Source organism: Cupressus sempervirens, chromosome 9 (assembly GCF_028749045.1).
Source record: "Cupressus sempervirens isolate cs-2001-9-10 chromosome 9, ASM2874904v1, whole genome shotgun sequence".
In the NCBI taxonomy this organism is placed as follows: domain Eukaryota; kingdom Viridiplantae; phylum Streptophyta; class Pinopsida; order Cupressales; family Cupressaceae; genus Cupressus; species Cupressus sempervirens.
This window is the reverse complement of record NC_143126.1, coordinates 36785556-36857644: the sequence shown is the minus strand read 5'-3', so window position 1 is coordinate 36857644 and position 72089 is coordinate 36785556.

Sequence of the window (72089 nt, the reverse complement as noted above, 5' to 3'; positions counted from 1 at the left end):
TTTTATTTACAAAATAATTACTTGTCCAATTAGGGTTGACATCCTAGATGTTTACTCTTAGGTGGAAAAGTGTATTGTGTTCTTAGTTGACCTAGCAATAATTTTTTTAAATGAATGGCATTTATGCAAAGGACATCTTGTGAATTCAAGTGTGCTATCTTGGAGAAATTGTGTTGAGCAATTGTATGCAAACTTTTGTGAAAGTGATATATGCGAAGTTTGGGAAGCTATTTTGTGATCCAAAATCAAACTAAGAAAGAATATATATTCCAAAAGTCTAATTACTTGGTTAGGTAATGAGCTCCTCTTGTAATTGGAAATGCATGTTTGGGTAGTGTTCTAATCTTGCATCTACTATACTACAACTTCTAATAGGTTTCACACAACTACTAACAGGGTTGGAATCTCCCAACAATGATTTAAAGTCTACAAATATGGGCTCTCTATACTAAATTTTCTCATTGACTCCTAATAGGGTCCATCCTCTATAAGGAACTTATATATCAATATATTATCTAGTTGGCATCATCTCCACCATGGTTTTCCCTTGGCTAGGGTTTCCCTAGTTAACAAAATATGGTGTTATGATTTATCTTTGTGCCTGGTTACTGTTAGTATTGAACATTACTTTATTACTTTGTTATGTATGGTTTAAAGTAAGAAATAATATCTAGTTGGTGACTAAATTTTGTAGACTAATTCAACCCTCCTAGTAATCCCTATTTCTAATAAGTTATTTTCTTGTAACAATTGTTCATGAATAAGGAACAAATTGTTGATAGGAAAACATTATTCTAGAATGCAATCTATTGTTTTAGATTGATCATCTAACTATTTTTCTTGGATTAGTTTACTAAAAAATGTAATTATTGTGTGTATACTTTTTGGAGGAATTTGAATATGTTTTGATAGGTTTTACAAATTATCTAGTTTTCTTTTTCATGTTGGTATGTACGTAGCAATGTGAACAAGAATGGGTATAACTTGGATGTCCATGCTTAAAACCTAATGACCTTTAGGATTCAAGAAGTAACCTTTGACCATTGTGTAAAAATTCATTTTTATGGTTGTGTGAGTAATTTTGGCATTTTTCAAGTGAGCCCTAGGAAAGCCTGGAGTAGTTTGGCAAGGAAATGGAATGCTTACATTTTAGACTAATAGAGTTTACTTGATTAGCATGAGCCCATATTTCTTTGGAAATGATAGAGGGTTGATTCAATTGTCCAAAAACCAAAGGAGAAGATTTAAGAAGAAGAACTAAGCATCAAACAAACTAAGTTTTTGTCATTTCCTTAGAAACCATAAAAAATAGGGCTTTTTGGAAAAGTACAATATATAAACTATGGAGGGCTAAAATATAATAAATCCTTGTGTATAGGTTGATATGAGAAAAATTCTAGAAGGTTTCATGGTGGATTTTTAAGGAATTTTTAGAGTTAATTCAGTTTCCTTATTTGTTGGAGGCCTAATTGGCACTCATAAGGCTATAAGGCCTAATAGATAAAGATTGTGTTTTTTTAATTTCTAAGACTTTGAAAGATGGTGTGGAATGGATGGAAATGATCAAGAACATTGTGAGAGTGGTCAAAAAACTCATTTTTCTTGTTGGGAATCCTCAATGATTTTGTTTTCTTATAAAGCAAAAAGCTACACATTTGGAGTTTGTAGGGTTAGGGGAGTAACTTGAATTGATAGGTGAGTTTCTAAGTTAGAGAGGACTAAGAAAAGATACTCTAAAGTAGAGTATCAATAAAGGCCCCTAGGAAGGCTAAGTTATAGCCTTGAATACAAACATAAGGCTCTACATAAGATAAAGTCCCCATTATTTTCTATTAGTTTCAATAGCTTAGTCATTTATGAGGAAGAGTTAGACAGTCATCACTACAACTGAGCTACTTTACATAGGCCAAGTCATGTACATAAGCAAGTATGTAACAAGATCTATAGGAGCTGAGTATGTTAATAGACACTGAGTATTTTCTATACAAGCCAAGCTCAATATTTTTTTGTGAAAGTCTCAAGGATACAAGAGTCTATTGGAATTACAATAGGAAAGGTAAACTTCTAGGGGGGTGGGGGGGTGGGGGTGAATAAATAGTTTAAACTTGGACCCATAAAACTTTCACCATACATCCATCTCATACAATAAATGAGTAAACTGAAATAATATGTAAAGAATATACATATAAATCATGTGAGACGTATAAGAAATCGTACACGTAACACTAGATTTGATTACCTAGAAACCCTCCATGTGAGAAGGTAAAACTGTGTAATAAAGTGTATCCAATGAAGGTTACAATGTTTTGATCATGAGTCATAATCTACCCTATGAAAGGTCTATCCTATTAAAGGCTTACAAAGATTTTTACGTATCATCTTGTTAGAGGATTTCAACACACTATTAGAAGTGTGCCTTGTTAAAGGACTTTAACTCACAACTAAGTAAGCACCTTGTTAAAGGATCTCAAATAGCCTATTGGGACTACTGTGTTAAGAGATTTTGACTAAAATCACCTTTTAGAATGCCTTAGCATTGATCCTATAGTTAGCACCTGATTGCTTGATAACATATCACCTCTAAACAATGTCTTCTAGATCCTTCTTGATTAGATGTCTCTTCGTTATATACTTTATACTTTCCTCTATTCTACTCTAATTGATTCAATAATTTAGTCTTAGATCATAACTCCTTAGTCAACATGAATACTCTATTTTTACATGCAAACTAATCACTTGGCTCCTTCAACATTCATATACCTTCTATACAGTCTAGATAGTTTAGGGTTTGTCCTACTTAAAAAGATTAGGTGACAAAGGGTTAGGTGTGAATCTATGGTAGAGATTCATCCATTTTTCCATTTAATCCTTCCCATTTTCTTATTGGTTGCATTTAATTTTATTGGGAATCCAACTTAATATTAGTCCTAATATCAAAAATATCATAATTCATCCTTAAATTTGCTAAAAAATTGTTTACATAGTTGTTTGTGCCATTACAAACAAAGATGTCAAAACTGTCTCACTCGACACCTGAAGTCTCTGATGCTCGACATATACTAATCTTTTTTTTGTGACTTCGCACTTGTATCACTCAACATCCACTATTCATTTAACTCCTGTGTCACTCAACATACATTGTTTTCTTATCACTTGAGTGACTTGGCACATGAGTGGCTCGGTACTCAATGTGAATTTGGAATGCTTTATGTTTTTCTTAGCATATGTTACTTGTTCAACATGAAATAAGTAAATAATTCATGTGCTTTGACACTCACTTTGTTAAAACCAATCTGAGATCAACAATATCCCCTGTTGACATGAGTGTCAAAAAAACTTGAGTATGCAATAATATCCTTAATCTCATGAGCATAACATATCTCAACTTTTCTTATATATAAAACTTTCAAAATTTTCAAAATTTGGTAATAACTTGTATACCTCAAAATTTGATAACTCCCCCTTAGTTATTATGCCTATTCTATATCCAAAATTTGTGTACTTCTACTGTGTAAATGTGTCTATGCTAATACTCTTTGACTTCATCCTATTTTGTGCTTGCTCCCCCTTAGCTTGATCTATCTTTACTATGTCCCTTTCTCTTATTCTTCCCCCAAATAAAATATGTCTCTCCCATTTTCTCATTATTCTCCCCCTTTTTGACACTTATGTCATTGGGTTATACATGTATCATGTGCTTGTCTAGAAAATATTTATGGACATCCAATATCATCTTGAGAGTTGCATCCCAATTCTTACATGCTACATCCTAGTTCTTACATGCTACATCCAATATCATCTTGAGAGTTGCATCCTAGTTCTTACATGCTACATCTAATGACTTGATTTCGATAACTAGCTTGGAAAAAAGGTGGACTAGACTATCTAAGGTAGAAATATTGGGGTCTTTCTTCATTAGGGTTTTAGCATAGCCTAGCTCCTTGTGCAAAATTTCCATATGTAGAGTGAGAGTTGCCTAGATGCTAGTCAGTTTGGCCCTTATGTTGTCCTCATCTGCTATCAATATAGCTCACTAACTTTGGGTTTGATGCAATTCCCTAAAGTTCTTCTCACTCTGAGCTAGATTTATTGGTATTTTTGCATCTAATACAATAATTTGACTCTCCAGAATCAGAATGTGACTTTTGGTCTCTTGGGTGAAGAGTGATAGATTGCACAATTTAGTGTAGAATGAGAATATGTTCTCAAGTACCTTCTTCACATCCTCAACTTTAGTTGCCAATGCAACTTGTGTCAATGCTATATCAACTGATACCTTTTCATTGACTTTATTTTGGAACTTCTTTCCTAACCATTAAAGTAATTTTGCATTAGTATCTAGGTCTTCATTATTGATCTTCTTCACTATGTCTATTAGTTGTTCCATTAATGGCTTGGTCTCATCAAGATTTGGTAGACTAAATGCATCTAAAAAGATGTCTTTAATATCTTGTAGTGCCTACTTCTACCTGTACTCCCTTCTAAGCATTTGTTGATGCTTCTTCCTTGCTAGGGCTTGTTGCAATATGGCCATTTTTTCTATAGTAATTGTATCATAATTATACTTGGGAAAAATAATCTCCTCATCAAGGCTCACATATCCATATTGAATTACTTCTTCATTCTTTTATGAACTCAAGCTTGGCACTGATATCTATAATGGAGCTGCATCTATGCTCAGCTTCTAAAGAGTATGACTTGATGTAGTGCCAGATACTAGTAAGGTTACCAAGGCTTGAATAATAGTTTGCTCCTTCAATTGTAGTGTTATCTCACTCTCTTAAGATTTTCCTTGTTCTAACACAATGACTTGACTTGCACCTTGATCTTGTAAAATAGGTACAAATAAGTCTATCTGACCTATTTCTTGTTGTTCTATAGTAGTAACTTGTATTTTCACTATGCTCTTTTCTATTGTATCAATCTTGGCAATTGTATCAATCTTGTTAGATGTATCTTTTGTTATTTGGATCAAAGGTTGTACATTAGTGAATAGAGGGATGATAGAAGGTGGTTCTTACAGATTCACCATTTCCCTTGTAGTATCAATCACTACCTTCTATTGTTCATCCACACTAACTAGTATAGGATTATCTCTAGGATCTTCTTGAGATCTTCATCTATTAGGAAATTGATGTTCTGAGATGTGAAATCAAAAACATCCTTAATAGTTACTATTTTAGTGTTCTCCTTTGTGACATGTTAAGGAATGACACAAGGTAATTATGTGTTTTACACAATTTGTTCTTCATGCTACTCTTCCTTAGCTATTTCCTTGTCATTTGTATGCATGTTTGTTCCTCCCTCAAAAGTACCTTCATTCTTATGATCTTCTACATCATCCTTGACCTCTATGGGCTCTTCCTCACCTTCCTTTTTGGTAGTCAACCATAAGTTACTTTCCACATCTGATTGGTCTTCTTAGCAACATCTTCGATATTATTTTTCAAAATGCTAAAGGCTTTGTATTTAGGTAGAAACCTAACTACAAACTTCTTCACAGCCTTAGCAATCTATGCCTTAGTTAGTTCTAGCATCCCTTGTGCAAGTAAGGATTCTCTTATTTGTCTCTCTAAATTTAGACAATAGTGTCACTTTTGCTCAACTCTATCATATAGGATTTTTGGCATGGAGTTGGCAATCTCTAGTGGGGTAGTTTTGAATTTTCCATCATAGCATATATGGCCTCCTCCACTTAGTTCTTCTCCACTTTACCCAATTTATCAAAATCAACATGACTAAATCCTGATAAGTCTAAACTATTCTTAACATTTTCACATAAATTTTCTAAGTCTGAAAGAGGATTATGACTCACTACCTTAAATTTTTTGTTGTCATTTGACTCTATTTTCTCTTCATTAGACTTGGCTTGTGCTACATACTTCCTTCTTGGCCTTTTCTACTCTTGAGCTCCTAGATCTGTTGGTTTGGTCTTTTCTTTAACCTTTTGAGCTATTGCATGTGTACTAGCTTTTGTAGTAGGTGTAGTAGGCTTGGCTTGGCTTGGATTTGTATTTTTCTTATCCCTTGCCATAGGTTATGCCTTGTCCTTCCCCTTCTTTATATCAATGGGTGTAGGTGCTTACTTGACTTCTTCTTCATTGACACCTTTAGCTACTTTAGTCTCCTCCTATTCTGGCTAATCTTCACCCATACTCTAAGTTAGTACAAGAGGTGGTTGTACTTAAGAGTCTTCTTCCTATTCATCCTCTTCTTCTTCTTCCTCCTCCTACTTGAAACCTTCACCAAATTTATCTTTTAATTACTTCACCACCCTATCTTTCTTCTTGATAACTAAAACAGTCTTCAATTTCATGGCGATTTTGGAATTTGCCAATTCATAATTTTCAAATACCTTGGCATTTATATCCATGTCTTCTGCAAGTAATGTAGTTATAGTTGTAGAGGATTCATCAACATTTATTTCACAACCTAAGGTTCTCAACCATCTCACCCTTGGTGTAGCAGCTTGCACAAAAGTATAGTCAACATCAACTAGAAAATAAATGTCATCATAGCGTTTCTCTACTAGTGACACTGGTATTCTCTATTGGTAATATGTCTAATCAATCAGATAAATTAAGTCATGATTATCACTTATGGCAACATATTTGTTTCACAGATTAACCCCGTTCAATTGCAAAGGAAAATTTTCTAAGTATTGCATTCCTAAAATGTGAGCACACTTATATGAGTCATTATATCTAAGATTGCTCAAGAATGAGGTCTTGAATGGTAACTCCTAGCTCTCTATTCATAAAGTGCAAGGATTTGTAATGGAGGGCCTCAATTTGACCTAGTTTATGCTATGCAAGTACACCATGAAACAAGAGATTCAAGGATAAAAATATGCACGCAAATGAAAATGCAAACTAATCTATATAATAACAATGCAAAACCATGCAAGAAAGGAAATGTAATAACAATGCAATACTAACATATGAAAATAAATATGACTCTTAGATAATATGAAAATGCAAGGGTGAAACCTCATGATGGAAGCCATGGATGTAAGAGAGAATAATACAAGAAGATAGAAGTTCTCTACAAAAAACTTTAATGTTCAAAATCTTTTTCGAAAAATCACTCTCTAAAGCATAACAATAGCATAATCGTGGATCATAAAAATGGAATAATTTTGGATGTCAAAAATGAGAAGAGGGCTCTCCCTTAGAAAGAAAAATGTTGAAGTGGGAAACTTCTCACAACCACTATGGGATACTAGAGTTTGATCCATGTGAGACAAAATTCCACCAATGAGAAAAGAGGAGAAGAATTAAATGAGCGAAGGAAAAAGGAATTTATTTATTTTTTATTTATTTCAATTAATTTTTCACCTGGGATTTATTTAATTAAAAGGGAGCAAGTTCTTTTAATTAAATAGGAAATATTTAATTAAATTAAAAGAGAGGTTTTCTTTTAATTAAACAAGACTTAGGATAAAATGATCAACCTTAGAAATAAAATAATCAAATTTGATCAAGGAAATTGATTTAATAAAGTATTGCAAACCATTGATTCAAGAAATTTGATAAATTGAATATTGGGGGCCCATAGTCTAGGCGACCATTTTACGGTGCATACATTTGCCCCTCTTTGACTAATGTGTGATCAATTTGGGAACACATGTAGTGAAAGAAAGAAATTGAAGTGTGAGGTTGATTTGGGATCACAAAACAACCCAGATGTGTGGTTGATTCAAGAACACATCAGTACAAAGAATACAAATAAATTTTAACTTAAAAAAGTTGAGAATAAAATTGATAAAACTAAATCAATGATTGAAGTTGATAGGTACCGCCCCCTTGTGATTGAAATAAAAATGAGATAGAGGAGAAACAGAAAATTGATAAATTGATCAAATCGAACAAAAGATAAAGTTCTTGATGTAAGATGAAAGAGATAAGAATAAAAAAACCAAGCTAGATAATCAAACATGAAATATTATTCCCCAAATGTTGAATTAGAAGAAAAGAAGTGGGGCAAAACAAAATTGAAGATAGAAGTTTGAAAGAGATGAAAAGAAATAGAAAGAAGAAAATAATTTTTTATAAGAAATAGAATGCTCCAAAATCAATCAACTATTTAGGATAGATTTTTTTATTGAGATCATGAAATAATTTTTATTGAGACCATAGTTGATTAAAACTCCACAAGAAAGATGAAGGGAAAACCCTCTCAAACTCATAATGCAGCCTAAAAATATAAACTAACATGAAGTCTAATAATGCAAGCTACATGAAAATGCAAAGGTGTACTTGCAAAAGAGAAACTATAATATAGAATTTTTTGTTCATCATTCATTAGAGAATGTAAAGGAACTTATTCCCATCATTGGGCTATTATTAACAGACATAAAAAAATCACACAATCATCAGTAGTTACAAGTGAAACTATGAAAATATGAATGTGATTTATATCGGATCAGAATGTGGAAAGATTCTAAAATAAGCATCAAATACATAAAGGTTAAGATAACTATGATGTTAGCTTACCCAATTTAATGTAGCAAAATCATGCTTGCATCGAGGCGTAGATGCCAGAATGACTAGAAGAATGGTTGTGCAAAAATAGTCAAGGATGATGCCTCAAATCTCCTATTTATTTCAAGGGGACAACAAGAGACACTCTGGAGTTTCAAGACCACACCCACAAGAAGAAAACAAATAAAAACATGCTGCATGCCCCAAGTCCTCTAGCTATGCATCCCAGAGAGACTTATCAGACAAGGACACTCAAAAAAAATCAATAACAGTCAGCACACAAAGAAATGGTCATGGCATAAGTGAAGAATTAAGTGTTTGTGTTAAAAAAAAATTAAGTGTGTTAATTGATACTGAGTTCTGAGGATAAGGATCAAATTCTTGCAAGTAGGTAAGATCGCATGACAGAACTGGGTAAGATCAAACCAATAAGTGTTGAAAAATACTCAATGTCAGGGGTCATATTGAAAAACATAATTGGGATGGTGTTGAAAAATACCATTTACGAGGTGTCCTAAAGACTAACAAATCCAAGAGACCAAAGCTAACATAGTTATGCCCCATGGACAAAGACCAATTCTAAACAAAGCCAATAAGGACAAGGAATGATGGAGAAAGGCTAAGTGTTGAGAAAAAATGCTAAGCAACAGGGGTGCAAAGGCCTCAAGTAGTGTCATTTCCAAGTTTTTACCAATTGGATTTTTTAATTTTTTTTTAGGACTTTTTTTTTTTTTGTATTTTTTCTATTGAGGCACCTATTTCCACATTTTCACAAAGGCACTTTTTTTTTAAATTTTTGAATTTTTGAATTTTTTGAATTTTTTTGTATGTTTGGAATACACACACACACACACACACACATATATATACATGTATATATATATATACATGTATATATATATATACATGTATATATATATATACATGTATATATATATATATATATATATGTGTGTATATATATATATATGTGTATATATATATATATATGTATACATGTATATATACATATATATATACATACATACATACATATATATATATATATATATATATATATATATATATATATATATATATATATATATATTTGGAGATACATCAAAGTGCCTATTGCTAGGTTTTTACTAAGATGATCATTTTTCAGCACATTTTCAAATTTTTTGAATTTTTAAAGTATATCATTTTTTTGGATTTTTGAAATATATCATTTGTTTTGTATTTTTTCAAGATCAATAAATATATACAAATAATATAGAATGCCAACAGAAAAAAATAAGGACCAAACTCTCAAGAAAGATCACATTGTGTAGTCCCAATGTCTAGCAAGGTGGAGGATAATAATGATTAGCAAGTTGGTGGAAGAAATGAAAGACAGGAGAATGAAGGAGAGTAAATGGAAGAAAATATCAAGGAAAAACTCTGCAATAGTACCCAAGCTAGGGAAAAATTGTCATGTAACACACATTTGGACAAGAAATGAAAGGCTAACATAGGATAATTCATTAAAACATATTGTAAAATTGGGAAAGATGCAATCCAAAGGAGGAGACATGTCAAGAGGCTTCATAGCATCATATTTTACTCTTTTTTATTAGATCAAGACCAAATAGATAAATGGAAAAAAGATAGCAGAAGACTAGAATGAATGGAGGAAAATAAATATGAAAGCTAAACATGAGAGGAATGAAAATAGGATCATCATAAGATAGCTCACATGATAGTGAAATGTTTGTGTATAGATCAACATTGTCAAGATCAAAGAGAGAAGATAGAATGAATGAAAGATGTAGAAGAACTATGCATGATGCCTGATGGTCAGGTTTTCATCATGGTACTTATCCAAGGTGCCACAAGAGAGTGGTTTTCACCATAGGAAAAATTTATTTCTCTTTACTTTTGCTACCAAGGTGCCTAATTACAAGGTTTTCAACAAAACACATTTTCATATTTTTCATTTTCTTCTTTCCTTTTTACATTTAAAAAAAATGATTTTTTTTGAATTATTTTGGAATAAGTCAAGCTTTTTAGATAATTCTCCTCAAAATTTTAAACCATGACATGCTAAGGAGTTGAAATGATATGCTCAAATATTGTAATAGGGAAAGGAAGATGGAAGAAAAAAATGGACGATATGGCTTTATGCAAAGTGAGTAGGATTGGAAGATGGAAATGAATGTAAGATCAACATCAACACACACCTTGAAGGGTGGAAAGAGGATGGAGAAAATGTGAATGAAGGAATACATGAATCAACATCAACATAAACCTTGAAGGGTGGAAAGAGGATGGAGAAAATGTGAATGAAGGAATATATGAAGGAATATGGTGAGTGGATAGAAGAGGTTGTGGTTTAGTTGCATGGAATGGAAGAATTCTTTTGGAAGAAGATGAAGTGGAATTCTTTGGAAGCTTGAATGTGAACTTCAATTGTTGCTCAACATTTGACTCTCTCAAGAGAGACTTTTGAATCCACATAGCCATAGGCCTTTTTTCATTCATTTTTTATGATTAAGACATATTATCTTCAATGATGGATTTTGGAACCCATACTTGTCTTATAATTTTTTTCTTAGATATCTCTTTTGATTTAATTATGCCCCTATGTCGATTAAAGAAGACATGATGGTCTTATTTTTTATATGTATTCTTGAATTGCTTCTTTTTCTTTTATTGAACATTCAAGTTACTTCCAAAAGACTTGTGACTTGTGGAAGAAGAAGGATGATATGACTAGTTTAGGTGAGTGGGTGGATTAAAAGGATTTAAGGATATGCATCTACATTGATCTTGAGGAAAGATAAGAGAGGGAGGGATTTAAGGACCCAAGATGGATGATGAATTAGGAGAGTTGGGAGGGGAAAGTGAAGGGACATAAGGACCCAAGATAAAAGGAAGACATGAAGCATTTAGTATTTCTGGAGGAGGTTCAAGGATGGATGTGGAAGATGTTGAAGGGTAATCAATAAGTTCATCAATGTCTTTATCACAATCAAGGACATCAACATCTTTAGAGTGAGTATTAGGATTTTCAATAGGATCATGAAAATCTTGAATAGGAGAAACTACTTTGATAGGAGTACTTGAACCTTGAGAAGACTTACAATGAGTAGAAAGAGCAAGGGAACATGGAGTGGTAGAAAAAAAAGTTGGAAGACTTTGATCTTGAATATGATCTTTGGATAGCATAAGTGTAGAGTTTTTCTCTTGATTTTCAATAGGCTCAACATTGGAAGTCACAACACTATTTTTAATAACCTTAATGGAAGTATCATCTTTGGAAGGCACAACTAGATTAAGGTCATTTTGATTGTCAATAAACTCAGCAGTGTAAGTAGTAGCTTGATCTTGCTTAGGAGAAGACTTAAGACATGGTGGAATGAATGAGGAAGGGCACAGAGGATCAAAAGAACCATGAAATGGATCAGAGACATCATAAAAATAATTGGATAACATGTAGGGTTCTTGATCTTGATCTTTCTTTATATTCTTTTCTGTATCATTTTTAGAGTCCTCTTGACATGAAGCCACTCCTAAGGAGAAGGAAGCATGTTGGAAATCTATGGAAGAATTTGGAATAAATGATGAATGAATAGTTGAAGTAGGCATTATAGCTCATAAAGACATAGGCACTTTAGGTTTAGCATAATCAAAAGTATTTGCAACCAAGTGAAGGTTAGCTTGAGTTTCTTTAAGAGCTAGCCTTTGAGGATAACTACAAGGAACGACATGAAAAGCATTAGGATCTTTGTTGGATGAATGATTGGTAGAATATTTGAGAGGCTTATAATATTTAGGGGATGTATGGATAGTGGAGGAAGTAGAAGATGGAATTGGAGCATCAGAAGATAAAGGTTCACCATTAACATGATCTTGCTCAAAAGTGCAATCTTTATTTTTAGTATAAGGGTTCTTAGAAGAGGTACTCTTATGCCATTGATGTTTTATTTCAATGCAAAAAAATGCTTTCTCTTCCTCAAAAAATGCAGATTTATAATTTAGGTATTGTTCACAAAATTTATCAATGTTGTTTTCAAAATTCAACTCATATGGATTATCATCAATATCAATCTATGACTCATCCCCTTTAAGCACAAGCATAGGACTAGGAGGACTTTTAGGATTCCTAGGAATATAATAGTCATTGTTATCATAATCATTATCACTATAGGCATTATAGATAGGCATATCAAAATACTTTTCATGTTGTTCATGATGGTATGTCTCAATAAGAGGAATAAGACTCTTGCTAGAAGTAGAAGAAGAATGATATCATGAAGAAGAGGTAGGTGAAGACCTACACAAATGATATTCAGAAGAATTATGGTAAGACTTGGAATATGAAGAATGTGAATGATATTTAGAAGAATCATGGTAAGACTTAGAAGATGAAGAATCCGAATGATATTTAGAAGAATCGGGATAAGACTTAAAAGATGACAAATGTGAATGATATCTACAAGAATCATGATAAGACTTAGAAGATGAAGAATCTAAAAGATATTTAGAAGAATCATGATAAGACTTGGAAGATGAAGAATGTGAATGATATTTAGAAGAATCATGATAAGACTTAGAAGATGAAGAAAGTGAATGATATCTAGAAGAATCATAATGAGACTTGGAAGATAAGGAGTATTTGGAAGAAGGATATTGTGATTTGATCTTGCATATGATCCTAGCAAGAACATCTGATTTCTTCCCTTTTTCAATCATTTTTATGACAAGGTTAGCAACCATATATCTATTGTAGTAACAACATTTTTCAAATTCAAGAAGGAGGTCGAGTTCTTCTATGCTCAAATGATGGTCCCTAAGAAGATATTCAAGATCCATGGTTCTAGAAGAAGAAGAATCAAGATTGGAAGAAAAGAAGAATGAATAGAAGAAGTTAGACTATATGTTAATAGGAGGAAAACAATCAAGAAGACATGAAGAAGAGGAACAAGGGAAATGAGATATTAGAAAGACATGGAAGATGAAGAAGAAATAAAACCAAGAGTCATTTTATGAAAATTGATACCATTTGAGTTCATTTAAATGTTGAGCAACATGTAATAGCACTTGTAACCAACATGAAAGAAAAGGTACTAGTTGATAGGATAACTCTAAGAAACCTTGGTACAAAGCTAGGATAGTAAAAGAACTCACTTGTCCAAGAAAGAGACGATAAGATAAAATATTGTAGTAAGCGTAAACCAACACTGCCATAGAGGTGCCCACAACTTGGGGTGAATACCCTAGCACATATAGACCAGGAGGATGATTTACCCAAATTTTAATTAATTAAAATTGAATTTTGATGAAAGTGGATAGACAAGAGATTACTAAGACTCTCCAAGTGTAATATCAAAGAATCCAAAAGTATATCTTTCTCAACAAGGATGGTCTCTTGTGAAATCAATGATTACTAATTCAAGAGGTCAAAGCACAATAACCCAAGGTGCAATCAAGCTTCTAACAATGGGGTAAGTAGCCTAATATGAACTAGATCAACCTAGGCAGATTGGAAATAATAAGATAACAAAATAGTTTGATTGTAAAGTCTTGACTTAGGAATTCAAATTTTGTTCATTTTAAATGTCCAAGTAGGTGTATCAATAGATTTTTAATCATTAACCAAGCATGCAAGACACCAATTAGGGATTTCAAGAAAATGTCTTCAAACAATGAGTAAGGGACAAAGAAACCTTGTACATGAACAAGAATAGTGTCATAGTTTCAATCTAATCCCTAGAACCACTACTATGTATGTTCTCAAAATGTTTTTCAATCACACACATAGTCCTAGAAAAGAAAATTTGGCAGCACTATGGTTCTTAGTAATACTTAAATCTGTAGCTTTTGCAATCTAGAGTGGGAAAAATATAATCCTAGTGCACTAGGGTTTTGACATATTCTATGAATTTAGTCAATCAAAGATACTAAGGAGATCTGATAACCCAACAAAAGACTACACCTATGAGGATTTCCCCTGCAAGGACATTTATATAGTGGTTGCTACTACCATGTCAAAAATCGCTATTACTACTTGAGGTTCCATCCATGTGGTTGACCAAATAAATGGAATGTCTACTACAGTTTTACCCTCTCTAATCAAGAAAGACTCAAAAAGTTGTATACCATATGGGGATTAGGTTTGGATTCAAGGGTTCCAAGTTTTTGATGCGCCCAAAAGGGAACAGAGCATACTCCTCTAGCCTCTTCACCTTACCCAAACATACAAAACAAGATTATTTGGCATACTAATTTGAAATCACCTCACCAACCTTTTGAAAAATCCAACAACAAGCACCATCAATCTCAAAAGAGAAAGTACTAATGGATGTTGAGGACAAATCCAAGCAGAATAGTTAGATAATAACAAATATCCTTCCCTACCTATAAGGGGATCCATCATCAAGAGGAGCTTCACATGTAAAGTAAGTGAATGAAGCACAATCTCTCAAGATCTCTCAAATAGTGTCCATAGGACCTAATTTCTATGTGAAATGTAGATGCATGAAAGAAAATCTAGATCCAATTTTAGAGCACCAAATGAAGTCTAAATCTATGAAAGCATGTAAAAGCACTCAAGCCAAACACATGAGAGGGTTCACTTTACTTCCAAATCCAAATGTTATAGAGATCTCAAAATATATCTGGTAATCCTTGCAACACGTATTTTCTCTATTATACCTTTCATTTCCACTTGAATGCTCACTCACAACCAACAAAGCAGTAAGAAAAATAAACAAACACAAGATATTCAATATATATCCAACTTATGAAAAATTAGGGTTAGATCTAAAAATATAATTTTTAAGAGTGATAATAATCAGAAAATAACCCAAATGAAAGCTTAAATCATGCATTGATTGATTGTAAAAATTAAATGCAAGTTATTCATTAAATGCCCTTTTATATTGATTTTTGACCTAGTCATCAAGATTGGACCTATATGATATGAATTTGGATCCAAAACCCTAAATGTAGAAAAGAGACCCCTATCAAAAACTAGAGAGCTTTCAAAAAGTATTAGAATTTTTAAAATATCTTTTAATATATGCCCTAGGGAACCATTTTGTCAAAATAGACTAGTTTTTGTAAATCAAATTATTGAGCCCTAATATGATCTCTAAAATCAAAACACAAAGAACAACCTCTATTTAGAATTTAGAGAGCTTTCGAAAAATGTAGACTTTTCCAAAAAAATTGCTAATTTTCTTGTTAAAATGATTTTTCATTAAAAATAAACAAAAAATTATAAAAATTCAAAAATACCTAAAAAAATCTAAAAATTGGACTAAAGATTTTCTGATATGTCATCACCTTGTAAAAAAAAATTCAAATCAAAATACCTAGCCATTTGGGAGACATGATCAAATCTTTCAAATCTAGGGTTTTTTTTATCTCCCAACAAATCTGCACAAGGGGGTTAGATCCAAAAAAGTCCAAAACCAGCAAGTAAAGGTGGGTAGCCCCATGGTGGGTTCCAAAAATGTATGCATAAAATGTGAGCACACTTCTATGAGTCATTATATCCAAGATTACTCAAGAATGAGGTCTTGAATGGTAGCTCATAGCTCTCTATTCATGTAGTGTAAGGGTTTGTAATGGAGGCCCTCAGTTTGACCTAGTTTATGCCCATGCAAGTACACCATAAAACAAGATATTCAAGGATAAAAATATGAATGCAAATGAAAATTCAAACTAATCTATATGATAACAATACAAAACAATACAAAAAAGGAAATGTAATAACAATGCAATATTAATGTATGAAAATAAATATGACTTTAAGATAAAACAAAAATGTAAGGATGAAACATCATGATGGAAGCCATGGATGCAAGAGATAATAAGACAAGAAGATAAAAGTTCTCCACACAAATATTTAATGCTCAAACTCCTTCTCCAAAAATCATTCTCCAAAGCATAACAATAGCATAATCATGGGTGTATAACTGTGGATCACAACAATTGAATAATTGTGGATCACAACAATTGAATAATTGTGGATGTCAAAAATGACAAGAGTGCTCTCCCTTATAAAGAAAAATGTGGAAGTGGGAAGCTTCTCACAACCAATATGGGATAACGGAGTTTGATCCATGTGAGACAAAATTTCACCAATGAGAAAAGAGGAGAAGAATTAAATGAGGGAAGGAAAAATTAATTTATTTAATTTTTATTTATTTCATTTCCTTTTTCACATGGGATTTATTTAATTAAAAAGGAGCAAGTTATTTTAATTAAATAGGAAATATTTAATTAAATTAAAAGAGAAGATTTTCTCTTAATTAATTAAATGTAGATGAATTTAATTGAAAGAGAGATTTTCTTTTAATTAAATGGGGACCTATTTTATTTAATTAAAAGGAAGATTTTCTTTCAATTAAACAAGACTTAGGATAAAATGATCAAGCTTAGAAATGAAATAATCAAATTTGATTAAGGAAATTGATTTAAATTGATTTAATAAAATATTGCAAACTATATATTTAGGAAATTTGATAAATTGAATAATTGGGGCCCATAGTCTAGGTGACCATTTTAGGGTGCATACAAGTATCAAGTAGTGTTACAGTGGTAGGATAGTTTTGATGATAATAGAATATTTTGAGGGAATATTCTCTTACATAGTTGACTAGAGATGCATGTCATCATAAGGATGACGTCTACCAGTGTGCATGTCTGTATAGTCAACCAAACTCAAGTTATGATGAAAATAGTGATGTAGTGTTGACATAGTGTAGAGAAAAACATATGAACAAAATATGTTTAATGATTTGATTTATTGTTTAAAGTTATTTAGTTGACTCTAATGATGTTATATGAGCCAACTAAAGAAGAAATCACTAAGATTGATGCAGGAGCATCTTGGGTTCACTTGCAATCCTCTGTGTGTGGAGGGATTTTGGATAATTGTTGTGGAGCTTGGTAGGTACTAGTGCTTTGGATACATTGGGAGCTCGACATGGTCTATGGAGCTTGACATGGTCTATGGAGCTTGACATGGTCTTGGAACTTGGCATGGTCTATGGAGCTCAACATGGTTTTGGAACTCGGCATGGTCTATGGAGCTCAACATGGTCTTGGAGCTCAACATGGTCTATGGAGCTTGACATGGTCTTGGAGCTTGGCATGGTCTATGGATCTCAGAATGGCTTTGGAACTTGGCATGGTCTTTGCAAGTTGGCATGGTCTTTGAGCTCAACATGGTCTTGGTTTCTCGGCATGGTTTTTGGTTGCTCAGCATGATCTATGGAGCTCGACATTACTTAGGAATTTGGTGCGTATTGTAGGCCATGTAAGTAATTTCCCACAATGACTTAGAAGATGAAATTTTAGGGACTAAAGAGGGCCTATATTTCTACTTATGGTTCAAAACACGAGTTCAAACTTCATTAGAGCTAGGATCTATTGCAAATTTACTTGGACACTAATTTTGGCCACTTAATTGTTGTTGTTGGCCAACTTGTGGCATTTAATTTGTGTTCAAGGGTGACTTGTGTCTTAGACTGGTATAAGTAGGGCTTGCATGGAAGTATTTAGTGATAATTCATCCATCATGGATTAGAGGAGGAGGTTGAAGAGTGAATTTGGAGAAGAGCTAGTAGCTGGGGCTTGGAAAACAAGGAGATTGCTAAGTGGGCTTATCAACACAAGTTGAGATATTCTTTGAGGGTTTCTACTAGACTGTGGATTTGGACTAGCTAGTGTTTGGATTGAATCTTGAGGGATCTTATAGAACTATTACTTACTTTTTATTTGGCCATAACCAAAAAGGCCTTATAGCCTAACACATTGCATGTAATCAGTTATATTATTGTAATTTGGATTTAGATCTTACATTATTGCTTCTTCTTGTTGTGTTTTCTCTATGTGGTTATATAGATGGGGGCTAGGACATCTCCTTTGGGGATAGTCCTACCTTGCATTACATCAGGTGGTATCAAAGCATAGTTTTTCCTGAGAGTGTTGATAGATTCCTAAAGTTGTGGCAGTTTTCACTAGGACTTGGGTTGATGAAGGTTGATCTTGTGACTAATTGATCTTTTGGTCAATAGATTTTTTGCTTAGGGTTTGCTAAAATTTTGGAAGATTCCTCCAAAAAGATTGGAGGATGTTAGAGTAGATTTCAAATATCAGATAGCATCAATGAAGAGTGACATGATTTCTAAAATTATAAGTTTTTTAGGTGGTGTACCTAGGCATGTGGGTACTGAAGGTAGTTATGAGGAAGTTGTTGAAGACTTTGAAGTTGCTAGATCTAGTGGTGATGATGGATCTGATCATGTGGAGAGATCTATTGGAATTAGGGCTAGTCAATTTTCTTGACCTAGATCTCAGTTAAAGCTAAAGCATAAGATGGAGGTTTCTAATTTTTTAGGCACTTTAAATCCTCAAGACCTTATTGATTGGATTGGTGAATTGGAAGACTACTTTGAGCTTTAGGATATTGAGGATCCACTCAGAGTAAGGTTGGTACAAACTAAGTTGAAGGGACATGTTGCTCTTTGGTGGAAAGAACTACAAAGAGATAGAGAAGAGGAAGGTGAAATGAAGATATCTATATGGAGGTTTATGATAACTAAGCTAAAGGCTAAGTTAATTCCTATTGATTATGAACATGAGCTGTTTTAGAAATTGTAGAATCTAAAGTAGAAGGATATGACTATTAAAGATTATAAAGAGGAATTCTACAAGTTGAGTATTTGGTCTAGGCATTGAGAATTGTCAAAAGAGAAGTTAGCTTGGTATATTAATGGTTTGAGATTCAATATTGAGGATAAGGTTGGTATGCTAAATTTTTCTTCAGTTGAGAATGCTTATCAGTATGCTTTGAGAGCAAAGGAGAAACTAAAGAGGAAGAATCAAGGTAGTTCCTGAGAGAACGAAAAGTAGGATAGTTTAGCACAAGCTAAACTGAAAGTAGAAGGTGAACCAAAACCTATTGAATAGAGAAGGATAAGTGGAGCTGGATTCAAAGGTAATTGTTTCTAGTTTGATCAAGAGGGGCATAAATCTTTTGAATATCCGATTGGTAGGACAACTAATATTGTGAATGAGGTTGAAGTCAAGAATAGTCAGTCTAAGTAAGGAGAAAGTTTGTTTCCTTGGAAAGTACTAGTTGTTGAGAGGACATTGGATTCTTGTTATAGGACTAGTTTGTTCAAAACTCATTGTAAGTCTCATGGTAAAGTCTACATGGTGATTGTGGATGGTGGTAGTACTGATAACCTTATTTCTCAAGAGATGGTTCAGAAACCTTGTTTGAAGATAATGAGATATCCTTACCCTTATAGGATTGTTTGGTTATAAGGTGAGCATTCTTTGGAAGGGAGGGAGCAATGCCTTGTTGATTTCTAGATTGGGCAATATAAGGATCAAGTCTTATGTGATATTGTGGATATGAACAGGGGTCATGTATTTCTTGATAGACCATGGTAAAATGATTATAGGGATATGCATGATTGTGTTAGGAATGTGTTTATTATTGAGAAAGGTGGTAGGAAGTTTTCCTTGATTTCTTTGTAGAATGAAGAGCTCGATAGGAGGACCCTAAGTATTGGTAACCAAGTTGAGTTAGTAGATTTTGAGAAGGTTGGAGATTAACATGGAAATTAGACCTATGGAACACCTATGCTAGATATGAAGAAGAAAAAGAAAAATAGGGCAAAGAGGTTGCAAGTTGAAGACTTGGAGGACATGTATGTGAAGAACCAATTTGGGATTTATGTACTAAATCCCAGAAGATGTTCTTCTAGTTACTAGAACATCTTTTCGAACCTAGGGTGTCTGATGTAGCAGCATCTTAGGTTTGCTTGTAATCCTACATGTGTCGAGGGATTTTGGTTAATTATTGTGGATCTTGGTAGCTACTAGTGCTTGGCATACACTAGGAGCTCAACATGGTCTATGGAGCTTAGCATGCTCTTGGAACTCAGCATGGTCTATGGGGCTTGGCATGGTCTTGGAGCTCGGCAAGGTCTATGGAGCTTGGGATGGTCTTGGAGCTTGGCATTATCTATGGAGCTTAGCATGGTTATGGAGCTTGAGATGGTATTTCAAGGTTGGCATGGTCTTGGAGCTTGGCATTGTCTTGGTAGCTTGGCATGGTCTTTGGTTGCTCGACATGATCTGTGGAGCTTAGCATTGCTTAGGAATTTAGTACCTATTGCAAGTCATGTAAGTAATTTTCCACTATGAGTTAAAGGATGAAATTTAAGGGATTAAAGAGGGCCTAGATTTCTACCTATGGTTTGAAGCATGAGTTCTAACTCATCAGAGCTAGGAATATTGTGATTTTACTCGGATATCAATTTTGGGCACTTAATTGTTGTTGTTGGCTAACTTGTGGCATTTAATTTATGTATTTGTATTTAACTTGTGGCTTTGATTGGTATAAGTAGGGGTTGTAGGGAAGTCTTTTTTGATATTTCATCCATCATGAAGAAGAGGAGGAGCTTGTAGAGTGAATTTGGAGAAGAGTTAGTAGTTGCAGCTTGGAAAACAGGGAGATTGCTTGGTGGGCTTCTGAGCATGAGTTGAGATTGTATTTGAGGGTTTCTACAAGAGTGTGGATTTGGACTAGCTACTGTTTGGATTGGATCTTGAGGGAGCTTCTAGAACTATTACTTGCTTTTTATTTGGCCATAATTGAGGAGGCCTTATAGCCTGACACATTGCATGTAATCAGTTATATTACTGTAATTTGGATTTAGATCTTGCATTATTGCTTCTTGCTATTGTGTTTTCGCTGTGTGGTTATATAGTTGGGGGCTGGGAAATCTCCTTTGGGGATACTCTTGCCTTGTACTATGTAAAAGATGTTCCAAATAAATAAAGTATTTTATTTACGAAGTTAAAGTGTGAGTTATGAGTTGTAAAAAAGGTGAAAGAAAATGATTTAGTAATTAGTTGATATGAAGTTGATATGATCTTGTGAAATGAGAGTAACAAGTGAATGTGATACTTTGATATGTTCTATGAAGATTTGATGTAGACTGATATATGTGCAGTCACTATTATGTGAAGAATCATAAATCCAAAGGTTTGTCCAGTACAAAAAACAAGTTAGTATTGTATGTATACTTATTTCTTGAAGAACTTATTGTATAGTTTCATGTTAGGGTAGTGGGCTCTTCTTGCACACATTCATATATGATCCACCAAATCCTAACAGGGTTGAAGAAACTCCTAATAGGGTTGAGGCTTCTAACAAGGCCTAAGTCTACTAATAGGGACTTGAGACACTATGCATGCTTCATAGACTCCTAACAAAGTCAATATCCTTAACCAAATTCTTATATATAGTGAATCATCTAGTGGGTTCCATCCCTACTCGGGTTTTCCCTAGTTAACAAAATATGGTGTTATGATCTCTCTTTATGTATGGTTGTTTACATTTCTTAGCACTATTGGTTTATTTTCTTATGCACATGATAAAGTGATTAATAATATTTAGATGTGGTTAAAAGGTTTCAAAATATTGATTCACCCCCTCATTACCTTAGTATTATCTATTTCTAACAGTTGGCATCATAGCTTCATTATTTAGAAGAGGCTTAATAGCTTGAATAAGATCCCTATGGATATGGAACAACTAAAGAAAAATCTCGAAGAAGCACTTGAATAGATTGATCTTCTTACTGATGAAAGAGATGGCCTCAAAGATAAATACAAGGATGCTAAAGTCTACATTGGTGAATGAAAGGATGAGATAGATGACCTAAAGTAGAAAGGATCTACTAACCAAATTAGTGATGATGATATCAAAGATCTAAAGAAAGAAAATGAGATCCTAAAACTTGAGTTAAGGATAGTTGAACTTAAGCTAAGTCTTAAGAAAAATGGAGGAGAGATTGACTCTAAGAAGAGCTGAAAATGCAGATGTAAGATCCTAGTTCAGAAAGGTAACATCAGAACTAGAATCTATTAAGTTAGAACATGTAGAATTAGAGATATACAACACCATTGTGAAAGGTGAGTTAGTAAAAACCAAGTAGAAACTTGAAAAATTATATACTAGAAATGATAAAATTGAAGAACAAATATGTGTGCAAAGACCCAATTATGACAAGACTGGACTTGGATTCTTTCTTGGTCAATCCACCAAGAAACTTGTTCAAACAAAAGAACCTATTACTACTGAAGTCAATAAAGACCTAAGCAAGATAGATGATACATTTAAAGACAAAGTGAATATTTCCCACTCTAAGAGACTCAAAGAATTTGATAAAGATATGAATACCAAAAGAAAGGAATCTTTTGCTTGGTGTGATGAACCTAAAGACACTAAAGTTAATAGCAAGGGTAAGTATTTTAAACCTATATCTAAATTGTATTGTGATAATTTTTATGGATATGGTCATTATGCAGTAGATTTTAAGAAACCTAAATTTGATAATGATAATGCAAATAGTACAATGCATGGGAATGTTAACCATGCAAGAACCAAAAGAAGATCTCATAGTAATTAAAGTGGAGAAAGAAGATAGATTATTTTCTATAGATGCAATAATAATGGACACATTGCAAGGAATTGCATAACACAAGATGACAAACTGAATGAATAGAAAAGAAATATACCTATATGTTAGTTGTGCAACAACTTTGAACACAGAACAAGGTTTCACAGAATGGACAAAAGAGATCTAAATAGGAATCAAAATTATAGAAGAAATGAAGTAAAAGAAAAATCAAATGAATTGAAGGATTTATTTGTGAAGGCAAAGGAACCAGAAAGCTCTCATACAGCTACAGAAGATGTACCAAACAAAAGAATGAGGTCAATTATTGTTACCAACTTTTCTCACCAGAATTAACCATTCTCAATACAACAGAGTATTAGTTATTGATAATTGATGTTAGAGAACATATTAAGGGTTGTACAGTTGACAAAAGATAGTAAAAATTGAGAGAAGTCTACAATAAAGTGTGCATTACTTGATATAAGTAGGATGAGGATATATGTAAAGATCAAGATCTCTGTTGCACAAAGACAATATACTAAACTAGTGGTAGTTATACATTTATTACAGAGTATAGATTGCAAAAGATTTAAAGGACATGAACTGACATGTATACATCATTTTCTTGTGTGAAGTTTGTGTGTGATATCAGAGCAAGATTTTGAGAATTAAAGAGTCCTGCAAGCATGCCAAGTCATCAAAAACCCTTCAACACAAAATTTGAGGTATTTTTCTAAATTGTTGAGCACAATCCTTAAAGAATGGCAAAGCAAGAAGTTAATAATGTAAGCAATAGGCCTAGGTATAATTTTAAGAGACACCCATTTGTTTCCTTGCTTGACAACCCCATTGGAGCATTTTCACAAGTTTTGGAAAATGTTCTTCATGTGGAAGATATTAGAGGATATATCCACTACAAGATTGAAAGTATAAGTGACTCTGAGATTCACAAGGAATTGGAAAAGATGTGCAACAATCATTTATCATTGAAATCTGAACACAAATATCTAGAACATCTTAACCTAGTTAACCATATGTTGTACATAGATTTCAATAATAATGATTGGACAAGAATGATTCTTAATAGAGTACATGATGACCTTCTATGGCTGGGAGATTCTATCATTAGCATTGATAATGACCTAATTCACAAGTTCACAAGATTGAAAAATTAGGGCTATAATCCAATAAATAACCAAAATGTGCACAAACTTGTTGAGGCAAATCTAAACACATATTTCAACAAAAGGAACATGATGGTCAACTCAATCCAAGATTAGAGAGTGAAACTTATTTGCAAAATTTTGGGTTACAAGTATAAGCATAGATCAAGAATTGATTCAATCCTTGCAGGATTCCTACGTGCAACTTACCTAGCTATAAGAGGTGAAGAAGTGAACATGTGTAATATTATCATAACACAACTATTAGATAATATCTCAGGAATCAAGAAGTGCAATATTCATATTTGAAATTGTCTAATGCATATATTCTTCTATGATATCAAGAAGTTTCCTATTATTACAATTTGGAATGAAATGAGTGCTAAATGCTACAGATCACTCAAGCTTATAGATCAAAATCTGAAGCAACTAGAGATAGTGATATGGGTAGATTAATAAAGACTTTTTAGATGGAAATGAAAAAGAGGTATAGAATACCTCTAGCACTTGTAGAGAAGTACAAAGATGAAATATTCTTTATGGTTGAAAAAAACTTTACATGCATTGAGGCAGTAGTTGATTGAAGGGTATGCGTACATAATCCTTCACTCTAGAGTTGATTCTAACTGTCCCAGATCGGGAACATATTCAGAAAAAATGAAAGAGGTAAAAACTAGTCAAGTTATGAAGGACTCCAAGAAAAGGGTGGAGTAAGTTATTGATTCCATCTTGAAGGAATCTACAATGTCAAGGAAAGAGTTTGATGAGGTTAAGGGGTATCTATAGAAATGAAAGCCAGTGGCCAAACAAAGCTCTAAACACCTCCACCCATTGTTGTGGAAGGACCCACTAAGGAGGTCACAGTTGCCCAAACAAGTACATAGACTCCTTCTATGCCCTATGCAATAGTTGCACAGTAGCAATCACCAAGGAAACTAGTGAAGATAGAGGAAACATCTATAACAAGAAAGTCTACAAGGACATCAACCCCTCCTAAAAAGAGAGTAAAGCAGACAATTAGTCCCCCAAGAAAAAGAAGAAGAACTCTTCAGATAAGTTCATTTGAGTCTGAGGAAGAAACTAGTGATAGAAAAATTGAAGCCACTAATCAGGAGGCCAAGACATCAACAAGACACAAAGCATGGAAGTCTAAGGTAGAAAACATTAACATGCAAATTATTAATGATAACAATTTTCTAAAGTTGAATAAATATTATGATTTGTATAATAACATGGATAGGAGATAGCTAGAAAATGTTGCAGTTTGAAATATGATTTTGAAGGATAAGAGGTTTGATACCATCAAAGGAAAATACCCAAAGATTTGTACAATAGACTGTTGAATGGGAAAAGTAGAGAAGAGGATAAGCATATAAGAATAATCATGATAATAAAGTTATTACTGTAAATGGTGAAGAGAACATAAAAGAAATTTTGAAAGGTATAGCACCATTACTAAGGCATAAGAAAAGATCCATTCTTATTATGGGAGGAAATTACGAAGAAGTCAATAAAGAAACAAAAGAGGCTATAGTTTCTTTCATGACCACTATTCCTAAGGACAATGTGTAGACTAAGAAAACAAGTCAAATCCCTAGAGATAGTGTGCAGATGGCTAAATTAAGTGTGCAGATGCCTTGAGATAGTGCATAGATAGAAGAGGCAAGCAAGAAGCTTGAAGTAAGTGTGTAGTTAGTAGAAGCCAATTAGACACCCAAGGAGAGTGTGCAAACAAAGGAAGATTATACTACAACTTACAACGCTACTCATAGTGTTGAACTAGTAGCTACACCAAGCTCTCCTCCATAGATCACCATTGGTAGTGAATCTATGCAAGTAGATAACACCAAAGTGACTATTGAAAAATTAGAGGATCTATTTAAAAATTATGGTGCCAACACTGTTAGCAATATTGTGGATTACAACAGCTCTAATAATGAAGAGGATCAAAAGACTATTGAAGAAGCTACACAGAAGATGGAAACCAGTGCTATAGTAGGTGCCACAAGTGTGCCTTTGATAGGAAAAATAGTAGTAGGAACTTCCACTCCTCCTACCCAAACAACAGTAGAAAAAAATCCAATGCAATCTGATAAACAAGATGAGGCAGAGAACCTTATATCTTCTCTGAGAAAACTTCTTGAAAAGAAGAAATTAGTCAAGTCACTTGAGAAGGCTTTGACCATAATTTTGGATAAGATGGGGAAGGTAATAAGCCCTATTGATACTCTAGCTAATATTCAATAGCACGCAGTAATTTTGTTCAAGGCTTTTGATGATGAGGTTTCTACACTAATGAATGTGGCTACCATTCAAGCACAGACCAAGAATGATGGAAACTTCTAAACACCATGTGCACTAATATGAAGAATGTTATAGAAACTCTAAAAATTTGTATTAAAGCACTAAGGTAGTACATAGAGGAAGGAAAACAAGTATATGCTAAGTGTAACTTAGCACACATTCATCTAAAACAATATGATGACCAAATCAAGGATAATGTGACTGAGCTTCAGATAGTCACTGAAAACTTTTTGAAGCAGAATCAGAAAGTAGACTCCACTAAACCTACTATACAGATAATTCATGATAATATAAGGGAAATAAAAGTGGAGAAAGAGAAAATCCTAAAAAAGTTCACTCTTTAAAGAGCACAGTTATTCCCTCAAATAACATTACTAGAAAACCAATTGCAAGAATGTTTGTTTGCAAAATCTTCATATGACAAGTTTGTGGCTATAGACCCCAACGCAACAAAAATTGCAACATATACTCTATGTGCACTTATCAGTGTATCTAGTGCACTAAAGTATAGCTCTAAAAAACAATTTGAGTAGTTAAAGACAAATTTCAGTGATATTCTTTCCAAATTTTGACATGCAGCTACCAGGTTTTGACAGTTTTTGATAACTTTTGTCATTAATGTCAAAGGGGGAGAATATATGGAAAATTATATTGTAAAGAATTGTAATATGTATGTAAGGGGGAGAAATAAGTTGTAATAGGAAATGATAGGAAATGTAATATATCACAACATGAATACAAATATCTTTTATGTTTTATGCTATGGCTATTTGTTTTGATTGGCATGACAACATGTTTAGGACTTAGTCAATTTTCAAAACTGTTGCCATCAATGCCAAAGGGGCAGATTGTTGGCAATATGTCCAATAAATCATATAAAGTAAGTCATGGTTGTTATTTATGGCAACTTATTACTTTTATAGATTAACCTCATTCAGTTGTAGAAGAAAATTTTCTAAGTATCAGACAGTGTTACAATAGTACGACAATTTTGATGATAAAAGAATATTCCCTTGGAATATTCTCTTGCGTAGCTGATGAGAGATGCATGACATCATAAGGATGATGTATACTAGTGCACATGTTTGTATAGTCAATCAAACTTGAGTTATGATGAAAATAGTGATGTAGTACTGACATAGTGCAAAACAGAGCATATTAGCATAATATGTTTAATGATTTCACTTATTGTTTTAAGTTATTGAGCTAACTCTAATGATGCTAGATGAGGTGACTAAAGCATAATTCACTAAGATGTTCCTAGTGGGTTATTTATTTATCACTATAGTGCTAGGTTTTTCCTACACTTTTAATAATCTTGCTTAGGTTAATAAAGCATGTCTTATTTAGAAAGTGGTTGCGAGGTGTCACCTTCCTACATTTGAACATCCATTAGCTATCTTAGGAAGGTAATTTTCTATCTCTAGTCCGATAGATGGTTGCTCCTCATTGGTCTATGTTTCCACCTTCTCCCTCTTCCTACTCTATATAAGCATGCTACTTGGCTTGTATTTGTGATTAATTTCTTTTGCATCCTCTTAATGAAATTTTTCTTCTAGCATTTGTATTACTCTCTTGGAGACTAACTCTATGTTGCTATTTTGATTTTGTATCATGTGCATTCATAGTTTATATATCTATTATTTGCACTAGTTTTTTGGGTTATCAATCTTTTCATATTCTAACATCGTATCAGAGTTTTTCTATGTGTAAGAGTAGATTTTAGTTTCCTTATTTGAGAGATTTAGGGGGGGCTAATAAATCTTATTGCAGTTTTTTGAAAAATGAAGTATGCTCTTCTCTTGCATCTTTGGATGATCTTTACAATTAGAAAAGTTTTGACAAAAATGCTTTTAATCTTTGGGGTTTCAATCTCAAATTTGACAACCAACATGCATATTTGAATTTTCCAATTAGTATTACAGGTTCCAACATCTCATTGATAGACTTAGGAAGCTAATTCAACATTTGTATGTCATCTTTTAGTTGCAATTGTATTTCTTTCTAGTGGCAATTGTAAATGCACTAAAATAAAGTGTCAAATAATATTTCTTTGGGGGGTTTCTTTGATTGAGTAAAAAGGGGGGGCATTGTCGTGGTTGGGTTCTCTTTTTTTTGGCATTTCTTCATCATGGATCAAACAAATATGCCCATCCTAACTTCATACAATTACTTTGAGTGGAAATCATGCATGACAATTCTATTAAGGAAAGTTGGATTAAATAGAATAACTATGTGACTTTAAATTGAACCTAATAAAGATGAAGATAAGCCTAACTAGTTTAACAAATGTGATGATGGATATGGAACATTGTGTTTGTCTATTTCTCCTGATTTTCTATTTCACATTGAATCTTTAAATACACCAAATGAAATATGGTTAAAGCTAGAAACACTATTTGGCACACAAGATTCAATGAGGGGTCATATGTTGGAAAATGAACTAATTAGTTTAAGTCCAGGCAATTTCAACACAATCTATGATTTCTTCACTAAATTAAGGTCACTAACGTTGCAGTTAAAATAATGTGGAATTGAAAAGAAAGATGAACAACTGATTCTTAGTATTCTCTCTAAGCTAAGCTCAAGATATTATGTGTTTGTCTCTACCTTCTATGCTACTAAGGGTGTACTTGGTACTCAATTCACAATGCCATCTTTAGATGATTTTTCTATCAATCTCACTCGAGAATAGGACAAGCTAATCTAGATGGGAACTCTTAAGTCCTCTAAGTCACATCTTGGCTGCCAACCAAGGCACAAAAGAACAAAAAGGACAAGGTAGTAACAACAATAATAAGGATAAGAAAAAAATAATAGTGAAGAAAAGTAGGATTAGATACTGGTTACTTCAAAAGAAACTATTGATACCCCATCTTCGAAGGGCAATAAACATAAGAAAGAAAAGGTCAAATGTGACCTAGTCATGATGAACATAAATGTTTGAAGAAACAAATTGATCACTTGACATACATTCTTGAGAAGAATAATATTAGTGTTCTTGAGTCTATCAAAGAAAGTTCTAGTGAAGGGTCTAACAAGGAAAAATAAAATAGCAAGGGGAAAGGAAAGGGCAAGACCCTTGTTGTATTTTCTTCCTCACCATCCAATTGGGTTCTTGATTAACGTACTTTGCACCACATGGCTTCATCTACGAAAGAACCTGCATCCTTGGAGCCATGTTCTATGCCTTCTATTTCAATGGATGATGACACTCCTATTGAGGTGTGTGGGAGAGGGCCTATTGATATAGGGGATGGCACATTTTATTAGATTAAATAATTATTCATTTATTTATTAATTAATTATGCTCTTACTTAAGCTTACTTAGGTAAATGCATGTAGTTAATAGTTGTAGAGATAAATTGTTGACAACATAGGAGTTTGTTCCCTTCTAGCATGTTCCACCCTTTTGTGGAAAGTGTGCTTAGTTGTCAAACGTATCTTCTACCACCTTCCAAGCTTGTTCTACAAGCTTCCTTGAGGTCTTTATAAGCGACCTCTCTCTCATTGAAAATTCATTCCATTCACATAGAAATTCTAATTTTCTATTGTGAAATATTCTATTGTGCAGTATTTTCTTCAAGCTCTTTGCTCCCTAGGTTTCTCTTCAGCAAGCTATTTGCATTGCAAGTGATCTTGACACATTTCTAGAATTGGATTCTCAACTCCTACATGGTATCAGAGCCTCCCTGCTACTTCTTGTTTGAAGGATTTTTGAAGCCCTAATTTGGAGTCACAAACCCTAGTTTGTTTGTGCATTTTTCTTAAAGTTAGGGCTACAGAAATTTTTTAGAGCACTTTGGGGTCAAACAAACACTACCATTAGATCCAAAAGGCTGTTTGTAGTCAGGTTTCATATAAAACTTTTTTTTTTTGGCTACAGGCATTTTTTTGAAATTTTTTTAGCCCCCCTAGTTCTAGTCATATAGTTGTATGGATGCACAGAAAAAAAAATTAAAAAAATATATTAAAATTGAGTGCCGCCATAGCAGCACCAATGTGCCACTGTGCAGCCACCTGCAGCCCTACTTCGATGGTAGTAGACACTTCTCTGTGGCTGCAGTACCACCCATAGCCAGCTCTGCCTAGCCAGAACTTTCGCTCCACCCATCCAACACTAGCTCACCACCTGTGATAGTGATACTATTGGGTTCTCCTCCTAGGCACCACTGCCAATGGTAGTCTTCTCTGTTCCACTGACCTGCAGCTGCTTCGCCCTACTAACATCACTTTCAGGCAATGTGACATCATTTTTTGACATTGATGTCATCTTTTTAGTAGCTGATGTCATCTTTTTGGGAGAAGGATTTTTTTCTGGTGATGACCTTCTGACGACCATACATGTGTCAAATTTAGCATAGTGTCCATAATTTTCTAGCAAGGTGCATTCTTGGAGTAGTAATCAGTTCTTTTGGCCATAACTTGAGCATACAGAGGTCTTTTTTTGATTCAAAAGAAGCATCAAAAAGATGACTCAGAGACAGAGACATTGGTGCTAGTTTCATAAGATTTTGTGTTCATTTGACCTCCCATTTCTGGCATTAAAGTAGAGGCTTTTGTTTCCTCCTATTCTGCATCAACAAATCTAGGTTCTTTTCTAGTTTTTTTTCTTTCCATAGTTTTTTTTGTGGTATTTGAGAGATATTCTTATACATTTGTGGGGGGGTGTCTTTCTTTTCTATAATTTACTTCACTTAAGACCCTTCTACTTCCTTCTTCTTGTTTCTCTCAATGGTGGATCCATTTGTGACCCATCTTACTCCACACAACTATCACACTTGGAAGGCACAAATGACTAGGCTTCTCATGTCAAGAGGTCTATGGTCTTGTCTAGATGCAAATTAGATTATTCTTACATGACCTTTTGAGATTCTACAGCATAGGAAAAAAATGGATGAAGCCATGGGATTAGTTTCACTCAACATTTTAGATGGTCTACTATTTCATCTAGATGATTTGACTACTCCATGGGCTTATCGGTAGAAATTTTAGACTTTTTATGAGTTATGGGCACTTTAGTTGGATGTAGAGTTGAATTCTTTGTCACCAAGAAAATTTCCCACCATTGAGGACTTTCTATTGAATTTTGAATCCCTACATACAATTTTACAGGGATGTGGGAAGAACAAAACTGATCATGAGTGCATATTCTTGATACTCTCAAAGCTAAAGGGGTAGTATCATGTTTTTTCTTCTACTTTCTACTCCACCATGGATTCTGTTGGAGACAGACATAGGATGCCTACATTTGAAACATTTTGTGATAGGTTGACTAGGGAATATGCAAAGATCGAACAAGTAGATGCATCTGGCTCTTCCAGTCAAGCATTGCTTGCTCAAAATTCTAAGAAGAAATAAAAGAAGAAAGAAAAATCAAAGAAAGATACATCACAATATAATCCTAAAACTCTAGCTAATCCTCAAGCAACCCCTCCCAAGGGTAAATATTCTTCAAAGTCAAGTGAGTCTACCTCTAAGACCAAGAAGAAATCAAGTGAGAACTATAGTTTTTTGTGGGAAAGATGGACATTGAATTTCTAGGTGTTGGAAATGATTAGAGGCTTTAGAAGAATCCATGAAGGTGCATCACATTTCGGCTCCTTAGTCTTCATCTCCACCTACAGGGAAAGGTCATGCTCTTTCTGCACACGCTACGACTTTAGCACCTTCATGGATTCTTGATTCTGGGGCATCTCACCACATCACAAACACTCCTAAGTTTCTTACTTCACTTGCTCCTTCTTCCACCACACAGATTGTAGTTGGGAACTCTTCACAACTTTTAAATTTAGGCTCTAGTACTATTTTTGTAGCCGGGGGCTCTCTATAGGATGTACTTTGTGTTCTTGATATTTTAATGAACCTTCTATCTATCTATCAAATTTTTCACTCTAGCTCTGGGAAGATAGTCAAGTTCTCACCACATGATGTGGTTATTCGAGACTTGCATGATCCAGAGATGATTGTGGCCACTGGGAATGTTGACTCCGCATCTCACCTCTATAGATTTGATGGATTTGAGTCTTATGATGACAAAGGTTCATGCTTTGTTTCACATGAAAATTTAGTAAGAAAAATTTGGCATGAACATTTTGGGCATGTCAATTATAGATATCTTCAACAGATGAGCACATAGGCACTTGTTTTCGGGCTTCCCCAGATTTCCTATCTAGATGGTGTTTGTCAAGGATGTGCACTTGGAAAGCAACATGGGGATTCTTTTCCACATGGACGAGCCACTCATGTTTTAGCACCCCTGGAGTTGATTCATAGTGACCTCATGTCATTTCCTACTCCTCCTTTTTTGGGTGCTAGATATGTGTTTACATTCATTGATGACTTCTCTAGACACACGTGGGTGTACTTTCTTAAGTACAAGTCTGATGTCTTTGACTCATTTCAAGTTTTTAAGGCATTTGTAGAGAAGAAGTCTGGGCTTTCTAATCGATGCATATGCATGTATAATGTGGGGGAGTATATGAACTAGGCTTTCAAAGATTTTTGTTTTGAGCATGGTCTTTAGCATTAGCTTGTAGTGCCCTACACTCCTCAGCAAAATGGTGTAGATGAGATAAAGAACAAAACCCTTCGGGAGATGGAAAATTCCATGATTCAGTCTAGGTCCATGGATTTATGTTTTTGGGAAAAGGTAGTCAATTGTGCCAACTACATTCAAAATTGGATGCCCCACAAGGCACTTCGACATATGACTCCTAAGGAGGCTTGGTCCCATGTCAAGCCTGATGTATCCTCATTCAAAGTTTTTGGGAGTACAACATATGTATGTGTACCTGATGCTTAGAGAAAAGCAATGGAACCGAAGAGCCAACCACTAATTTTTGTTGGCTACTAAAAGGATGCAAAGGCTTATAGGTTATTTGATCCTAATTCCAGAGAGGTCCTATTTCAACAGGATGTCTAGTTTGATGAGAGCCCTCCTATGGTACAGTCCTTGCCTCTAGTGACTGCTTCAGCTCCCACTACTCCCTCTTCATCGCCACTTTGTTTCGTAGATGATGAGGATGATGATCATGGTGATCCCAATATACCTCCACCACAAGATCCTCCCCAAGTGCCTAAATGGGCTCAAGCTACTGTTGAGGCTATAGGATCTCTAGCTGGTGAGACATCCACATCCCATCACACCCGTTCTCACAGTGTGGGTTCTAGTCTACTTAGTCATGTTGTTAGTACTGATCCTCAGACATTTGCAGAGGTGACAAGACATTCGGGATGGGATAGTTCAATGGAGGAGGAATATTCTTCTTTGGTGAAGAACCACACATGGGATCTTTGTTCTCTTCCTAAGGGGAGAAAGCTAGTATGATGTAAGTGGATTTATTGTACTAAGTATGTTGCTGATGGTTCTATTGATAAGTATAAGGCTCATCTTGTTGCAAATGGTTTTTCACAAGTTGAGGGTGTTGATTATTCTGATACATTTTCCCCTATCACCAAGATGAATTCCATATGCCTTGTCTTATCCCTCGTAGCTTCACAGGGATGGTTAGTTTATTAGATGGATGTGAAAAATGCCTTCCTACAAGGTGATATCACTGAGGAGATTTATATGGAGCAGCCTCCACATTTTGTGCAAGATCCTACCTTGGTTTGTAGGCTTCAGCGTTTATTATATGGTCTCAAGCAAGCCCTTAGGGCTTGGTATGAGAAGATGGACTCATTTCTATTGTCTACAAGCTTCACTCATTGCCATTCTGATCCCACAGTGTACATTCAACGTCTTGGTGATGGCGTTCTAATTCTTGTTTTGTATGTTGATGATCTTATCCTTATAGGTAGTTCATCATCCATTCTTTAGGATGTTAAGTGTGCACTAATGGACTAATTTGAGATGACTGATCTTGGTTTTCTATACTACTTTCTTGGTCTTTAGATTCATCAGTCTCCTACTGACATTTTTGTGTATTAGTAGAAGTATGCTCTTGACATGCTTCATCACTTTCACATGCTTGATTGTAAGTTTTCTCCTACACCATTTTAGTCAGGTGTTACTTTGTCTACCTCCTACTCCTCACCTTTAGTGGATGCTACTTTGTATTGATAGTTTGTTGGAAGCCTGTTGTACTTGACACACACGTGCCCTGATCTTTCTTTCATAGTTGACCTAGTCTCTTGGTTTTCTCAGGACCCTCATCAGAGTCATTGGCAAGCTACCAAGCATATTCTACACTACATTTAGGGCACACTCCTGTATGGCATTCATTACAATTTGGGGACTCCACACATTGTTGACTACACTAACTTAGATTGGGCAGGTGATGTTGATGATTGGAAGTCTACTTCTAGCTTTGTGTTTTGCCTTGGCTCAGGTCCCATAACATGGTCATGCAAAAAGTAGCATGCTTGAGCACCTTCATCTACAGAAGCTGAGTACAGGGTTGTAGTTCTTGCTAGTCAAGAGGCTTTATGGCTTGATCAGTTGATGACTAAGTTTGGATTTCCTCCTGATCATCCCACTATTTTGTGGTGTAAAAATAAGAGTGCCATCCACATCTCTCATAACCTAGTGGAACATCATCATACCAAACAAATTGAGCTGCATATGCATTTCATCCATTAGTTGATCCAAGAATGTGTTATTGTATTGGAGTACATTCCTATTGCCAGTCAAGTTGCAAACATCTTGACTAAACCTTTTGCATCGCTACGCTAACTTCAGTTGCAATCTATGCTTAGGGTTATGAAAGTTGTCCTTGGGGGGATTGGTTGAGGCCATTCTTCCTTCAATTCATATTTTTTTTCAGCATGTTGTTTTTACCTCTTTTTGGAGGAGGGTTTTTCCCATGGGGTTTTCCCTCTTTCTTCATTTTTAGAGCCTGAATTTTCTTGCATTGTACATGGGTACCTAACACGGCCTTGTTGCTAGGACCCATCCTACATTTCATCTTAGTTTTTGTGAGCTTAACGCATTCCCCTAAGTTGCACTTAAGGGGGGGTGTTAGACTAAATAATTAATTATTTATTTATTCTATTACTTAAGCTTACTTAGGTAAATTCATGTAGTTAATAGTTGTAGAGGTAAGTTGTTGACAACACGGGAGTTAGTTCCCTTCTAGCACGTTCCATCCTTTTGTGGAAAGTGTTCTTAGTTGTCAAACTTATCTTCTACCACCTTACAAGCTTGTTCTACAAGCTTCCTTGAGGTATTTATAAGTGACATCTCTCTCATTGTAAATTCATTCCATTCACATATCAATTCTAATTTTCTATTGTGAAATATTCTATTGTGCAGTATTTGCTTCAAGCTCCTTGCTCCCTAGGTTTCTCTTCAGCAAGCTATTTGCATTGCATGTGATCTTGGTGCATTTTTGGATTTGGATTCTCAAATCCTACACATTCCATGATGTTCTTTGTGTACCCTCATTGTCAACTATTCTCCTATCAGTATACTAGATCACTCGCACAGGTTTAGGAAAGCGAGTTGAGTTCACTCCTAATTTAGTGGAGATATGTGAGTTGTAAATGATTCTATAGTTGTAGTTGGGAGAGCAAATCATTAGTCATGACTCTATCTATTTTTTCACTTTGTTCCTCATCCTCCTTTGACTATTTTTCTCCCTCACTATAATGATTCAAGAAAATTATGGCATGAGTAGTTTTGCTATCTTAACTTCTGCTACTTGCATCAGCCTAACTAGCAGAGCATGGTCACAGGGTTGCCTTCTACTTTGACATTAGAGTCACTTGGAATACATGACAAATCTTATAATGATTTAGATTCACCTAAGTAGTCTTCTACTTCCACTTCCAATGTAGAGAATGGTTCAGAGGACTCACCTCCTTCATCTTCTAGTCATCATTTATAGGTTGATGATTCTCCTCTAGATTCTCCATCTTCTGGTCCACTTTGGACTAGATAGACCTTGTAGTCTACAAGTGATTGTGGTGGGGATCCATCAGACATCAGGTGGACTCGTTCACAATTCTAGGATGCTCCACATGTCTTTATTACTACTTCCTTAGATCCACCATCCTTTCATGAGGCTTCTAGTATTCTTGAGTGGGATACAACTATGTAGGAAGAGTATAGTACCTTGATGAGGAACCACACTTGGGAACTTTTCCCTTTCCTAACGAAAGAAAACTTGTTCAATGTAAGTGGATCCATTGGACAAAATTTGCAAGCATTTTTGGGGGTATTAGATGCTTCATCTTTTGGGGGCCCTCTTCCTCTCACTTAGAGTCCTAATTTTTTTTGAGGAGTCTCTTTTCTCTCTCTTTTGGGGGACTTTTATGTACATGGGTACCTCATCAGGCCTAACTTGTTGGGACCCATTTCTACATCCACCTAAGCTTCGCTTATGGGGGGTGTTTGTGTAGTTTTTTTATTTCATAGTGGGTTATTTATTTTTCCCTATACTGCTAGGTTTCTCCTCCACTTTTAATAATCTTGCATAGTTTAATAAAGGATGTCTTATTTAGAAAGTGCTTGCAAGGTGTCACCTTCCTACATGTGACCATCCATTAGCTATCTTAGGAAGATACTTTGCTATCATTAGCCTAATAGATGGTAGCTCCTCATTGGTTAGTGTTGCCACCTCCTCCCTCTTCCTAGTCTATATAAGCATGCTACCTAGCCTATATTTGTGACTAATTTCTTTTGCATCCTCTTAATGCTATTTTGCTTCTAGCATTTACAGTACTCTCTTGGAGACTAAATCTATGTTGCTATTTTAATTTTGTATCATTTGCATTCATAGTTTAGATATCTATTCTTTGCACTAGTTTTCTGGGTTATCAATTTTTTCAAATTCTACTAAAGTTAAAGTGTGAGTTATGAGTTGTAGTAAAGGTGAAAGCAAATGATTGATTAAATAGTTGATGTGAACTCAATATGATCTTGTAAAATGAGAGTGACAAGTAAATGTGATACTTTCATATGTGATGCAAAGATCTGATGTAGATTGATATATGAGCAGCCACTATTGTGTGAAGAATCATTAATCAGAAGGTTTGTACAGTACAAAAATCAAGTCGGTATTGTATGCATACTTATTTCTTGAAGAACTTATTATATAGGTGCATGTTAGGGCAATGGGATCTTCTTGCACACATTTGTATATGATCCACCAACTCCTAATAGGGTTGAAGCAACTCCTAATAAAGATGAGGCTTCTAACAAGGCCTAAGTCTCCTAATATTGACTTGAGACACTATACATGCTTCATAGACTCCTAACAGGGTTAATATCCTTAATCAGATTCTTATATATAGTGAATCATCTAGCAAGTTCCATCCCCATCGAGCTTTTCTCTTGGCTAGGGTTTCCCTACTTAACAAAATATGGTGTTATGATCTCTCTTTTTGTATGGTTTTTTACATTGCTTAGCACTATTGGTTTATTTTCTTATGCACATCATAAAGTGATGAATAATATTCAAGTGTGGTTAAAAGGATTGAAAATACTAATTCACGCCCCCCTCCCCCCCCTCCACCCCCACTTTCATTATTATCTATTTCTAACATTCTCAGCCTCTTCTTCAATGACTGCTTAAAGTCTTAAAAATAACTTATCATCAAGGATTCAAAATTCTCACCTAATTGTTCAATATACTTACCAATCTATACTACTAGTGATCTATTGGTTTTCCATCCCACAATTCCAAATGAAGGAATATGTTCTAAACATAAAAGAATATGCATATCAATATAGAATCAAATTTACATTGTGCACTCTTTGTCTTCCTGACTGCCCAAGGTTTTCCATTAGTTGTTGCAATTATAGCTCTACAAGATCATATGTATGATCTTTCTTAAGATTTTTATAACCAACATCCATAGCTATAAAGGGCACATTGTTTAATCTACTAGATTGGTAAAATTTGTGTAATATTAGCCTTATAGAAAACTCAATCAATGGATTAGTGATTGTGTCAATTTTCATGCATCTCTTGTTCCATACAGCTCTAGTGTTTTTCTCAATAACCTCCTTTGAATCACTTCTCAATGTCGTAGGCAAATCTAGGTTTGGGTAACCAATAACCCTATGAATTATCCTTTTATTAATTTGTATAGATCCATTGTTTAGCTATAATGAACCATCATGAATTCAACTAAGCACTATCCTTATCAATTCTATTTTAAATGCATTCAAAATATCTAGGGTTCATGTCAACCCTTTCCTCTCAACAATTTTGAATTCTTCTTTCAACATGCCATTCTCACAGAGTTTTCCCTATGCTTCTATAATCTCCATATCCCCAATGCTACCAATCTTATAGATATAGCATTTTCTTACATCTTGCACCATTAAAACATTCAGTGACATCATGGATAATGCACTAGAATTGTCTTTGTTGTAGGAAATGTTAGGAATAACTTTGAAATGGATTACTTGACCTCATTACTTACTAATTGAACATTCAAAACTTCCTTTCCCTCTACATGTGAAACTAGGGTTTATAAAAACTTAAATTGTGTAGCTGGGCTCTTGATAAATACCTTATGAAATATAATGAATTGGTGTTAAATAATTGCTAAAACCTTCTACAACTACTTTTAATGGATTTCTAGATCACCTTCTACTCTACTCAAGCTTTTTCTCAAATTTGAAATGATGAAAAATGAGCTGAAATTGATCAAATACCATTTGAAAACATTGTAATAAAGGTTGAGTTCTTATATAGCTGTAAGCTTAGCATCAACCAATTTTAGGCTCACTTGGCATCCATTAACATTTCAACCACTCAACAACCACTACGAGCTCAACATCAACTAGCCAGTTTGTTAGCTTGACATCTTCTAGTATTTCACTTAGCACACATTGGAAATATTTCATGCTCAACAACAACATGAAAAAAATTAAATATTTATCTTGAATTTATAATAACATCTTGCATCTTAATTCATGCTAATGTAATATTTTCTCTACTAGATTCCCTTTGGAACTAATGTCTGATATAACCTTTAAATATCAATCCCACATACCTCTTGATTGCCTAATTTGATTAGGTGTGATCACCTGACCCATTGGGTGAAGTGATCCCTTCTCCACTTGATACGTTGAAATCATCTTTCTTCTTCCATGTCTTTTTCATTTTATTTCTGACACTTTCAACATCTGCCTTGCCTTTTTCTTTATCAAATTCACAACTTAGTGCCATTGACCTAGTTAGACAATACCTACTGATGCGACCAATCTTTAAATAGTTAAAACATGTGGTTTGACTGAACCACCTTTGGTAGTTACCTCTAAAGTGTGTCCTAATACAATTATTTGGAAAATGTCCATATTCTTGATAATAATGATAGTTATATCTTGTATTATAATCCTAGTTATAAGAGTTGTCATTGTTCCTCAACCTTGCTTGCCTATTTGATGACCACATGGGTTTGGATCTACATTCATAAGCTCTATGTCCATACTTTTGATAGTTTTAGCAATATCCTTCAAATCCTTTTGTGTGCATGGTCTTGGTTTTACTTTCATGTGCCTGATGACCTTCCTTGTTGTACTTATAATACTAAACCATGTTCTTATGATTGATATTATGATTTGTAGTCTTTCTCTTGCACACAGTAGTAGTATGTCCTTTCTTACCAAAATTATGACAAGTAGGTTTGGAGTTTTTACCTTTGTTGCTCCTTTCTTCTACACTTTTGGATGATTCTCCTTCATCAGTACTTGTGTATCCTAGTCTTGATGTGTCATTATTAGATCTAGGGGATCTCATTAGTTGCTCAAAGTATTTGACAACTTCATTTGGTTTGTTTAAACTTTTAGCAAATTTATTTTCCCCTTTTAGGTTAGTTTGAAATTGCTCATTCTACAACTTCAATGTTGTTATCTCAATTTCCTTGACATTTAGCCAATAGTTTGCATTCATCATTTGACTTAGACTATCAAATTGCATGTTGCAAATATTGGTTAGTTATGTTGATTTCTCTTACAATCTATTGGCCAAAACTCTTTTGTCTTCTTCAATCATAACTTTTTTATCCATGGCTTTCTTCTTCTATTTAGTCACCTCACATAGTAGTATAGCTTGTGATTCTTTCTCTAACTTAAGATTTTAGATTTACTTAGCTTGGATTCTATTCTTTTCCATCAGATCTACAACTACTACATAAAATTCATTTGAGTCTCCATCTGCAAATAGCTTAGTAGTGTCCATCTCTTTGAATTGTGTGTCATTCTCCTCAATAGCAATTTACTTTCTTCTCTTCAAGGATTTCTTTAAGTCTTCTCTTTCTTTATTCAGTTGTTGTAGAATGAGATGTATTTCAATCTCCTAATTCTCAATAGTATTTCCCAACTTGTAGACTTCTATTTGTAAGATCTTTTCTTAAAGCTGCAAAGCTTCTCTTTTAGAGAAATAGGCTTTGATACCAGTTGTTGGAATTACAATAGGAAAGGTAAACTTCTACAAGGGGTGAATTAGTAGTTTAAACTTGGACCCATAAAAATTGCACCACACATCTGTCTCATACATTCAATGAGTAAACTGGAATAACCTGTAAACAATATAAGCAATCACACACATAACACTAGATATGATTATCTAGAAGCCCTCCAAGTGAGAAGGTAAAACTGGGGTGGGGATGACACCCATAAATCTTCACTACTATAGTAATAAACTATATCTACTAAAGGTTACAATGTTTTGATCATGACTCATGTTCTACCCTATGAACAATCTACCTTGTTAAAGGCTTACAAATACTGTTAGGCCTCACCTTGTTAGAGGATTTCAACACCTTGTTAGAAGTGTACCTTGCTAAAGGACTTTAACTCACAACTAAGTAAGTACCCTATGAAAGGATTTCATATAGCCTATTAGGACTACTCTATTAAGAGATTGTGACTGGAATCACCTATTACAATATCTTAGCATTGATCCTATAGTTAGCACTTGATTGCTTGATAACAGATCACCTCTAAACAATGTCTTCTTGATCCTTCTTGATTAGATATCACTTTTCTATATACTCTTCTCTTTCCTCTATTTTTCTATAATTGATTCTACAATGTAGTCTTAGATCATAACTCCTTAATCACCATTAATGCTCTATTTTTGCATGAAAACTTCTCTCTTCACACCTTCAACATTCATACACCTTCTATACACTCTAGATAGTTTAGGGTTTGTCCCCCTTAAGAGGACAAGGTGACAGGGTTAGCTATGAATCTATGGCTAAGATTCATCCATTTTGCTACTTAATCCTTTACATTTTTAGATTGGATACATGTAATTTCATTGGGAATTCAACTTAAGATTCATCCTTATCTCCAAAATATCATAATTCATCCTTAAGTCATCTCAGAAATGATTTACATAGTTGTTTGTGCCATTATAAACAAATATGTCTAAATTATCTCACTCGGCACTTGAAGTCTTTGATGCTTGGCATTTACTAATCTTTCTATTGTATTGTGACTCAACACCTATATCACTCAGCATCCACTATTCATTTAGCTCTTGTCACTCAACATTAACTATCTACTCAACACTTGAGTGACTCGGCACATGAGTGGCTCAGTATTCACTGTGAACTTGGAATGCTCTATGTTTTTCTCAGCATATGTTACTTGCTCAGAATGAACTAAGTAAATAACTTAAGTGTGTTGACACTCACTTTGTCCAAACCAATCTAAGATCAATAGTGTCAAGTAACATAGCACATGTTATGAGTTCTATACAAATTGAGAAACAACAGTGTCAAGTGTTGCAAATTAGTAAGGGCCAAGCAATGTAGAGTTTACAAAAAAGTCAAGAATGGAAAAAATTTTAAGGGAACACATTTTTGAGCCAACATGGAAGGAACATTTAATATTTGTAGAGTTTGTTACATAGATTTTTATGCATGAATGAAATGGATTACATATCACAATGATTTGTGATCAATGAATCATATGGAGGGGCTACTATGAAACCATCTAGAAAACTCTTTACAAAACTTTGTAAATAGTGAAGATCTTAACCTAGATAGAGTGTGTGAGAGAGTGATATGAAAAGAGGAAGAGAAGAGAAGTGAGTGCATGTGATCAATAAATTGAAGGATTGAGATAAGATCAAAAGTCAATAATAGGGTTTTGTTATCACTTAATAGAGAAAGTGATTTATTCATAGAAGTGAAGTGAAAGGGGAAGAAAAGTATTTAAAAATCAGAGGAGAGGATTAAATAGCAAGGAGGAGACTCAAAATTATCTTATAGAGAAAATTGAGAGTCAGGTACTAAATCAATTATAACTAACCTGAACCAAGGTGAATCTATTAATAGAGTGGCCTTGATAGATCTTTTTAAATCTCTTAACATAGTTCTCACTTTGTTGTAAGTGTTAAATCCTCTAACAAGGTAAGACCTAGCATTCTCTTAATCTTTTAATAGGCCAAATCATATTTTATGATGAAATATTGAAACCATAATACGTTAACTTTATTACTACAATAGTAAAGATTTATGGGTATCATCCCCACCCTAGTTTTACCTTCACCTTGGAGGGATTCAAGGGAACAAATATTGTGTTATGTTTTTATTTTCATGCATGTGATGCATCTGATTTCTTTGTTATGACAAGTTATTATTACAAGTTTTACATGCACAAGTTTACTGATAGATGTGAATGAATTGGTAAATTTTTTTAAGTTCTTAAGATTTTGATTCGCTTCCACCCCCCTCTTAGTATCTTTTTTATCCAATTTATACCTCTATCAGTCAACAAATGCTATAAGATCATTGGTTCTCTAAGAGAATCTTAATTGCTTAGAGATTAGATCTTGGAGATGGAGGCTTTCAAATTGGATAATGTTATTGAAAATCAACTGATTGACGTGGAACTCATACTATAGAAACTTGAGAAAAAAGGACAAGATATGAAGAATTCTCTAAAAAGGAGAAAAGATATTACTATCCGGATAAAAAAATTCACTTATGAAGAAGTCGAGACTAAAGGACTATTTAATTCAATCAATCCAAATAAAAAATCATTAGTGGTTCTATGTGAAAAGAAAAAACTCATGAAAGAAGAAATAAGAGGACTAAAAAGAGAACATGAAATCCAATTAGTAAGACTAAGTGAAGTGATTGAACAAAAGAATAATGCTAAAGAAGAAGGGTTTTATAGATGAGGAAGACAAAAGAGTAATGACTAGTAGACTTGAAGAAAGGATATTAGATGTGTAGAAGCTCACAAAAACACAAGTGGACATACTAAATCAACTAATTCTTGACTATCAGGAATCGAAGCACAAGGATGTGGAGATTGAAAATCTCAAATCAAAGAAGGACATATCGAAGAATAATCTAAAAACTGAGAAAGAATCTACAGAGAAAAATAATGAACCTAAAGATGAAATGAAGTACTTTGAAGAAATTCTAAACTCATCTAGTTGTCTTGATGGGGTGGGATATTCATACATAGAGCAAGGAGAATCACCTAGGAATGGAGAGCCGAGGAATACAAAACTAAACGAAAAACCAACATGCTATCACTATGGAAAATGTGTTTATACTGGAAATATCTATCAAAGAAAACATGGTATACAAAACCCTAAAACTAAGTATATTAGTTACTATTTTTACTGAAGGAAACAAGGACATCAAATAAATGAGTGTAGAACAAGAAAGGGGAATGCATATATTACACCTACATTTGAGGGATATTTCTATAACTATCAAAAGTGTTTTAGTTCTTTAGAATATCTAATAGTGGGGGAGAATCAATCATCCAAGGTCTAAATGTAGAAATAAAACTTTTAAATGCTTAGTAAACCCATATCAATAAAACCTTGTTATGCATGCATCCATTAGATCATATAATACTTAAACATTGTAGCTCACTATCCTAGGTCAAAATGACTTTGTAGAAGTGTAAACATGGAACATAAAAAATTCAATAAAAAAATTTGACAAGGATTTTACATAGAAACCCAATTTGGAAAAAACTACGAATAACATGCTACTAATTCTCACTCTTTTGAAGTGATTCCCTGAGAAAGACTAACCCTATTAAAGGTTAGAATACACACTTGTAAATGTAACCTCATTAGAGGATTTCAATCACCCTATTAGGAGTGAGCCTTGTTAGAGAACTTTTGACCATTGCATTAGAATGTCACCTAGTTTAAGGATTTACAAATAAGTTAAACTTAATCCAAAGGATTTTCCATAGACTGATACAATAATTAAAAAGCAATAGTAAGCCTTGATCTGATAAAAAATTACAACTCACTTATAGATTACAAATCTCTATTTTAGTCCTCCATTCTACTTTGCATTTACACACTTCAGCTCTAATAGCTTGTTCATCCTTCAAGAACTCATACTTTTAACCTTCTTTCTTTGCATCCCAATTGTAGTAACTTTTATTTAGCCACTTAATAAAGCAATACCCTAGACTCCTTATCTTCCTCAGATTCTTGCACATGAAAACCTTTGCTTCTGACTAGTTATCTCTATAAATAGAGAATTTAGATCTTTTGCCACTTAACCATAATCATCCACTTCAGGGTTAGGTAGGATACAATGAATCTACCCACTTTTCATTTGGTTCCTCTAGAAACTTCTTCTTCAACCTTCTTTTAATTCACCTCAAAATGGTTTACCTTGAATTCTGTACCACTAGCTCATCATAGTTATCCTTCACACACTTCACACAATTCAAGACAAAAAAATAGTCAACTAAGATTCTTCAAATCTCCAATTTAACATAATTATTGGCGCTCGGCATCAACATGCTATCACTCAACTTCTATACTATTTTTCATCTTTGCTCAGTACCTCTTGTTTTTTGCTTGACTTCCACTAATTAATGTTTAGCTTGCACTGACTACTTGACAAGGCTTGAGAGAAACTTTTCATACTTGATCTTCTTCTAGCCTTAACTTGAGTAATCTTTAATTTCATACTTTAAGTACATAATCAATACACTATAGTATAAATGTCTTACTTGGGCTTAGTTCTTCTTTTACATACCAAATAATTCAACCTTTCTCTAAGCGCCATTATTATCTCCTCTATTCAAATTCTCTTCATCAATCAACTAAATGATAGCTTTCTAACCAAATTATTTTTGTCTCGCTAGTAGGTAGTAGTTTTGACATCATTGACAAAATAATGATTTTTTCCATTATAGGTACTTCACTTCAAAAAAATCTCATATCAAGAATCTCCCTCTTTGGCATTGATAGAGAACCAATACCAACAAAAATACAAAAAAGAAAAGAAATCTTTGAAATATCTACCCCAATATGTTCTTATATCTCCCTCTATACTTTCCTATTCAAGTAGACTTTCCCTCTTACTAGGTAGATGTATATTTCTTTTCCCTTAGGCTTATATCTCCCTCTTTCGATCATTTCTCCCTCTTTGACAATAATGCCAAAGAATTTTCATCTTCATATGCAAATATAATCAATTCCAGATACTCCCTCTATCACCTTTCATGTGACTATAAATTTTCTAATTCAATTCCTTCATTACTTTAGGCAGCTCCTAAAGTAATATCCATTTCATCAAGTTGTAAGATACAATATTTAACTCAGTTGATGTAGGGCACTACTCATTGTTTGTAAGTAGCTTTGGATAGGGTATCACACCTAGTTTACCTCTTAGATACTCATGAGAATCCTTAGGTAAATCTTTTGTGAAGATATCAACTATCTTTTTCTCTTCACATATTCCATCCTTACTTCTTTTTCTTGAACTAACTCTCTCATGTAATGATACTTGATTGCAATGTGATTAGTCTTTGTGTGCATCACATGGTTCTTTTATATATTTATTGAACCTATATTATCACAATAAAGTACCATAGGTTCACTGATCTCCTCCTTCATACCTCTAAGTAGTTGTTTGATCTAGAAAATGTTTGTACAATTCAATGTAGCTACCACATATTCACCTTTGATAGTAGATTGAGATACACAATTTTGTTTCTTGTTGGTTGATGTGACCAATCTTTTTCCTAAGAAAAATGCTCCATTGATTCTACTCTTTCTATCATCAATGTTTCCATCCCAAATAGCATCAATCTAGGCTCTCAACTCAAATTTTACATTTTTCTTATAGTATAGACAATAGTCTTCTATTTTTTTAATATATCTCATTATTCTCTTAACAACCATCAAATGGTTGTACCTAGGATTAGCACTAAATCTTGAAATAATCCCAATAGATAATACAATGTTAGGTCTGCTATGCACTTCATATTGAAATTTTCCAATTATAGACCTATATAATGTTTGACTCACATCAGTTGAATCATCATTCTTTGACAACTTATGTCCTAACACCATAGGTGTGCTGACTAGTTTGGAATCTTTCAATCCAAAAGTTTTCAATATTTCCTTCACATACTTAGATAGAGTGATGTATCTACAATATTTCATTTGATATACTTGTAAACCAACAAATAATTTGATCTCTCCAACTATAGACATCTCAAATTCTTTTGTCATTTTTTTTGTAAATTCTTTACATAATCCATCTTGACCTCCAAATATGATATCATCTATAAACAATTCAACTAGTAAAATACCTTTACCCTCTTTTTTTTTGAAGTACATATTTTTTTTTATCATCAATCCTGATCAAAACCAATATTTACAAGATAATTGTGCAGCCTTTTGTACCATGTTGTTGGGGCTTTTCTTTAAACCATATAAAGCATTGTGTAGTCTACATACCATGTTCTTGTTGTTAGTATAAAAATCCTTCTGGTTGTTTTATATAAACCTCTTCTTCTAATATCTCATTTAGAAATTTTGACTTCACATCCATTTGATAAACTTTGAAACCTTTGTATGCAAAGTAAGCAAGAGGAGTGTTTACTCCTTCCAATCTTGCAATGGGGTAAAATGTTTCTCCATAGTCTACTCCTTCTTCTTGTGCATACCCTTTGCAAACTAATCTTCTCTTATTCTTTGTTACTTCACTATTTTCATCTAACATGTTTCAATAAACCCACTTGGTTCCAATCACATTCTTGTCCTCTAGTTTGGGAACTAGTGTCCATGTATTATTCTTCTCAATCTTTTCTTTCATGGATTTACACTAGTACTCATTTTATAAGGCATCTTTCATTGTCTTAAGCTCATGCATTCTCAAAAAACATGAATCACTTCTCAATGTCTTTCTTGCGATTGGTCTAGCATCTTTGTCTCCAATATTTTGTTTAGTTGGATGATGTCTTTTGAATTAATTTAGCAATATTGTTGATGCTCTTCTTTCCTCATTAGGTCTATCAACTTTTGAATCACTATGCACTTCTCTATTCTTAGAATTAGTATGTGTCTCAACTTCTATCTACAACTTGGTTCATAACTATAACTCAGTTCCTTAATGCAACTTCACATTCATTATGTGTGACTCAACAATCACTAAAACTTGCTGGTTATTGGAAACTTGGTTTAAAACATCGTCATCAACATGCATCCCTTTATAAAATTATACAAAATATTTGTACTCATTAGGTTCCTTCATAGGTCTAACCTCATGTACCTCTGCATATTCATCAAAATTCACATTTGCACTTTTCACAACTTTGTTAGTGTTAGTATTTAAAAACTTATAACCTTTCCTTCTTATGGAATAGCCATGGAACATACCTTCTTCACTTTTAGGATCTAATTCACCATTCCTAAAATCCTTAAGAATGTAGCACTTGCTTCCAAATATGTTAAAATATTTTTCTTTAGGTGAGTATCCATACCATAATTCAAAATGTGTCCTTCTTGACTTGCACATGATTCAAGGTATATATAGTTTTACTTATAGCCTCTCCCCAATATTTCAAAGAAACATTCTTCTCCATCATGAGTGTCCTAGTCTAATCTATTATAGATATTTTCCTTCTTGGTGTAGAGCATCTAATCAATTAGTTTGTTTTATGCAATGTAATAAGGCCTTAGGATTGGTAAAAATATCCTCAAGGCCATCCACCATTTGTGATGGACACAAGACCCCAAGGTGACAACATGAACTATAGGAGTTGATGAAATCCAACTTTTTAGTCACCAAGATTACCTACATGCAAAATAACCTGCCGAAAGGAAACCAAGAAGGAAGAGGTGAAGCTTGGAAAAACCCTAAACAGACATGAGAGAGAAATAATACAAAATAATAAAATTGTATTGACAATGGAATGCAATGTGAGATACAATGAGAAAGTCTAAATATAAAGGCCTAATGAAAGATTTTAGAACAAGTTGGAAGGTGGTAGAAGATAAGGTTGACAACCAAGCATCCACAAAAAGGTAGAACATGCTAGAAAGGAACAAACTCTCGTGTTGTCAATAAATCATCACTACATGCATTAAATACTTAATATTAAATAAATGCATTAACCTAAGTAACCTTAAGTAAATAGAATAAATAATAAATAATAAATTAATTATTTACTCTAACACCCTCCCTTAAGAGAAACTTAGGGGAATGCCTTAATCTCACAAAACTAAGATGAAAATGAAGAATGGGTCATGGCAATGAGGCCATGTTAAGTACCCATGTACAATGCAAAGAGATGCAACCTCTAAAAATGGGGAAAGAGAGAAAACCATGTGGGAAAAACCCTCCGCAAAAAAGAGGTAAGAACATAGTGAAGAATTGCAGAAGCCTCCAACTAGAGGAATGTCCCCTAAAAATAGGAACAAAAAGTGATCATGAAGAGCATCAATGAAGCATGAAGAAGCCACAAAATCTACCATAAAAAAGAAACAACTACTCTAAAGAACCTCCATGGAAAAATAAGGCACAAACTGAGCATGTCTATATGGTAGATGATCCATCTTATAGAAATGCATAGGTAGCTAGCAACTGCAATTGTCTTGTATATAGGATCAACCACTGAATACATAGTTCACACTATCAAAAATCAAACTGTTGGTGTTTAAAAATGTTATTGATTTTCAATTACCCTGATGAGAACAAAACACATCTAGGGGCAGCTAACTCCCATTATCAACACACCCATTCAGACACCAGGCCAACTATAACGCATGACCCTTCTTCTTCTTTAGGCTCTGCAAAACCTAGGTGGGTGAACCTATATATTCCTTATATGGTACCAGTTGTCAAAGCATACACTGAATCTAATATGAAGGAGATAAAACCCTTATTTCTCCTAAGAACTCATGAAATAGAACAGACCTACGATAGCTAGATGCAGATCTATGAACCTCATAAGCTGAGTGAGGGCATTCTATGATAGCTCTTCAACATGAAAGGGGAAAAGTGTTTGATTTTTGATGTTGATTTCAACAACCCTTAGATATGCAGCGGTGAGAAAGTAATGACCCTGTAGCTGATCAGTGCCTAGTCCATTGGGCGATTTCATGGATCACAAACATACATATGAATATTTGAAATATGTGTGTATCTTCAGATATAGATCTATCTATTTAACTTGTAAATAGACATCTATGTTCAGTTTAAAATCTCGTTCTTACCTGATATCCTCCTCAATAAATCTACAACCCTGTTGATTTCTATGAAGTATTTACACAATTCCTTGAACTATCAGCAACAATGAAACAACATACAATCTTAGGGGACTGCAACTATGACCTAAACTCTTTGTTTAGAGATCGTAAAACATTGAAATTCAATGAGAATGGAGACAAGATTCAACTAAAACTTAATCATCTTCTACTCTATGCATTATTTCCTTGAAAATATACAATCATATGCATGAAATGAAAGACATGAAAACAACCTAACAGATCTGAACTATCTATATTTATCTTCCTATAGCTGTTCATACAAGAAGAATATTGCTAAAGAATGTGGGTGGAATCATAGATCTGGATCCAAAAAAGTGGTCTCATAGAATAAATGCAAATTCTCTACCAACAGTGGTTACTCAGTAACAAAAACTGGCATTGGAACCCTTACAAAATATTAGAGAAAGAAAGATATAGAAAAGAAAGAAATCCTGGATCTGATCTTTACTTGACAAGTGTCCACTTCAAAATCAATCTTTTGGCAACCAAAAACTTCTTCCTTCCTTCTCCCATCTTGATCTGATTTTTTTTCATCATTTTTTGCAACCAATTTGCAAATGTCTGTTTCTAAATGATGAAAACTTGCTGAGTCATCAAAATATCTGATTTACTCACTAAAATGCTGGTGAAATTTTGGTTTTTTCTAAATGAATTCGCTCAAATTTTGACCCATACTACATTTCAACTATTTTTTACTAATATTCAGGTCATTACCTTGAAAAAAAATCAAAACTAAACTTCCTGGTCTGAATATGGTTGCAATTCAGGTACTTGATAGAAAACCTCGTGTAGCTCAAACTGACTGATACCTGTGCAAAAACCAACTCTAGAATCAAAAAGTTCATCTTCTCCTGATTTTGGTGATATATAACATCGCCTATTTTGCATCTCAGAAACCCACTAAAAGTCATTTTGAAAATGACTCCTCTGGTAAGGGACTCAGGGCTGACTGCAACTCTAATTTTAAATTTCAAAAAATTTAAAATTTCCTAAGGTTCAAACTTCATATGAAAACCCCTTTTAAATTTAAAATGAATCTGCACAAGTATCAATTTTGCATAAAACATTTTAAGAATCATTTTTTAATTGCCTTCATAGCTTCCCTACCCTTTGAAATCTGAGGTCAAACTTCTGTTGACTAGATGACACATGTTACTTTCCTATCTGCTCCTTGAAATGTAAAGTCATTACCTAGTCACTCACACCATGTCATCGTCACTACCTTGCTATATTAAACCTCGTGCATCTTTCACTTGGTGAGTTAATGAGAATCGTCAGATCTGCCGCATGGCGCAATCTAGTGCACTCTTGACATTTGCTCGCCATATCATACACTCTATCGCTACCACTTGTCACCATTTGATTCACTATTGACTCTTGCCAGATTCTTGAGTTTTCCAGTGACCTCGCTATGTCACTAGCCAAATTTTTCAAGATTTTCTGGCTAGCGAGGTAGCGACCACTGCATTCTTGGTTTTTTGATTGCCTTCTAGCTCGCTAATGTGACCGATTTTGACCACGTGTTTGTTTAAAATTATGCTCTGACTGCGTTTATAACTGGCCTAACAACCATGGGCCCCGTCTTTATGAACTTAGCTTCCAAAAGCCTCTTATTTCAGTTCACACTAAAGGATGAGTTGCATTGTATTTAAAAATTATAGACTTCCAATGTGAGCCACATGTGGGATTAAATGGTTTGAAAAACCTTTAGTCTATGTTTTTATCGAGCATCTGCGGGGTCCTCCGTTGTGTGGGCTATTCTGTTCCTCTTGCCTACGAATTCCTTTGAGACTGGTGGCTTCATATTAAAAATGGATGTACTCTCCTTTGTGGTTAGTTCTATCGCTTCCAACATGATTTTCTTTGTTAATGGCGTCTCCAAACCTCCTGTGGCTTCATCTTCCTTTGGCATTTTGTTTTAACGTGTCTTCCCTGTCTACTACAAAACATGGATCATCCTTTTTAATGCCAATTTCCTGTTCAACGCCTTGACTGGTGAAGGCTATTATTTTTATTAGATTCTTTTTGTAAGCGGCTTCCTTTCTACATCGCATGGGATTCTGCTATTGATGTGATGAGCTTCACATCTGCCTGCACGCTACAGATCTACACCTGTTTACCTTCATTGATCTTTGTTGCCCCTTCAAGTGGCCTTCACCACAGTGAGAATGGTGCTTTCTAATTCATGGAGACGTAGAAGACCCTTTTCAAAAAGGCTATGGCTTTGACTACCTTAAAAAATGTGGGGACACCTTTTTAGTGCATTGACTTCCATCCTTCACATTGCGTGAATGCTATTTCTGTTTGCTATTTTCTTCAAGCTATTTGTATACGTTGATTCTAATCTAACATGGACCCCCTGCCCAAAATGTGGATGCTTTTTTGATATCACAGTTGACGTCTTTGATTGTCGATACCTCTCACAATGTGGGGCTCCTTCTTATGGAATTGATTGCCTTTGTGATGAATGCATGTGTGGATCTTTTATATTGCATCCTCCGCTTAGCAAGCCATGGACTTTGCACTTAAATTAATTTGTTTCATGGTGAGCTTTTGGCCATTGGCTGTCAAAAATTGTTTCAATACTCTGCATAATAAAACCGCATAACATGCAAACTTTACCAAGATCTTCTACTATAATAAAACCATGAACACAATCTTCAACCTCATCCTTGTTATTTCTAGAAAATTTTCACAAAATGTCATAAATCTTGATAAATTTAGCTGGGCCCCAAAGTGGGTCTGGCTAAAAAATTTTTTGTATCTGAACAGCTAAGCCAGAAATTGATCAACTGAACACTCGCGAACTGATTATAATCAAGTTCGATCATTGATTTTTCATTAGGAACTCATTTTTATCCCCTTTTTACACCATGTCACTTTTGATGTCAGGAGGACTATTGAATACCTTTGAAAATTGACCCAAACACCTAATTAGGATCTGAAAACTGACACACTGAATCTCTGATCCACATACTTTCAACCTGTTGAATCTCGTCTCATGAAGAATTCGAGGTCAAAAGATATTGACCGTCAAAGTTACCTTCTTAGATTTACCTGCAAGAAAACATGTCAGAAAACCACAAATTGGATTTGGATTCGGCTCAAAAAATTGGGCAAATGAACACTTGGGAAGACAAAAACTGGGGCATTGATTCTCTATCATGAGCACATTATGGATCTATAGTTTGGGCTCATGACGAATCACGGGGCGCAAATGGCTAATGTTCAAAGTGGGCTACTTGGAATTTTGCAACTAGGAACACTGTGAAATGTCCCTTTTCTGATTTTATATGGTATTTCAAGCCTCAAATCAGATCTTTAAAATAAAACAACCAATATTTCAAAGATCCACCAATTTCTCAATAAACCCCAAATCGGGTCTGCTAGAAATAGTGCCAAAAGCTTCACAGCTTCACCTATTATTATTAAATCTGAAAGTGGAAATTTTTACAAAAATTTGAGCAGCATAACAGCCTATAAAATGACATTTCTAGATCTATATAACATGCACACAATAGCTCCCAAATGGAGGACAAAAAAAATGCTCATCGGGCTCCCGAAAATAGCACAAAATAGCTAGGAATCACCACAAAAAATTAATAATCTATCACTAAAGTATAATCATATCCAAATACATATATTCAGCTCTATTTTAACATTTAAAAGTCTGATATGCAACAGCAACCCAAACTGATATGAAATACTCAACCGGAAACACCAAACTCTTACAAAAAATACACTCGAAATCTCACAAATCTGCACTGTTCAGAACAAAGGCAAACTCTGCATGAGCATGCACATGGAATGGCTTCAAAATCCCATACTTAGCCTTTCTAGAAAATTGCAAACTCCCATTCTTGGGTCTCCTTCTTCACAAGTTTGGCAGCCTCTGAAGAACAACGAAGCAATGCGCAAAAATCAAGTTCTGGAATGAGCCCAAAATGCCTCCAAACCCCTTAAAAGAGGGCATAACCCTAACTCACATCCAAGAGGGGTTAATAAAACATATTTTTATAATAATTGTCATTTATTAGTCCATTAGCTTCCAAATATTATACCCTTTTTCTGAAACTTCACCTTTTTGGGCCTGCCTGCCTTAGTAAAGATTATTATTTTTAATTATTTGAAAAGGGGACATGACACACTGACTAAAAAGTGATTTTTAGAAATGGAAAGACCCTGGAAAAGTATACAAATGGATTTTTCATAAGTTGAAACTTGAAACTTAACAAGTCCCTGACATCTACAATGCAATGCAATAAGAAAATCAACATTTGGAACAACTGGTCAAAAGTTATTACTCATCAAACAGGGCTTCCTAGAATTTGTGTGAAAATTGCAAATGTGTGAAAATAGTAACTGACCAACTTTGAGATATTCAAACCCTAAACAAATGGATTCAAAATGACTTGAAATCTAAAACACAGGTTCTCGGGTATGGACACTAGACACTCCCAAAGTGGCGGGTCATGACACAATTTTGGGTGTGAGATATTCAACAACAAACATAGCCTCTTGTTGCTATTTGACACTAGGGAAGAATTGCAAATTTGACAAATGCTTGAAATAGGACTTCGCCAAATAGCTCAGAATGATGATTTATCTTCATGGAATAGGTAGATGCACTAAAAGTAGGGTGTTAGAAACATTAAATACCTAAGGGGCCTCATAGGTACAGTCGGGTACACATGTAATTATGGGCATTCATAGGGTTTGATTTTCTCAAAATTTCAAATGGATGCTCGAAATGGGAATGCAATTTTGAGCACCAACAGTGGCTCTATCTGGGGATGCATGTCCCTTGTAGGCATGGCAAGATCTCAGATCTCTAGAGGAAGAAAATCATTCCCAAAAACTTCAAAACTTCTCTCGAACAACCTTATTAAAAGAAAGGAAACAATTACAACTACCAAGACTATGTACACACGATGGCCTCGGGCCACCAAACTTTAGTAAAATTGTTTACCTCTATCATAAACATGATTCTCATATGAACTTTCATGAGGTAAACTAAAAATTCTGCTCCTATCAGTCTCACGAATTAGATTATCATTCTGAATCAACTCATTTAGCAAAACTGAATCTAAACCTTAACTTTCACAATGAAAATAAAAACTATGTTCATCTTCAATCACTTGCTTATTATGAAAGTTCTGATCAACATGCTCAAAAATGTCAAAGTGAAACTGAAAACCTTTTCTAACAAATGACTCATGCATGCTATCAATTTTGAATATGAATGCATCATATTCAACATGGGGAAAAAGACCACTCATACCTTCAAACTATGTTTCCTTATGCATAACCAGATGATATTCAAATGAACATTCTGACTTGTACTCACATATATCACCAATGTTAGAATCTAAAGCTAATCCACAACCTTCAAATGGTTCTTCACAATCAGCAAACAGATTAGTCTTTACATCAAAGAGTTCATTATGAAAATCATAACAAGGTATAGGTAGATTTTCAATAACCATCTCATCAAACACCTTGTCATTTACCTCCTCAGATGCAACATAATCATTAGTTTCACTATCAAACTCGAAAGAAGAACATTCTGATCTCTTACAACAGTAAGACAAGGTATCATCGTCAAACTCACTTTCAACTAAATCTAAATTGCCCATGTGTTCTTCAAAAAGAGGATTGATAATTCCATGCAAAGCACCTTTGTAGACATTAGGAAAAGTGATGTGCTGATCAACATCAAACTCCTGACCATATAACAGATTAGTGAAAAATTTAAAACCATTTCTAACATCACTGTCATGGACACTTTTAGCATATGAAGAAGACAAATCTAAATTAGATGAAGACTCAACATCTACTCTATGAACAAAGCATGTAGAATACAAATCAAAGTTGCTTTTATTGTCTCCATATAGGTGATTACAATGTCTTGCAAGTAAATCATCATTTATCTTACCAATAGGTGCTGATGCATTAATCTCAGGATCAATCATGTACTGATCATCACTGCACTCATCCTCAAGACACTCTTCTACACAATTAGGTAATACATCTCTATGGATAACCTCTTTGTCTTTATATTGTGTAGACACATTTTCTTCATAACTTTCAATCTCAAACTGATTTACACAATTTTGAAATGGACACTCACTTTCAGATTTAAGAAAAGAATTCATACCTTTACTGACATACGAGCACTCACTTTCATCATTACTTTCTTCTTCCCAGTCTACATCTAATTCACATGAAGATGGACACACACTAGCACTATCCTCTTATTGACTTGAGTAATAACTCTCATCATCAGCTTCATATGACACCTCTTGATAACATATTGGATCAGCAACTTCATTATCACTTGAAAGATGAATTTCAGCTTTATCATACTCACATTGATATGACTATCTTTCAACTTTAGATTTAATAACATTCTCAACATGATGCAATCTCTCAATGAGATAATTCATTTCTTGCCTATCTTGTTGGTCAAGAGAATGCATCTCTACCACTGAAATATTATCAACATATGAGCTTAGTTCTTTTGACTGTGACTAAGATACATATGATTTACATTCTTTATATTGTGTCATCTCTCCATGGCATGTTGGGTCAGAAATTTCACCTCTATCACTTGATATATCACTTCTGGTTTCTTCCTCCTCATACTGAGATGAATATCCTTCAACTTCAAAGTTTACGATATTCTCAACCAAAGGCATATTATCAATAGGAGGAGAAACAATTGAATTTATTTCTTGCATGTACAATTCATCAAGTGAACTATCTTTATGTTCTAATGTTGTAATACCATAAACATGTGCATTTAATTCAGCAATAATGGAATCATTTCTTCTTTGCAATAGAGAGATTTAATGTTCACGTGTTTTTATTTTTGAATCTTCAACAAAGCTATTTATAACAGCAAAAGTGCTTATTTGCTGATCTGAAATTAAACATTCTATATGACATTGATTTGTTCTTTGCACTTCATCTTGCCGGCAAACATCTCTAGAGAAGTGACTCTGGGTTAAGCCATATTTTATGTTATTCTCAATCTCTATTGCTATCATGAATGCCTGATGCAAAGTTCTAGTTTCCTTATCTCTCAATAGATAGTTCATCTTTTTATCAAATGCACCGAGATAAACCACTAAACACATTTGATCATTTGGTTTATAAATTTCAGGAATTTCATTTAAAATCTTTGCAAATTTGATATTAAATTCAGGAACTAACTCACCATTCCTAATTTGAATTTTCAAAAACTTATCAAAATAATCAGAGATGCTTACTCTTTCCCCAAACTGCATAATGAAGGCTGACATTAATTCATCACAAGATGAAACTGAACATGTTGGTAAGAACGAAAACCAGTCCCTAGCATCATCCCCTAAAGTCTGAACAAGCAATTTCATCTGAATGTCTTCATGAGCAATTTCAAAATCACCAACCAAGTCACTAAAGAACTGAACATGATGACTAGCTGAATTTTTATGGTTTCCATCAAACTTAGGCAAATACTTTCTGATGTTACAAGGCATAGTATTTGAGAAACCATGGATACCATTAAAATTCAATGGCATATACCTCTTGGTAGAGATGGATCTAGGAAATTCACTGATAGGCTACATACTAGATGAGATGAAACTCGACATTCTTCAACTCAAGACTCATTCACCATTAAATACTTTCAGAATTCATAACTTGTAGTAGATTCTTCACAACCCTCTACCAAATGAATGCTTCAAATACACTTCACAACTTTAAAACAAAAATTGAAACCAAATCCAGTGAAATGTGTAAAACACAAAACTATTCTCCTCCTTTTAGTGCTCAAACTTCACTTGATGCAGAATACATATGTAGAACTCACTTTCATGGGAAAGAAAATTGCATGAAAGTAAAAAATACCTCAAGTGTTGCTGTATGAAATCACTGATATGCTGATTTGGCATAGGTACAAGACTGAAAATCCTTTTGACCACTGGTCAAAACTTTGTAGAGCCGCCACCTCTTTGCAAGAGGAATATAACAATCACTGTTGTGATCTACTTTTATATTTCAATTCTTTATAACAACACTTAAAAACTTATCAAGAATTTAAAGCTTCTTTTCCAAGATCTATCAACAGTCTCAGATCTGCCCATACAACTAAAAGTCCTTCAAAATTTAGCAATGAAATCAACTAGGAACAACTAGTACAGAGATTTGAGAGTCATCAATCACACTTGGTGAGAAATAAAACATAATTTGTCACTTGAAAAATTTGAACTAGACCTTCAACGTAGGAGGAAACTTGCAGATCACTAACATCTTGAAAAGAGAACATACTTTATAAATTGAATTCTTGACTCTGAAACTCTCTCAACAGTATTTGCAAATTGGACTGATTGAAGATAGACCTATGACAGTCATAGCACACAATTTTCATCTAGTTTTACAACATTCTGATGTCCATGAACAAAGTTTAACCGGGGAACATGAAACTTCAGCAAGGAAAATGAGAAATGCCTCTCACTATAGATTTGCTATATCCAATCTATTTCATGGCAGAGATTTTCGTTCTTTCTTTCTATTGGCAAAACCCAACTAAGAGTAGGACTGAAATTTTCAATGAACACCAGAGATTCTTGTCCTTTCAAAAAAATGGATTGTCATCTTATCTCCCTAGCAAAGTCACCATTTTGTTGGTGTTTGAAAATGTTATCAATTTTCAATTACCCTGATGAGAACAAAATGCATCTAGGGGTAGCTAACTCCCATTATCAACACACCCATTTAGACACCAGGCCAACTATAAGGCATGACCCTTCTTCTCCTTCAGGCTCTACAAAACCTAGGTGGGTGAACCTATAGATTCCTTATATGGTACCAGTTTTCAAAGCATACACTGAATCTAATATGAAGCAGATAAAACCCTTAATTATCCTAAGAACTCATGAAATAGCACAGACCTATGATAGCTAGAAGTAGATCTATGAACCTCATAAGCTGAGTGAGGGCATTCTATGATAGCTCTTTAACATGAAAGGGGAAAAGCGTTTGATTTTTGATGTTGATCTCAATAACCCTTAGATATGCAGCAGTGAGAAAGTAATAACCCTGTAGCTGATCAGTGCCTAGTCCATTGGGAAATTTCATGGATCACAAACATACATATGAATATTTGAAACATGTGTGTATCTTCAGATATAGATCTATCTATTTAACTTGTAAATAGACATCTATGTTCAGTATAAAATCTCATTCTTACCTAATATCCTCCTCAATAAATCTGCAACCTTGTTGATTTCTATGAAGCATTTACACAATTCCTTGAACTATCAGCAACAATGAAACAACATACAGTCTTAGGGGACTGCAACTACGACCTAAACTCTTTGTTTAGAGATCGTAAAACATTGAAATTCAGTGAGAATGAAGACAAGATTCAACTAAAACTTAATCATCTACTGCTCTTTCCATTATTTCCTTGAAAATATGCAATCATATGCATGAAATGAAAGACATGAAAACAACCTAATAGATTTGTACAATCTGTATTTATCTTCCTACAGTTGTTCATACAAGAAGAATATTGCTGAAGAATGTGGGTGGAATCACAGATCTAGATCCAACAAAGTGGTCTCACGGAATGACTGCAAATTCTCTACCAACAGTGGTTTCTCAGTAACAAAAACTAGAATTGGAACCCTTACAAAGTATCAGAGAAAGAAAGATATAGACAAGAAAGAAATCTCGGATCTGAATTTTACTTGACAAGTGTCCACTTGAAAATCAATCTTCTAGCAACTGAAAACTTCTTCCTTCCTTCTCCCATCTTGATCTGATTCGGTTTCATCATTTTTGCAACCGATTTGCAAATGTCTATTTCTAAATGATGAAAACTTGTTGAGTCATCAAAATATCTGATTTACCCACTAAAATGCTGGTGAAATTTTGGTTTTTTCTAAATGAATTCGCTCAAATTTTGACCATACTACATTTCAACTATTGTTTACTAATATTCAGGTCATTACCTTGACAAAAAATCAAAACTAAAGTTCCTGGTCTAAATATGGTTGCAATTTAGGTACCTGATAGAAAACCTCATGTAGCTCAAATTGACTGATACATGTGCAAAAATTGACTCTAGAATCGGAAAGTTCATCTTCTCCTGATTTTGACGATATATAACATGGCCTATTTTGCATCTCAGAAACCCACTGAAAGTCATTTTGAAAATGACTCCTCTAGTAAGGGACTCGGGGCTGACTGCAACTCTAAATTTAAATTTCAAAAAAATAAAAATTCCCTAAGGTTCAAGCTTCATATTAAAGCCCCTTTTAAATTTAAAATGAATATGCACAGGCATCCATTTTGCATAAAACATTTTAAGAATCATTTTTTAATTGCCTTCACAGCTTCCCTATCCTTTGAAATCTAAGGTCAAACCTCTGTTGACCAGATGACACATGTCACATTTTGATTTGCTCCTTCAAATGCACAGTCATTACCTAATCACTCACGCCATGTCATCGTCACTACCTCGCTATATTAAACCTTGTGTATCTTTCGCTTGGCGAGTTAACAAGAATCGTTGGATCTGCCGCATGGCGCAATCTGGTGTGCTCTTGACATTTGCTTGCCATATCATACACTCTGTCACCGCCACTTGTCACCATCCAATTCGCTATTGACTCTTGCAGGATTCTTGAGTTTTTCGATGACCTCGCTATGTCACTAGTCAAATTTTTCAAGATTTTTTGGCTAGTGAGGTAGCGACCATCGGATTCTTGGTTTTTCGATTGCCTTCTAGCTCGCTGACATCATCAATTTTGACCGCATTTTTTTTTTAAAAATTATGCTCTGGCTGCATTTATAACTAGCCTGCCAACCATGGGCCCCAACTCCATGAACTTGGCTTCCAAAAGCCTCATATTTCAATTCACACTAAAGGATGAGTTGCATTGTATTTAAAAACTATAGACTTCCAACGTGATCTGCATGTGGGATTAAATGGTTTGAAAAACCTTTAGTCTGTGTTTCTACCTAGCATCTACGGGTTCCTCTGTTGTGTGGGCTGTTTTGTTCCTCTTGCCTGCGAATTCCTTTGAGACTAGTGGCTTCATATTAAAAACTAATGTACTCTCCTTTGTGGTTAGTGCTGCTGCTTCCAACATGATTTTCTCTATTAATTGCATCTCCAAACCTCATGTGGCTTCATCTTCCTTTGGCATTTTGTTTTAACATGTCTGCCTTGTCTACTACAAAACGTGGATCATCCTTTTTTATTCCAATTTCCTGTTCAATGCCTTGACTGGTGAAAGCTATTATTTTTATTGCGTTCTTTTTATAAGCAGCTTCCTTTCTACATCACATGGGATTTTTCTATTAACGTGGTGAGCTTTACATCTGCCTGCACGCTGTAGATCTACACCTGTTCGCCTTCACTGATCTTTGTTGCCCCTTCAGGTGGCCTTCGCCATATTGAGAATGGTGCTTTCTATTTCATGGAGACGTAGAAGACCCTTTGCAAAAAGGCTACGGCTTTGACTACCTTAAAAAATGTGGGGACACCTTTTTGGTGCATTGACTTCCATCCTTCACATTGTGTGAATGCTATTTATGTTTGTTGTTATTTTCAAGCTATTTGCATATGTTGATTCTTATTTGACATGGACCCCCTACCCAAAACGTAGATTCTTTGTTGATATCGTAGTTGACGTCTTTGATTTCTAATACCTCTCACAACGTGGGGCTCCTTCTTATGGCGTTGATTGCCTTTATGATGAATGCGTGTGTGGATCTTTTATATGGCATCCTCTTCTTAGTAAGCTGTGGACTTCACACTCAAATTAATTTGTTTCATGGTGAGATTTTGGCCATTGGATGTCAAAAATTGTTTCAATACTCTACACAATAAAACCACATAACGTGAAAACTTTACCAAGATCTTCTACTATAATAAAACCATGAAACCAATCCTCAGCCTCATCCTTGTTATTTCTAGAAAATTTTCACAAAATGTCATAAATCTTGATAAATTTAGTCGGGCCCCAAAATGGGTCCGGCTAAAAAAATTTCATTTTCGAACAGCTAAGCCAGAAATTGATCAACTGAACACTCTCGAACTGATAAAATCATGTTCGATCATTGATTTTTCATTAGAAACTCATTTTTATCCCCTTTTTGCACCATGTCACTTTTGATGTCAGGAGGATTGTTGACTGCCTTTGAAAATTGACTCGAACACCTGATTAGGATCTAAAAACTGACACACTGAACCTCAGTTCCACATACTTTCAGCCTGTTGAATCTCGTCTCATGATGAATTAAAGGTAAAAAGATATTGACCATCAAAGTTTCCTTCTCAGAGTCACCTGCAAGCAAACACGTCAGAAAACCATAAACTAGGTTTGGATTCAGCTCAGAAAACTGGGCAAATGAACAGTTGGGAAGACAAAAACTGGGGCATTGATTCTCTATCATGAAGAAATTATGGATCTATAGTTTCAGCTCATGAGGAATCATGGGGCATGAATGGCGGATGTTCAAAGTGGGCTACTTTGAATTTTGCGACTAGGAACACTTACTGAAAAGCAATTTTTAGAAATGGAAAGACCTTGGAAAAGTATACAAACGGATTTTTCATAAGTTGAAACTTGAAACTTAACAAGTATCTAACATCTACAATGCAATGCAATAAGAAAAAAAAAATTTGGATCAACTGGTCAAAAGTTATTACTCGTCAAACAGGGCTTCCCAAAATTTGTGTGAAAATTGCAAATGTGTGAAAACAGTTTCTGACCAACTTTGAGAGATTCAAAACCTAAACAAATGGATTCAAAATGACTTGAAATCTAAAACAAAAGTTCTTGGGTATGGAAAATAGACACTCCCAAAGTGGCGTATCATGACACAATTCTGGGTGTGAGATATTCAACAACAAACACAGCCTCTTGTTGTTGTTTGATACTAGGGCAGAATTGCAAATTTGACAAATGCTTGAAACAAGACTTCACCAAATAGCTCAAAATGATTATTTATCTTCATGGAATAGGTAGACGCACTAAAAGAAGGGTGTTAGAAACATTAAATACCTAAGGGGCCTCATAGGTACAGCTGGGTACACATGTAATTATGGGCATTCATAGGGTTTGATTTCCTCAAAATTTCAAATGGATGCTCAAAATGGGAATGCAATTTTGAGTGCCAACACAAACCAAGGATGCATTAGAACAACAACATAACCCCCCCTTAATTCAGATGGGGTGAGATGACAAGAAATTGAGAAGGTGGGCCAAAATCCCCTGCAAATAGGACCAAAAATGATGAGATATGAAGAGGTATAAACATCTATAAAGACACAGTCACACTAACACTATATGGGGCTAATGTCATGGAAGGGCTACTCACTTGACAAAGTGAGAAGGCCTAAAACAACAAACAACTATCCCCCACATGGTGTTTTATAAAAAGAGTGCAAGTACAACTATGGGGCTAATGTCATGGAAGGGACACTCACATGACAAAGGGAGAAGGCCTAAAATAGCAAACAATTATCCCCCCCATGGTGCTTTATAAAAAGAGTGCAAGTATGACTATCTCAAAAAAAAATGTTCATGAAACATAAATAAAAAAGTGACACTTTATCTTAGTGTATATACAAAAAAGTGCTTACAAATGATGTCTACAATGATCAAAATAGGAAAAAAGTTGATAAAAAAGATAATACAGCCTGAAACAAAAGAAACCATGCCAGGAAAATGATCCTCAGACCTGAAACACCCAAGATATCCACCATAGAGAAAAAATGCAAAAAACATGATAGAAAGAGCATGGGCTAGAATCTAAGAAAAAAGTCGGCATTTCTAAAAAGTTGACAAAACTAGCTTTTCAAAAATCTACATCAAAACCAAAAAATACCTACACCAATGACTCTGTCTTAGAACCAACTTTCTAGGGCTTCTTTTGGAGTGGAAAAATACCTTCATATGCTCAAGTTATGGCCAAAAAACTAAAGATAGGTCAAAAAAGACCTTGGAGAGGTGTAAGAGGCACATGTAGGATGATGTCATGCTAAAGTCAGTATACGTCGAGCTTAAAATTGATGACCTAGTGGTTGTCAACACAAAAAAAAGATGTCACATGGCATGTCACATGTTAGGTCCATGTGATAGAGACTGACGTGGTAGGGGCCACATAGCAATGTACCACATGGAAATGTGAGATACAATGAGAGAGCCCGAATATAAAAGCCTCATGGAAGCTTGTAGAACAAGCTAGAAGGTGGTAGAAGATAACGTTGACAATCAAGCATCCACAAAAGGTGGAACATGCTAGAAAGGAAAAAACTCCCATGTTGTCAACAAATCATAACTACATGCATTAAATATTTAATATTAAATAAATGCATTAACCTAAGTAAGCTTAAGTAAATAGGATAAATAATTAATAATTAATTAATTAACTACTTTAACATGAACCTAGTCATCGATTGGTCCAAAGGTGGAACTTGATTTATATTTTTCTTTTTGGTTGGTTTAGTGGTTTTGAGTCTTATAATAATCATTTGGAATGATTAGAATCCATTTAAGTTGGTGGTTAATTGAAATTGCAAAGTTGCATTAGCAACTTTTGCAACAATTTAGCAACTTTTAGAAAATAACCATAACACTATCATTGGATGGTTAAAACTAGTTGTAAATACTTTTATAGGCCTTGTGCACTCGCATGAGGGGCATATAATAAGTTTGAGATGTTTTGCTTCCAAGGATCTAATAAAAAACCCACTATTCCATCATTTTATGATTGTTTTGCTCATACAATATAGATTTTTTAAACTGAAAGGGTGTTATTTTTTATTGGTTAGTTAGTGCATCCAATTTGAAGAATTTTGGAGGTGGTTTGAAGGAAAGATTATTTTTTATTTGCAAGTTATACAATTTTCTTCCTCGTTGTCTGTGAAACCCTTGCACCTAGGATTTGGCCAAAGAAATGGCCCTACTTTGAGTTTTCACAGTTGGAAATTTTTCCAAACTTGCATTGGGTAGGCTAGGGATATGTATTTCAATATTTTGAAGGTTTTGGAATAGGAGATTGAAGTGGGAATTAAAGGGAGCAAGCCCTAGATCTAATAAAGCCATGCATTAGACCTAAATTGAATGTTTTGGTTGAGAAATGCAAAGAGTTGAAGTTGAGGACTTAACAAATAAGGAGATCACCCTCATGTAACCTAGAAGAATGCTATAGAGTTGAAGAATGAATCATATGTACCCATTTCTTGGTCTTTGCTTTGTAAACCATGCCTAAACTTGCTAATTAGGCCTATGTGCAAGGTAGGGGTTAGGGCATGCTAGAGTGAGGTGGATTTTTGAAACTTTAGAGTCTTATTTTACTTGGAAGAGGGTGTCTAGAACTGGTCTTGGATTTCCAAGTCATTTGTAACAATATATTGTTGAAAAATAGTTTTGATAAACCTAACTCTTTGCTAGCTCTGTGGTATCAATCTTCATTAGATGCTTCATATTGAGGTTCCAACCATTGATACACCTTGTTTTTTTCATTTTAAAGTTTCTATAAATCTTCTTTGGTGCTGGGAATCTTGAAGTTTCAAAGGCACATTCTTGTCACTTTGTGTGAACATTGTCAATTGCTGCATTACTGGACTATCAATAACAACAGTAAATTTGACCACTATTTTGATATAGTTTGGGTTGTGTTGGATGTTTTTTTAGGTCCATACTAATATTAGAAGGTTGGAGGTGTTTGAAACCACTTTGTGTTAAGTTGAGTGTGTGGGGTCTTGACTAGTATAAGGGAGAAGAGTTGGAATTCAGAGTTATGTGAAGAGTTGGGTTTGTGTAACCAGTGGAATAGTTTTAAATCTCATTGTAGTCTTTTTGAAAGTGGGTAAAACTTTGAGTGACCTTGTGAAATATTGAGGGTTTGGATGGTAGTTTGAGTTGATTAGGTATTCAAAGGTGCATAAAGTTATTTAGTGCTTCCAAAGTGCTAACTTTGCATCAAGTGGTATTAGAGCCACTTTATTTGTTGAAGACACAATGTTTGAAGGTGGGGAGCTTGAAAGGGAGATTCCCTTGAGGATAGCAAAATGTAGAACTAGCCAAGCTAGTCAAGGAACAAGTGGCAGACTGTAGGGTGGTCCAAGAAGAGAATAGGACCATGAAAAGGGAGTTGGATAGACTAAAGAACAACATGAGAAAAGGGAGTGATGATGAATCAGAGCCTAAGGAAGTACGAGGGGATGAGGAGGAAGAAAACATACTTGTAGATCAGAGGCCTTTCCTTGCTGCATTGGAGAAGGTTGGAAAGAAAGGAGAAGGAGACTCACCCACTTTTTATGGTAAGTTGGATCCTAATGTATGCATGGACTAAATTGAAGCATTACACAATCACTTTTAGTGTGATAAGGCCCCTAAACATTAGAGGGTTAGGATTGCTAAGGTCAAGCTCAAAGGCCTAGCCATGAGTTGGTGGAATTTTTTGCAAAATGAAAGATTGGATAAGGGAAAGGAGCAGATTTCTACATGGAAGAAGATGAAGGAAGAGATAAGGAAGAAGTTCATACATGAGGATTATGAGGTGTTGGTGCAAAAAAAGTTGTAAAATTTCAGACAAAGGGACTTTGATGTCAACACCTACACTCAACAATTTCACAATCTTACCATTAGTGCCAAGGTCTATGAGATAGAGAAGCAAAAACTTGCAAGGTATGTGAATGGTTTAAAATATAGTATTCCAGATGAACTAACTTTGATTACTTTGGGTTCAGTACATCAATGCTTTAACATGGCTTTGAAAATTGAAAAACAACATAAGAGGAAAGGTGAAACATGCACTAGGGGTAGAGGCAATAGTAATAGGGGAAGAGGTAGGTTTAATGGAAGGGGATCCTTCAACAAAAATTAGGAAGAGTCTAGCAGATCAAATGTTGATGGGGAGTCAACAAATAGGGGTTCTTTTAGGGGTAGGAGACCCAATGGTAGAGGAAGATCTAGTGGAAGGGGACCTAGTGTGTTTATGGGCAAGTGCTTCACTTGTAACCAGGTAGGACATGAGTCCTTTAGATGCCCTAAAAAAAAAAGCAAGGGGATAAAAGAATTCAGTTACCACAAGAGGAGGACAATCAAAGTATCTCTTCATACCAATCAGCCACTTCAAGGCCTACACTTCTAGAGCATGGGGAATCTTTGATGATGAAAGGGACACAAATTTAAACCCCTTCAATTGTAGAACCCCCACAAAGGAAAACTTTGTTCAAAACTTTATGCAAAGTGCACAATAAGGTTTGCAAAGTTATAGTGGATTCTGGATTCTCAAATAATGTGGCCTCTAAGGAGATGGTTGAAAAGTTGAAACTCACAAAAAACCCTCACCCTTGCCCCTACAAGGTGTCATGGTTGAAAAAAAACAAGCACACTTTTATCAATGAGCAGGTATGGGTAGAATTCAAGATAGGAGAGTATCATGACAAGGTCTTATGTGATGTAGCCAAGATGGACGCATGCCATTTGCTTCTTACAAGGCCATGGAAATATGATGTATGTGCAAAACATGATGGTAAAACAAAAATTTATACCATAACCAAGGATGGGATTGAGTACACCATGCCACCATTTCCTAATGATGGAAGCCCAGTTATAGATGGGGTAATGTTAATGGGAGAAAAAGAATTTATTAGAGTCACTAAGGAGAAGGATACAACCAGCTATGCATTGGTTGTTAGACCTCAAAAATATCCCATTAGACCATCACAAGATCCACCAAAGATCAACAATGTTAGCCCTAAAGAGGTAAGGGACTTATTAGAGAAATACAAGGGGATAGTTGCAAGCAGCCAACCAAATACTTTGCCTCCTCAAAGAGATATTAGCCACTATATTGACTTCATGCCAGAGGCTACACTTCCAAATAAGGTAGCCTATAAGATGAAGTTGGAGAAAAATGAAGAGATAGCAAGGAAAATTGAAGATCTACTAGCCAAGGGGTTCATTAGAGAAATTATAAGCCCATGTATAGTCCGTACTGTCCGTACTGTCCCTGCTAGTCGAGATCTAGATGATGCACCACTTCTTGCCATTTCCTATTTAGCTTAGTGTATGTGTGTGTGTGTGTGTGTATATATGTATATATATATATATATATAGTGCTTGTACATGTGTGGGTTTTATTTAGGTTGTAGGTACTAAGTATCGACTTCCCTAAACTGCTAGGATGAGCGTACCCTACCACATTATCTCAATGGTAAAAGAGGGGAGATAAATTCTCAATTCCAAATCCCAACCCTTTAAGCCATTTTTCCTAATTGAAAATTAGGACAAGTATCTAAGTCAGGTACCCTTCGAATACGTCAAATGACGTAATTCATGATATTAACCCTTTTGGTTTGATTTTGTATGTGTTTTTCTATGATGGGTTTTTGTATTTTTCTTTATGAGTCGTTAGTGTATTTTCTATTAATTAAGCTTAATTAAAAGATCTAATTAATGGTTCGATTTAATGGAAAATTATTATGATATTTTAATATTTTATTTTATTTAAATAATTGGGAAATTAATTAAATAAAAAATAATTAAATTTGAAGATAAAAGTTATAAGTTTAAATTGGAATGTGATAGTATTTATTTAATTTAATTATATATATTTAGAGCTCATTTTAAATAAATGCTAAATAATATTATTATATATTTTATCAATCAAGTTTCAAAAAAAAAATTAAAAGGGGAAAAGATATTAAAATTATTAAAAGATTTTAGATTTTGTGATGTGTGCATGTGATTAATATATATATAAAGACAAAACAAGTGGATTTATTAAAGTGAGTGCATGAGATTTAAAAATTAATAAATTAAGTTGAAAAGAGTAAAGTGAACATTAAATTAATTAATGTGCATTATTTTAATATTCATTCACATAGGTGTATGCGAGCTCTTGGGAATTGTCATGATTATCGTCTTATTGTGGAAGTTATGTTCTTAGTTGTCATGCTTATCTCTTAGTTATTTCTAGACACAGTCTAGATGCATCTTAGAGGCCTTTATATAGAGGCTCTCCCAGTGTGTATGGACAAGCTCATAGGCTTCTACATCCTCATATGCTTCTACAAGCACTCCTAGTGACTTGAGGGGGTTTCAGTTCTTGGAGGAATTGTGGATGTTGGAGAAGGAAGGAATTTTTGGAAAGGAGAAGGTTTTGAGAGGAGGAGCTTCTCTACAATTTTTTGAGGCATAGCGAATTAGCATTAGTATCCAGGTAGGCACTCATTATTATTTCACATATTTTATTACCCTCTTTCTCTTCCTATCTTCATCATGTCTGTTATTTGTATCTGAATAATTCTCTATGAATGAATCTTCAATTTTGTAATTTGGAATTTGGGCATGCATATTGTTTCATCTAGTTATGGGAATTAAAAATATTATTACAATCTTTCCTTAGTAGAATCAAGATTTGGAAATTGATTCAAGTTTGAGTTCGAATTAAAATAGAATCTTATTATTATGCATTAGCTTTATATGATTCAATTAACTAATCTAACTAAATTAAATTTAATTAAGATTAGTTAATAGTAGAAAGAGTCTAATTAATTATTAGTCAATTTTAGTAAATGGATTTTTAAATGAGGGAAAATTAAAAGAAAAGAGATATCAATAATTGAATTATTAATGAGATTGATTTTACTTAAAATCAATGAAGATTATTTTAAATAAATGTTTGTCCTTGAAGTGTGTTAAGGAAATCATAAACTAATTATTTGAAAGTTGATAAGTATTATTCTTATTATTTGAATAATGGGAGATGCTCTTGGAATTAAGGAAGTTTCATTTAATTATTAGTAACAATGAATTAAGTAAAATAATGCAATAATTTTATTAAAACTCTGGAATTAGTTTAATGATTTAAATAAGTAAATAATTATCTTCTAATTATTTTAGGAAATTATTTTAGAAAATAATGGAGGGATAATTCTATGTTCTATTCAAAAAGATAAATGGGTGGACTTGGAGATTAAATGGAGAATCTTATAAACTTGAAATATACTTGAAACAAAAATTGAAACCTCGTATATGGCTTAACCATGTGATTGTAACTTTTTTCTTTATGCTATTTGTGTTTTGGGGTTTTGGCATTGACTAGATTGTTGTCCAGTTATAGGACGTCTACCAGAGGCTCGAGAGTTATGAGATGTGATGTCATGCTAATGTTATTTGATCTCGATCGTTCTAAACCTGACCATGGTATTGTGATGGTATTCTCTATGAGATGTTTGTATTTACTGATTGTTATTGCTTTCCCGTCTTCTTATATGAAGCTGAGGTGTATGTATTTGAGACACTTGACTTAACCATTTTTTAGTCATTGATCAGTTATCCTTGGACTACTTTCCAGTCACAATGATGGGACTAAAGTCTTTGTATTGATCTTGATGATGTTATGTTGTGACATGTTTTGACTTGACCATTTTGGAGTCTTCGATCAGTATTATTTGCTTGATATGATTTTTTTGTTGCTTGTTGAGAACCGATGGATATTTTGATTATCATTGATACCTTTAGTTGCCAATAAAGAACTTTTGTGGTCATGATTATCAACGGATGCTTCTCAGGTACTCATGGAGATTTGATGTTCTTATTGTGGATTATCTTTTGGTATTTTTCCAATTGCTTGTATAGGACTATGGTGATGTTGTGATTTGTGATTCTATGAGCCTAGGGTAGGTTATCTACTTGTAGTGTTAGGAAGTGGCTTGCAATGGGGGCCAGGGCCTTAAGTGGCTGCCAGGGTAACTCATTGTAAGTTGTTTTAATAAGTGAAAACATTTACACTAAATGGGGATTAAAATGAACCTAATAAGATAATTATATGTTCTCTCCCATGCCTCAAGTGCTAGTATAGACTAGGATGGGAGTAGAGAGAATGCTTGGTTGTGACCTTACATTTCGTAGTATGCCTCATTAGTATGAGAGGATACTAGTGGCTGCATAGGGATCACTAGGGGTCGAGGTCTATTGAGAGACTACCAAGGTAACTCTAGTATGATCCATTCAATGACAGTTTCCTACTTACATAGTTGGTTTCCTACATGTCATTGTTGTGCCTCTGGGTATAGGTGTCAAACCTTTATGTTGGAACCTTGAGTTAGTGTGCTTCTAGGATTCTTGGATTTAGAAAGTACGTTTCTTATGTGATTTGATATCCTATTTGAGACTTGAGATCATCTCCTTAGCATGGTGGGAGTGGGCCATTTCGGTTCCACGTGGTCAGGTGGTAGTGCTTTTTCACTATTACCATTTGAGATCCGTCAGAGACACCATGATTGATGCATTCCTTATTGGCATATATCTTCATTCTATTCTTGGATTATGATGATGGACATGTATCATTATATTGATGATTAGCATATGATAGATGATGTTGTTTACTTGTCTTATGCCTTATTTTTCATGATTGGATTTATGATGCATATGTTGTAGCATGTTAGATTGCTTTCTGAATATGATGTAGTATGTTTTAGGAGTGACATTCCTATTTTGATAATATTGATGATCTCTTCGGTAACTTGGGATGTTATACACGGGGGGTGGATAGGGCCCATGATGGTCTAATTATGCTATTGATGGTTGGGAGGAACCATACACTTAGTTATGTTTTATGATGGATGGTTATCTTTTACGATGGTTGTTATATCTTTATTGATGGATGGATGTATCATGTATTTCATTGGTTTCATTTACTAAATTGCACTTGTATCATGGATTTGATGAGGATGAAGTACCTTTATTTTCACATATGTATATTCTTTTGAGCTTTTATACCCTGTGACATGTACAGTGGATGATTGAGTATTCTAAATTTAATTGCAAAGAGGCATTCAAAACAAATGTTTATTATGAACTATGGACCTTTAATTATTCTTTCATGTGGATGTGGTAGTTGTTAGACTTAGTATCAATTAGATTAAATGTGAATCAACATCTTGGGATCTTTAAGTAATGTAACCTATTATGTATGCTTATAGTCAATTTTATGTTATTGCTTCTGCTACAATGTGTTTGATATGAGTGGCTTATCTTTCATGTTTAAAAAAATAAAAATTATTGGCAAACTTAGTAAAAATTTATGTTAGTTCTTTTGGATCCCTTGGCAGGGCATTACAACATAGCCCATTGTGCCATAACCACACATCATCAAATTATATAACAAGACAAGTAGCATCATCTATATCAAGAT